Source organism: Ovis aries, chromosome 14 (genome assembly GCF_016772045.2).
Source record: "Ovis aries strain OAR_USU_Benz2616 breed Rambouillet chromosome 14, ARS-UI_Ramb_v3.0, whole genome shotgun sequence".
Lineage (NCBI taxonomy): Eukaryota > Metazoa > Chordata > Mammalia > Artiodactyla > Bovidae > Ovis > Ovis aries.
In genome coordinates, this window is record NC_056067.1 from 12822816 (window position 1) to 12877044 (window position 54229).

The 54229-nt window shown below is 56.7% G+C and overlaps 1 protein-coding gene across 1 annotated transcript; it reads right to left on the reverse strand.

Moving 5' to 3' along the window:
• Positions 1 to 21552: 21552 nt before the first annotated feature.
• SLC7A5 (solute carrier family 7 member 5) lies at positions 21553 to 50528 on the reverse strand. The gene is made up of 10 exons (XM_027977720.2): positions 49900 to 50528; positions 38014 to 38139; positions 29370 to 29475; positions 28945 to 28989; positions 28460 to 28583; positions 27944 to 28047; positions 27482 to 27578; positions 26817 to 26966; positions 25046 to 25223; positions 21553 to 24009 (listed from the first exon to the last, which is right to left on the reverse strand). Exons 1-10 carry the CDS (start codon positions 50429 to 50431, stop codon positions 23954 to 23956), a joined length of 1518 nt encoding a protein of 505 aa, XP_027833521.2. The 5' UTR covers positions 50432 to 50528; the 3' UTR covers positions 21553 to 23953.
• Positions 50529 to 54229: the final 3701 nt, after the last annotated feature.

Sequence of the window (54229 nt, forward strand, 5' to 3'; positions counted from 1 at the left end):
TCCTTCTGAGGGTCCTCCTCCCCCTCCCGCAGAATTCCAGCCCGCCTGCCGGCTCCCCACCGAGCGGAGCGCTGGGCGGCGCCACCTCTCGCCCGCTCTTTCCACAACCGCTGCAGCCGCCTGTTCCCTCGCACTTCCCACTTGAAAGGCTGTTCTGGGAGGCGGCGCAATCCGAGAGCATCTTGCATCAGCCACCAGCCTCTGCGTGAGGGGGCGGGGCGGGGAGTGTGCCCCCAGATTCACTGATGCCAGGAGACCAGCGTGTCCCTGGGGGCTTCTTTCTCAACAGAACATGCTCCGTCTTTTCTGCCCAGTCCAGCCCTCATGTAACCGGAGACCAGGCTGCGATGGGCCAGCGCTGCAGCTTGGAGCGGCTCCCAGGTGCCCACCTCCACCTGGCTCTGAGTCACCTCCCTGCACAGAAGGGCAGGGGAGGGCAGGGCAGGGTGGGGAGGACCCAGGAGCCAAGTCTGGTGTCTGCAACTTGGTCTGATGCAATGAGGTCTTGGAGAGGGCAACTATGTTAGAGGGCAACTGGGTTAGAGCACGGATGTGCAAAGCAGGACGCAGGCACCACAGGGATGAAGAAGAGGCTTCTCCTGGGGAGCAGTTTTGATCAACCCCTGAAAGGCATGGGGGAAGGGCGATGCTCGGCAGTGCCTGGAGATACTTTTGGTTGTCACAGCTTTGGAAGGGGGGGCGGGGAGTTGTTACTGGCCTCTAGTGGGAGCAGCTCAGAGATGCTGCTCAGAAGCCTATAATGCATATGGCACCCTCCCCCCAAACCCCACCAACCACAGAGTGATTTGGCCCCAGATGTCCATAGCCAAGACAGAAATGCTGGCTCAGAGAAAGACAGCTATATTACAGCCAGTATTTACGTCTGTCCCTGACACAGAAGAGGAAAGTGGTGGTGCCCACACAGCTTAGTCTCCATCTCAGGCCTACCTGGCTGACAGCGATCCATTCATTCCCCCTTGCCCCTGTCTCTCTCTGGGGCCTTTACACCTATAGGGCCCCTTTGTGATGCCAGCTGCAGGCAGACCCTAGGGAGCACAGGTGTTTGAACCAGGGCACATGTCACCCTATTCTACGGATTCTCTGATGTGGTGGCCTTATGTGGGTTACTTCGTTCTCAGGGATGGTCTGTATACCAGCTAGGAGTTGAAATCTTATGTCTCCAGGAGCTGGGGCCAGAAGAGAAAGGAGCTGACTGGGTGGGTGGAGGTGATGGTTACATGCCCAGGTAGCTGCTGGGCTCACCAGCCAATTCAGTTCCTGGGGACGGAGATACTGACATTGCTAGATCCTTGGGTGGGTTTGGTTTTTTTTTTATTTTTAATTTTAAGAAAAACAATTAGAAATTTTATTATTTTTTAATGTGAAGTTTACTTATTTTTTAAAATCACAAGTAAGGCTTTTAATTATTTAGCTTCTTACAGTACTCACATAAAAGAAACTGACAAATCCATGTTGCTGTTTAGTCGCTAAGTCATGTCTGATTCTTTGCGACCCCATAGACTATAGTCATCGGGCCCAGGAGAAAGGAGCAGTGACCCCACAACAGGCTGACCCAGACTTGCCTGTGAGTATCCAGGAGTCTCCAGCAGAGGCGTGGGTCAGTGGTGGGCTGCTGCAGGGTCAGGGTCACTGAGTGCGACAGTGTGTGCACTGGACCATTTGAGGGAGGTTGCCATTATCTTCATTGCCCCCACCATAGTTTGGTCTCAGGTCAAACAACAGGGAGGGAACACAGCCCCGCCCATCAACAGAAAATCGGATTAAAGATCTACTGAGAATGTCCCCGCCCATCAGAACAAGACCCAGTTTCTCCCACAGTCAGTCTCTCCCATCAGGAAGCTTCCATAAGCCTCTTATCCTTATCCATCAGAGGGCATACAGAATGAAAACCACAGTCACAGAAAACTAATCAAATTGATCACATGGACCACAGCCTTGTCTAGATCAATGAAACTATGAGCCATGCCTTGTGGGGCCACCCAAGACAGAGGGGTCATGGTGGAGAGGTCTGACAGAATGTCCACTGGAGAAGGGGATGGCAAACCACTTCAGTATTCTTGCCTTGAGAACCCCATGAACAGTATGAAAAGGCAAAAAGACAGGACACTGAAAGATGACCTCCCCAGGTCGGTAGGTGCCCAATATGCTACTGGAGAAGAGTAGAGAAATAGCTCCAGAAAGAATGAAGAGGTGGAGTCAAAGCAAAAACAACACCCAGTGTGGATGTGACTGGTGATGGAAGTCAAGTCCAATGCTGTAATATTGCATAGGAACCTGGAATGTTAGGGCCATGAATCAAGGTAAATTGGAAGTGGTCAAACAGGAGATGGGCAAGAGTGAACACTGACATTTTAGGAATCAGTGAACTGAAATGGACTGGAATGGGCGAATTTAACTCAGATGACCATTGCATCTATTACTGTGGACAAGAATTCCTTAGAAGAAATGAAGTAGCCTTCATAGACAACAAAAAGTCCAAAATGCAGTACTTGGGTGCAATCTCAAAAATGACGAAATGATCTCTGTTCATTTCCCAACCACTCAATATCACAGTAATCCAAGTCTATGCCCCAAGCAGTAATGCTGAAGAAGCTGAAGTTGAATGGTTCTATAAAGACCTCCAAGACCTTCTAAAACTAACACCCCAAAATGGTGCTTTTGGGTGTTGGATAGATGGATGTCCTTTTCATTATAGGGGACTGGAATGCTAAAGTAGGAAGTCAAAAAATACCTGGAGTAATGGCAAATTTGGCCTTGGAGTACAGAATGAAGCAGGGCAAAGGCTAACAGAGTTTTGCCAAGAGAATGCACTTGTCATAGCAAACACCCTCTTCCAACAACACAAGAGAAAACTCTACACATGAACATCACTAGATGGTAAATACAAAAATCAGATTGATTATATTTTTTGCAGCCAAAGATGGAAAAGTTCTATACAGTCAGCAAAAACAAGACCAGGAGCTAACTGGGGCTCAGATCATGAGTTCCTTGTTGTCAAATTCACACTAAGTTGAAGAAAGTAGGGAAAACCAGTAGATGATTCAGGTATGATGTAAATCAAATACCTTATGATTATACAGTGGAAGTGACAAATAGATTCAAGCGATTAGATCTGATAGACAGAGTGCCTGAAGAACTATGGACAGAGGTTTGTGACACTGTATAGGAGGCAGTGATTAAGACCATTGCCTCAAAAAAGAAATGCGAAAAGGCAACATGGTTGTCTGAGGAGGCCTAACAAATAGCTGAGAAAAGAAGAGAAGCTAAAGGCAAAGGAGAAAAGGAAAGATATACCCATTTGAATGCAGAGTTTGAAAGAATAGCAGAGTTGAGAGTTGGACTATAAAGAAAGCTGAGTGCCAAAGAATTGATGCTTTTGGACTGTGGTATTGGAGAAGACTCTTGAAAGCCCCTTGGATTGCAAGGAAATCAAACCAGTCAATTCTAAGGGAAATTAGTCCTGAATATTCATTGGAACGACTGATGCTGAAGCTGAAACTCCAACACTTTGTCCATCTGATGCGAAGAGCAGACTCATTGGAAAAGACCCCGATGCTGGGAAAGATCGAAGGCAGGAAGAGAAGGGGACGACAGAAGATGAGATGGTTGGATAGCATCACCAACTCAATGGACATGAATTTGAGCAAGCTGTGGGAGTTGGTGATGGACAGGGAAGCCTGGTGTGCTTGCAAAGAGTCAGACTTGACTGAGCAACTGAACAGAACTGAAAGAATAACAAGGAGAGATAAGAACGCCTTCCTCAGTGGTCAATGCAAAGAAATTGAGGAAAACAACGGAATGGGAAAGACTAGAGATCTCTTCAAGAAAATTAGAGATACCAAGGGAACATTTCATGCAAAGATGGGCTCAATAAAGGACAGAAATGGGATGGACCTAACAGAAGCAGAAGATATTAAGAAGAGATGACAAGAATACACAGAAGAACAGTACAAAAAAGATCTTCATGACCCAGATAACCACAATGGTGTGGTCACTCACCTAGAGCCAGACATCCTGGAGTCTGAAGTCAAGTGGATCTTAGGAAGCATCACTACAAACAAAGCTAGTGGAGGTGAGGGAATTCTAGAGGAGCTATTTCAAATCCTGAAAGATGATGCTGTGAATGTGCTGCACTCAATATGCCAGCAAATTCGGGAAACTCAGCAGTGGCCACAGGACTGGAAAAGGTCAGTTTTCATTCCAATCCCAAAGAAAGGCAATGCCAAAGAATGCTCAAACTACTGCACAATGGCACGCATCTCATATGCTAGTAAAGTAATGCTCAAAATTCTCCAAGCCAGGCTTCAATAGTACGTGAACCATGAACTTCCAGATGGTCAAGCTGGTTTTAGAAAAGGCAGAGGAACCAGAGATCAAGTTGCCAACATCTGCTGGATCATCAAAAAAGCAAGAGAGTTCCAGAAAAACATCTATTTCTGCTTTATTGACTATGCCAAAACCTTTAACTATGTGGATCACAAAAACTGTGGGAAATTCTGAAAGAGATGGGAATACCAGACCACCTTACCTGCCTCCTGAGAAATCTGTTTGCAGGTCAGGAAGCAACAGTTAGAACTTGAAATGGAACAACAGACTAGTTCCAAAGGAGTACATCAAGGCTATATATTGTTACCCTGCTTATTTAATTATATGCAGTTAAAATAACTTATTTAAAACCATGCAAAATGCCGGGCTGGATGAAACACAAGCGGGAATCAAGATTGCTGGGAGAAATATCAATAACCTCAGATATGCAGATGACACCACCCTTATGGCAGAAAGCGAAGAGGAACTGAAGGGTCTCTTGATGAAAGTGAAAGCGGAGAGTGACAAAGTTGGCTTAAAGCTCAACATTCAGAAAACGAAGATCATGGCATCTGGTCCCATCACTTCATGGCAAATAGATGGGAAAACAATGGAAACAGTAAGAGACTTTATTTTCTTGCAAAATCTCTTGAAGTTAAATCTTCGGAGATCACGAATCTGACAGTGTTCACCATGAGCTATCAGAACCATGCGACATGTGGGCTCCAAAATCACTGCAAACAGTGACTGCAGCCGTGAAATTAAAAGACGCTTGCTCCTTGGAAGAAAAGCGATGACCAACCTAGTTCAGTTCAGTTTAGTCACTCAGTCGTGTCCGACTCTTTGCGGCCCCATGAATTGCAGAAGAGTTTTATTAAAGTACAAACAGGGATCAGAAGGGGGGTGGAGAGTGCCCCCCTTGCTAGTGTTATCAAGGGAGTTATATTACTTTTTAAAATTAGTTATTCAGTTCAGTTCAGTCTCTCAGTCATGTCCGACTCTTTGCGACCCCATGAATCGCAGCACGCCAGGCCTCCCTGTCCATCACCAACTCCTGGAGTTCACTCAGACTCATGTCCATTGAGTCAGTGATGCCATCCAGCCATCTGATCTTTTTTAATGAGTCAACTCTTCGCATGAGGTTGCCAAAGTACTGGAGCTTCAGCTTTAGCATCATTCCTTCTAAAGAACACCCAGGACTGATCTCCTTTAGGATGGAGTGGTTGGATCTCCTTGCAGTCCAAGGGACTCTCAAGAGTCTTCTTCAACACCACAGTTCAAAAGCACCAATTCTTCGGCGCTCAGCTTTCTTCACAGTCCAACTCTCACATCCGTACATTACTACTAGAAAAACCATAGCCTTGACTAGACAGACCTTTGTTGGCATAGTAATGTCTCTGCTTTTCAATATACTATCTAGGTTGGTCATAACTTTCCTTCCAAGGAGTAAGTGTCTTTTAGGTTGCCTTAAACCTCAACATTCAGAAACGAAGATCATGGCATCCCGTCCCATCACTTCATGGGAAATAGATGGGGAAACAGTGTCAGACTTTATTTTGGGGGGTTCCAAAATTACTGCAGATGGTGGCTGCAGCCATGAAATTAAAAGACGCTTACTCCTTGGAAGAAAAGTTATGACCAACCTAGATAGTATATTCAAAAGCAGAGACATTACTTTGCCGACTAAGGTCCGTCTAGTCAAGGCTATGGTTTTCCAGTGGTCATGTATGGATGTGAGAGTTGGACTGTGAAGAAGGCTGAGTGCCGAAAAATTGATGCTTTTGAATTGTGGTGTTGGAGAAGACTCTTGAGAGTCCCTTGGACTATAAGGAGATCCAACCAGTCCATTCTGAAGGAAATCAACCCTGGGATTTCTTTGGAAGGAATGATGCTAAAGCTGAAGCTCCAGTACTTTGGCTACCTCATGCGAAGATTTGACTCATTGGAAAAGACTCTGATGCTGGGAGGGATTGGGGGCAGGAGGAGAAGGGGACGACTGAGGATGAGATGGCTGGATGGCATCACGGACTCGATGGACGTGAGTCTGAGTGAACTCCGGGAGTTGGTAGTGGGCAGGGAGGCCTGGCGTGCTGCGATTCATGGGGTGGCAGAGTTGGACACGACTGAGCGACTGAACTGAACTGAATTTCATGGCTGCAATCACCATCTGCAGTGATTTTGGAGCCCGCCAAAATAGTCTGACACTGTTTCCCCATCTATTTCCCATGAAGTGATGGCGCCAGATGCCATGATCTTAGTTTTCTGAATGTTGAGCTTTAAGCCAACCTTTTCACTATCCTCTTTCACTTTCATCAAGAGGCTCTTTAGTTCCTCTTCCCTTTCTGCAGTAAGGGTGGTGTCATCTGCATATCTGAGGTTAGTGATATTTCTCCAATCTTGATATTACAATAAGTCAAAAGAATGTCTCAAGGTTGTAAAGATTTTACCAGACCCACGCCCATAATTTACATTTTAAGATAACAGGATTAGCCAGAAGGTTTTCAGGAAGGAGAATCTGTCCTCAAGCAGGATACACTGTTGTTATAAAATCCTTAGTACAGAGTTTAAACTGAGCTGTTCGTTGTGTAGTCATCAGTTCCCAAATGTTTTATGTGACTAAGGAATGTAGAGGAAAAAAAAAGATGTTTGTCGTTTCCTCCTCCTTGAGGATTTCAGACTCCTTTCTCCTCCTCGGGGATCCCGGACTTATCAACCTGTGTAGGAACTGACTCTCTCAGTTCCGCGTGTGCAAAGCGTCCAGAAGCGGCGAGTCCAGGGCGACAGTGCAGGGGCTGGGACAGAGGATGGGGGTGACCAGCAGTGGCTGCTGGGGTGACGGAAACGTTCTGCGACTAGACAGAGGAGCTGGTTGTACAGCACTGCGAAGCTTCTGAATGCCACTGAATTGTACTTTTTAAATGACTGATTTTGCATTACATGAGTTATTCCTTTTTTATTTTTTTGCTCCACTGCACAGCTTGCAGGACATCCGTTTCTTAACCAGGGACGGAACCCAAGCCAGTGCAGTGAAAGCACTAAGTGCTGACCACTAGGCCACCAGGGAACTCCCTACACCTCGATTTAAAAGTTTTTAAAAAACACATTGTTGCAAAGAAAGAAACTCGGGAAGAGAAGAGACAGAGGTGGCTTATGGCCTGAGACTGACGAGAAGCTCGGTGCAGTGGGCTCCCCCAAGCTCCCCAGGGCAAGGGCCATTTTGCTCAGCCAATTGCTCTGGCCCCTGGAGGACATAAGGAATGGACACAATCGGGCGAGGAGGGGACCCTGAGGCCCAGGCCTGCGTCTGGAGGGGACCCCTCCTGCCTCTCCTGTGCAGCCCCTCCTTCCCAGGCCCCCCGGGACATTTTTGCTGCTTCTCCCCAGCCGCTGTCTGCCTCTGACTAGAGGCTCCTTGCCCGGCCACGTGGCCCACGGTGAGGAAACAAAGCGCGCCTGGTGTCCAGGCTGACAGAGATGTCCTGAGGTCACTGTCTCTCTGCAGGGACTCAGGGGCACCCACACACACGCCTGACGCTGGGAGGTAACAGTCGTCTGCCAGCTCATCTGAATGGTGGCGCCCACATAATCCTCCTGCCGGAGGGGAGATTCCTCCCCATTGGAAAAACCTACCCATGTGGAAATGATGAGGTTGGGGTGTGGGAGGCTGGAGTCCAGTCAGGACTGCAGGGCTACCCTGACCTGGGGCACCCCAGGGGAGCGGCCAGGACCACCTACACCAGACATGCCAGGAGCTGGTGACAAACACCTTGTTTGTCAGTGAGACAGTGACCCCCTAATTCACCTCCACCTGGAAACACAGGTGTGATCTGACTTGGAAACAGGGTCTCTGCAGATAGAGTCAGCTGAATTTAGATGAGGTCCAAACTGAGGTTAGGGTGGTCCGAGGAACAGTGTCCTTATATCTGAGGCGCATACACAAAGATGACATGTGATGATGGAGGCAGGACCTGGAGGGAGGAGGCCACCACTGGAGGGACGCCTGGAACCCCTAGGAGTTGGAAGAGGCAGGAGGGACCGTCTCCAAAAGGCCTGTGGAGGGAGCCCAGCCCTGCGACCCTTTGATTTCAGACTCCTGGTCTCCAGGCTGGAAGAAAGAGATTTCTGTTGTTCTAAAGCCCCCCAGCTCCGGGTCATCTAAGCCCAGGACACCCGGCTGGGGGGAATATGTGGTCTCAAGGCCCAGATCCTTCACAGGCCTCTAGGCTGATGCTAAGACCGGCTGCGGCCTCACCCACAGCTTCCCCCAGCCCGCCTCTCACATCCCCATGGGAGTGGCAGCTGCTGTACTGCGTGGCCACAGCCCGACATCCATGTGGCTCAGCTGCACGGTGACTCACGGGGCTGGTTCTGAGAAGCACAGCTAACCATTAGGGCACCGCGGAGGCAGACGGAGCTCACCCGTATCCACACAGCCATGACAACCGCCCAGAGCTCGGGACGCTGAGGGCAGGCCACCCCTGCCTCGCCCCGAAAGCAGTCCCACAGGACAGCTAGGGTGCCTGTCCCTGTGTGGACCAGGGTCCGGGGAGGCGCCCTCCAACCCAGGCGAAGCGCAGCCCAGGGTGGCCTGGACAGGCAAACAGAGCCACAGGCTGGAGCCCAGCGGCCATGGAGAGAGGGGTGGCCGCACCTGCTCGCACTCACCTCCTGCTGGAGCCAGAAGTGGTCAGTGCTGTCTTCTGATTCTGGGTCGTTAAAACAGCCAGGACACCTGCGACCCCACTGCGGCTTGGCTGCCTGGAAGCTCCCTGGAGGGTCTTCTCTGAGCTGGAGCCGGGAGTTCTGCCCAGCCTGGCTGCAGCAAAGGGCTCGCATTCCCTGATGGTCTTAGTCCTTTGAGACGAAGCTGCCTGAAGAGGAGATTCTCCTCAATGAGGGGCACCTGGGCCCGGGGCAGACCCAGACCGACCAGGACAGAGCGATCCGACGTGACCTGATGGGGTCCTCGTCCTCCAGGGACAATCCCCAGGCTCAGACCCAGGGCTTGGCTTCTGGTCACCGTAGAGCTCTGGTGCTGCTGGAGAAGGCTGGGCCCCTGGGTTCGGCATACCTGGCCGAACCCAGGTCCAGGGCTGGGTGTAAATTAGGAAACAGAGAAATTCTTCTTTAGTGGAAGTCTGCCGCATTCGAGTGCTTATTCCAGAAATAAAACTAGGAAAATGCCTGGAGAAGGGCGCTGGGCTCTGGGATGACAGGTGACCCAGTGGGGTTAGAAGTCAGTCTGAAGAGGCCTCACTGAGCACGTGACACGTGACCGACCCGGGAGGTGACAGGCAAGGGAGACTTGGGGCTGAATAAGGCTCCCAGCTGAGCCTGGTCTGCCTGCACTGGTTGGGGGCACCCAGTATACGGGGCGGGGCAACCTGGTGAGCGAGGGGCAGGCAGGGGGTGGGGCGGACCACCAGGGTCTTATGGATTTGGGGGTCTGTTAAGTGTGACAGGAAGTGGCATCTAGGATAGGTTGCTCTGGTCCTAAGAGCAGAGTGTGGAATGGTCATCCTAGCTGTGGGGTCCCATACCCTCTGGCCATTTCTGTCTGGGTCTGTGGTTCTGACTTAATGCTAATTAATTAACCTAATCAATGCTAATCCAGAAATGGAAGTGCAGGCTATCATAGTGTGCAGGGTCAGCCCTGGGAGGCGGCCCTCATGTTGGGGGGCACACAGAGGCTGAGAGGCTGGCATCTTAGCCAGAAGCCCATGGTAGCCCAGCTCTGCACCCCCTCCCTCCCACCCCTGGCCTCCTCCTTGCCCTCACTGTCCGGGGCAGTTACCCTGTAGGATGAGGGCAGGGAGCAGAGACAGGAGGTCTGTCTGCTTCACCCCTGGCTCTCCATTCGCCATTGTTTGCAGGGAGGGTTGTTTGCTCTGAAGACTCCGGTCTAGATGGGGGTGTTATCAAGTTTTCTGAGACCCCAGCTTCACCCCCACACCACCACCGCCTGCCCCCACAACCATCTGAGTCGAGTTTCCAGGTGGACTTCCATACAGACCAAGCTTGAAGATCTTCACATCAGGAAGCAGGGAGAGCCTGGAGAAGGGCGCTGGGCCCTGGGATGACAGGTGACCCAGAGGGGTTAGAAGTCAGTCTGAAAAGGCCTCACTGAGCACGTGACACGTGACCGACTCTGGGAGGTGACAGGTGAGGGAGATTTGGGGCTGAATAGGGCTCCCAACTGAGCCTGGTCTGCCTGCAATGGCTGGGGGCACCCAGTATATGGGGCGGGTTGTGCCAGGGCTGGCAGAGTCCCATGGAACCTCCCATGGGTTAAGATGATGCCCCACCCATCCATGTCCACCCAGAGCCTCAGGCTGGGACGCTGTTTGGAAATAGGGACATTGCAGATGGAATTATGGTAGGGATCTCAAGATGACCTATCCTGGACTAGGATGGGCCCTAAATCCCATGAAAGAGTCTTTGTAAGAGAAGGGGAAATGCACATAGCCTCAGAGACACAGGTAGAGGCCATGTGAGGATGGAGGCAGAGGTTGGATGGATGAAGAGGCAGGAAGGACCCTCCCTGGCATCTCAGGGGACCACTGCCCTGCCCACACCTTGACTGTGGACCTCAGATCCCTGGACTTCAACGGGATAGATTCCTGTTGTCAAAGCCTCTGGGTTGCACTAAGTGGAACACAGCCCCAGGACACTGGCTCAAAGGTGTGTCCCCGGCTCGGACTTTCTGGGACGCCGCCACACAGGGAGCGTGAGGTCCAGGCATCTCTCGTCCAACACGGGGTTTATGGAACTGCTGCACGTGGCTGTGGTTGGCCCCTCATCCTCATCACAGTTTACTACCCACACGTGACCTCACCACAGTCTCTCTCTTGACGGTTCACAGAACCCCGGGTAGTCCCCAGTATGAGCTGCAGTAACCGGAACCTTCTCAAACATGCCCTGCACACATCTTGAAATCCGTGCTGGGTACACACCCAGAAGCAGATCTGTGAGTCATGGGCTCCAGCAAGTGCTGCATCACCATTTTCAAACAATTGAACTCACTTATATCCCCTCGAGGGAGAGAGAAGAGGATTGAGTGATCTGGGGGAGAGTTGGCCAAATGGAATTTGTGCCGCCTGCAGGATTCTGAAAATCAGGTAAAGACCTTGACTAAACTGGTCCTGATCCCTGGGATCGAGGTGTTTAGTTCGTCTTGGCAGAATTAATGATTCCCCTCCTTTCCCTGGCCTGTGGTGCCCTGCACTCTAGGAGATGAGCATCAGAACATAGGCGGAAACACACTGCCACGGGCCAGAGCTCCAGAGTGGTCCCCAGTGCCTCGCGGTTGATGAGAGACAGAGATTTCCCTTTGGAAGGAGCCAAGAAAGACACAGGCATGGAGAAGAGGCCAGACCGGGAGGATGGACTTTCCAGCTCCAGAAATGGGTGGGAATGCTAGTGAAACTGTCCACCTCAGGTTGGGACTCGAACCTGGCCAACACCCTGCTTGGGGCTCTAACTCACGTGGCTAGGACTTGATCCAGCCAAAACCCACGGTCTTCCAACTGAGATCACAGACCTGGTTTCAGGACCTACTGAAACTCTGGTTCTTGGTGTCTCACTTCAGAAAGGATTCAGCGAGAGACAAACTGATAACTAAGAAGTGGATTTATTCAAAGAGAAACACTTCACAAACAGAATATGGGCTGTCACAGGGGCGAGTGTGGCCCGGAAATGTGGTGTGGTTAGCGTTTTTTTTTTCCCCCATCTTTCAGCTTTTCAGTTGAGTTCAGTAGCTCAGTCGTGTCCGACTCTTTGCGACCCCATGAATCGTAGCACGCCAGGCCTCCCTGTCTATCACCAACTCCCAGCGTTCACTCAGACTCACTTCCATCGAGTCGGTGATGCCATCCAGCCATCTCATCCTCTGTCGTCCCCTTCTCCTCCTGCCCCCAATCCCTCCCAGCATCAGAGTCTTTTCCAATGAGTCAAATCTTCGCATGAGGTGGCCAAAGTACTGGAGTTTCAGCTTTAGCATCATTTCTTCCAAAGAACACACAGGGCTGATCTCCTTTAGAATGGACTGGTTGGATCTCCTTGTAGTCCAAGGGACTCTCAAGAGTCTTCTCCAACATCACAGTTCAAAAGCATCAATTCGTTGGTGCTCAGCTTTCTTCACAGCCCAACTCTCACATCCATACATGACCGCAAGAAAAACCATAGCCTTGACTAGACGGATCTTTGTTGGCAATGTAATGTCTCTGCTTTTGAATATACTATCTAGGTCATAACTTTTCTTCCAAGGAGTAAGCGTCTTTTAATTTCATGGCTGCAATCACCATCTGCAGTGATTTTAGAGCCCAAAAAGATCAAGTCTGACACTGTTTCCACTGTTTCCCCATCTATTTCCCATGAAGTGATGGGACCAGATGCCATGATCTTCGTTTTCTGAATGTTGAGCTTTAAGCCAATCTTTTCACTCTCCTCTTTCACTTTCATCAAGAGGCTTTTGAGTTCCTCTTCACTTTCTGCCATAAGGGTGGTGTCATCTGCATATCTGAGGTTATTGATATTTCTCCCGGCAATCTTGATTCCAGCTTGTGCTTCTTCCAGCCCAGCGTTTCTCATGATGTACACTGCATAGAAGTAAAATATGCAGGGTGACAATATACAACCTTGACATACTCCTTTTCCTATTTGGAAGCAGTCTATTGGTCCATGTCCAGTTCTAACTGTTGCTTCCTGACCTGCATATAGGTTTCTCAAGAGGCAGGTCAGGTGGTCTGGTATTCCCATCTCTCTCAGAATTTTCCACAGTTGATTGTGATCCACACAGTCAAAGGCTTTGGCATAGTCAATAAAGCAGAAATAGATGTTTTTTTGGAACTCTCTTGCTTTTACCATGATCCAGCGGATGTTGGCAATTTGATCTCTGATTCCTCTGCCTTTTCTAAAACCAGCTTGACCTTCAGGAAGTTCACGGTACACGTATTGCTGAAGCCTGGCTTGGAGAATTTTGAGCATTACTTTACTAGTGTGTGAGATGAGTGCAATTGTGCGGTAGTCTGAGCATTCTTTGGCATTGCCTTTCTTTGAGATTGGAATGAAAACTGACCTTTTCCAGTCCTGTGGCCACTGCTGAGTTTTCCACATTTGCTGGCATATTGAGTGCAGCACATTCACAGCATCATCTTTCAGAATTTGAAATCACTTAACTGGAATGCCATCACCTCCACTAGCTTTGTTCGTAGTGATGCTTCCTAAGGCCCACTTGACTTCACATTCCAGGATGTCTGGCTCTAGGTGAGTGATCACACCATTGTGATTATCTGGGTCGTGAAGATCTTTTTTGTACAGTTCTTCCGTGTATTCTTGCCACCTCTTCTTAATATCTTCTGCTTCTGTTAGGTCCATACCATTTCTGTCCTTTATCGAGCCCATTTATAGACTAGTGAATGGGAGGATTATTTCCATTATTTCGGGGAAGGGGTCGAGATCTCCGGGTACGTTGCGAGTTGACCTTGACCTGTCCTGGCCCCTCACTGATGTGTCACAAGTGTGCACCGAGCATCCAGGTCCCTCAGTTTGACTTGTCTGCCATCTTGGACCCATTTGGTTCTACTCAGCTTACATTGAGGCCTCGGGTTCTGTCATTCTTTCAAAGGCTGTGCCCTGCCCCTTCTAGTAGGTGGGTGCCCAGGGTTTGGTCTGGGCTACCCCATAGCACCAACCCCCACAGCCCCTAGCCCCACATTCCACGTGGACCACTGCAAAAGGAGGAACATATAGGTGGAAGAGACCCTCCCCTCTTGGGTGGGCTCCCAGGAGCACCTCCGAGCCAGGGATGTGAGGCTTGTTGGGGTGGCCCTGTTGCAGGAAGGGGTACCCCTTCTAGGGCCAGAGAGCAGGCTCTTGCCTAACACTGGGAAATGAATTGTCCTAGGAGACCCATTCTATCAGACCTCTCCACCATGACCCGTCCTTCTTGGGTGGCCCCACATGGCATGGCTAGGTTTCATTGAGTTTAGACAAGGCTGTGGTCTATGTGATTAGATTGACTAGTTTTCTGTGATTATGGTTTCAGTGTGTCTGCCCTCTGATGCCCTCTTGCAACACCTACCGTCTTACTTGAGTTTCTCTTATCTTGGACATGGGGTATCTCTTCATGGCTGCTCCAGCAAAGCGCAGCCGCTTCTCCTTACCTTGGATGAGGGGTATCTCCTCATCGCTGCCCCTCCTGACCTTGAACATGGAGTAGCTCCTCTCAGCCCTCCTGCACCCGTGCAGCCACCGCTCCTTGAACATGGGGTTGCTCCTTTCGGCCACTGCCCCTGGCCTCAGGCCGGGGGTAGCTCCTCTTGGCTGCTCCTGCACCATCGAAGCCTGGCACTCTCGGCCGCAGCCCCTGACCTCGGACATGGGGTAGCTTATCCCAGTATTTTTTGGGGCTCTGAAATCACTGCAGATGGTGATTGCAGCCATGAAATTAAAAGACACTTACTCCTTGGAAGGAAAGTTATGACCAACCTAAATAGCATATTGAAAAGCAGAGACATTACTTCGCCGACTGAGGTCCGTCTTGTCAAGGCTATGGTTTCTCCAGTGTTCATGTATGGACGTGAGAGTTGGACTGTGAAGAAAGCTGAGCGCTGAAGAATTGGTGCTTTTGAACTGTGATATTGGAGAAGACTCTTGAGAGTCCCTTGGACTACAAGGTTATCCAACCAGTCCATTCTAAAGGAGATCAGTCCTGGGTGTTCTTTGGAAGGAATGATGCTAAAGCTGAAACTCCAGTACTTTGGCCACCTCATGTGAAGAGTTGACTCATTGGAAAAGACTGTGATGCTGGGAGGGATTGGGGGTAGGAGGAGAAGGGGACGACAGAGGATGAGATGGCTGGATGGCATCACGGACTCGATGGACGTGAGTTTGAGTGAATTCCGGGAGTTGGTGATGGACAGGGAGGCCTGGCGTGCTGCGATTCATGGGGTCGCAAGGAGTCAGACACGACTGAGCGACTGAACTGAATTGAACTGAACTGAGGAGACCCATGAGCTGACAAAGCAAGAGACCTTATTAGGAAGGGGCGCCTGGGCAGAGAGCAGTAGGGTAAGGAAACCCAGGAGAACTGCTCTGCCACGTGGCTCACAGTCTCAGGCTAAAGCTGAAACGTGATGGATTCGTTTCTGGGTTGTCTTTGGCCAATCATTCTGATTCAGGGTCCTTTCTGGTGGCGCAAGCATTGCTCAGCCAAGATGGATGCCAGCGAGGATTTTGGGAGGTGGTTAGACACGCGGTGTCACCTTTTGACCTTTTCTTAACTCTTCTGGTTGGTGGTGGCTTGTCAGTTCCTGTTCCTTCCTAAAATAACTGTCATAAATAACTCATGCAAATAGTTACTATGGTGCCTGGCTAGGGTGGGTGGTCTCAGTCAGTGTGTTTCCCCTATCAGCTCCACGTCCCACTGAGCTGCACTTGGCCACAGCTGAGGCCCCAGCTGACTCCACAGGAGCTCTGGGGCTGGGGAGGCTTTGGGCTTGTCCTGAAACTGAGCAGGGTCCCCTGGGGCTCCCAGGCGCAGAGGGCCTTTCGTCTCCTGTTTCTTGTAGGCAAGACTCCGGCCTCCATGACCTTTCCTGAGTTCCAAAGCGCAGGTTCCAACAGTTGCTAATCAAGGGAGAAGCAGCCAGGAAACTGTGGAGATGAGGAGACCACCACCTGAGATGAGATCGAGGGCGTGCAGGCCCTGCCGCACCCTAAGCTTGTCAGGGAGCCCATCTTTGTTATAAAACCCTCATCAAATCCTCTTGGGTCAGCACACATAGTGTTTTGGAGCAGGACCCCACTGTGGCCCCCTTTGTCTGACAAAGCAATAAAGCTATCATTTTCTACTTCTCCCCAAACTCGGTCTCTGAGGTCTGACTCGGCACTGTACAGAGGGGCCACAATTTCGGTAACAGCTGGGGACAACCGGGGCCGTGTGCAGTTGTCACTGGATGCCGGCGTTAGCTCTGGGTGAGTGGTCCCCTAGGCCAAGCGTGAGTGGGGAGGCCCAGCTGAGAGCGATCAGCAGCCACCGCGGGAGGTGGGACACCTATGGTCCGGAGCACCATCGGGGGAGGGATGCTTGTGCCAGCCTCTCCCCCGCTCCTCGGGCACCATGCCTGTGTGTGCGGGCCTCTTTCTCAGGCGGCCTCCAGAGCAGTAGTGGTTTCAGAACTCACACTGCGTCCCAGGGAAGAAAACAGCCTCTTCTTGGCACTGTGCCCAGAGGCCCCCCACATGTTTCCTGGGGTCTTCCCCAGCCACTGGCTGCTCCTGGAGCAGGTGCTGGATGGGCCCGTCTGTCTCTGGAGTGAGCAGTGGGCTCAGGGTCCTAGAGGGAAGGCGGATGCGACGCTGACTTGCCCGCTTCCCTTAACCCTCCCCACCTCCCACACCCACCTTCTATGTGGGAAAACCGAGGCTCAGGTGGAGGTAGGTGGCCTTGCCCAGGCTGTTGCAGCTGGAGAGTGGAGGGCCACAAGGCCTCATGGACACGGCCAGCGCTCATGTCCTGGGGAAGCTCACAGGGTAGCTCACCCCCTTTCTCTGGCTTCCACCCGTGCGTCTCCGGGAGCCCCCAGTTGCCCACGTTTTCTTAGCAACAAGTGAGGGAAAGAAATGCTAACAGGCAGCTCATGATATTCTGTGGACCTTGAGGTGCTGAGAGGCCCCAGGATCCCAGGGCCCAGAGAGGGTGGGCTCTGTGTGTTAGGGTAGGGGGGCAAGAGGAATTTGCAGGTGAGGAGGAGGAACAGGTGCAAGGCTGGGGTCTCCCAGCTGCTGTGAGACCATGTTGGTGGGTGAGGTACAGAGGGAGGGGCATTGGGTCAGTAAAGTCAGAAGGGCAGGTGCAGGGGTGGATGTGCAAGGCCCTGGGGGTGTTAATGGAGGCGGGTCTTTGTCTCAAATGCAATAGTCTCTGAGTCACATCCAACTGAGGGGTGTGATCCTGGGGTCTGCAGGGCCCATCAAAGACCCACCGTGAGATCCAGGTGACAGCCGGGCAGCCGAGCCTCCACTGCACATTTAAAAACACGTACAGGGAAGCGTGTGAATGTTCTGTGCCCAGCAGGATAAATTTCCACGCGACTAGATCTAAACACAGAACAGTGCCAGCATCCCAGGGAGCCTGCTGAGTTTTTAAAAGCTAATTTGAAAGTACTGCTTTTGTGAATGTGTAAATCACCCATGTGATTGAAAACTCCAGAGGTGCAAAGGGTGCAAGATTGGCGTCCTTCCCCAGGGACTCAAGGCCCTTCCTGCAGGCACCAGGGCAACTACTACTGCAGGATGGAGCACCGCCCCCCCAACAACAACTCCTTGCCACCGCCCACCCACAAAGACCCTCCATACTCAGGGAAATACACTTGATATTATTTTCTCCTTCTTTTTGGTAAAAATGGTAGGTGCTGGAGAAGACTCTTAAGAGTCCCTTGGACTGCAAGGACCAAACCAGCCAATTCTGAAGGAAATCAACCCTGAATATTCATTGGAAGGACTGATGCTGTAGCTGAAGCTCCAATACTTTGGCCACCTGATGCGAAGAGCTGACTCATTGGAAAAGGCCCTGATGCTGGGAAAGATTGAAGGCAGGAGGAGAAGTGGGTGACAGAGGATGAGATGGTTAGATAACAGTACTGAATCAATGGACATGAACTTGAGCAAACTCCAGGAGATAGTGAAGGACAGGAAGCCCAGCGTGCTGCAATCCATGGGGTTGTAAAGAGTCAGACACGACTGAGCAACTGAACAACAACCGCATCCACCATTCCACACATGGCTGAGTGGTTCACGCTGTTTATAAGGCAAGTCTTCCATCTCTTTCTTCCTTTTTTTTTTGGTGATGGGTTTATTGAGACATAGTTCACACACTGAACAAGGCCCCCGACGGTTTCCAGAGCATCTGCCAGGGTTGTGCAACCGCCACCACAGAACTGTCTCATCATTATGTTGGTCTCCATGGTCTCCATCCACCATGGGCTTGAGCCAGTTTCTTTTTTTAGAAAATTTTTATTTAAAACATTTATTTAATTACACGTTAATTACTTTACAAAACTGCAATTTTTTTTGCCATACATCAACAGGAATCGACCACGGGTATACATGTGTCCCCTCCATCCTGAACCCCCTTCCCTTGAGCCAGCTTCCTATTGCTCTGCCGGCGGTTTTAAGAGATCAGGAGGCCTCAGCACCCTTTTCCTGTTTCCCTGCGGTGGGTCAGACTTCAACCCTGCAGGCATACTCATCACCCTGGGAATCTATGCAGCACCTGTTACTGGCCGAGGGGCTGTCTACCGCTGGACAGGTGGCCCTGGTTAACCCAGGGGCTCGTGGGGGAACAGAGGTGGCAAGGCCAGGCGCACGTCCATGGCCCTCAGAAGGGTGTCGGGCAGCAGGAAGCAGTGGGAGCCGGCAGGGGTGGGGGCAGTGTGCCAGGTACCACAGGAGAAAACAGCCCGACTTCATTAAGATGGGGCTGAACGTCCGGGAGAAACCCCGCTGACAGCCCCTCCCCCGTGCTCTGGAACTGCCCCCAAGACCAGAGGACACTTCTTGTTCCCCTGTGACAAGGCCAAATGTGGCCGCCGGAGGGGCTGCTTGTCCTTCGCCCTCTGACCCAGGGGACGAACTGCTCATAACCAGACTCTGGTGACTCCCTTCCCTGCCCACACCCCCGAGCTGACAGAGGCTCCTGAAACAGGCTGCCTCGGGGGGAACCTCCCCACGGCCCTCCTGGCTGCCCTCACCCCACACCCACCCCAGCCCTCTCTGACCTCTTCCCCTCCCTGTGGAGACCCTTGGCCTCCTCCCCTCTCTCCCCACCCTGCCCCAAACACGGGCCCATCCTTCAGTCAGGGACTCTCTGCAGTGACTGTCCAACATACCTCCTTCCTCAGGCCAAATCTAGCTCCTGAGTGTCAGCTCCCTCCCTGTGGGGTCCACAGCCCAGAAATAGGACAGGAGCAGCTCTTCTGGAACAGGAGGGGCTCAGCCCACACCCCCAGGGCTCCTTGAGACTCAGGCATGCTGTCCCAGGACCACCGCCAGAGTCTGGAGCACATCATGGCAGCTAGAGGAACGGGCGGGGGTAGAGGTCAGGTCTAGGCGGCCTCCAGCTCCCCCAGCAACCGCGACAGAGCGGCCGTGGCAACGGAGGAGCCAGCCTCTGCGGCCGTATAGGCACGTGAGATGGAACCTTCCCGGAGGTGAGGGGCAGCCCAGCCTGCAGTCTCGGCCCGGAGGTCGTCAGCCCCGAGGACCTTGCCTTAAACACATCCCTTTCCCAAGTTCAGGGCCCTCGTTAGGGCCCAGAGTGCCTGGTGGCCAATACCTGCCCAGGCTTGGAAGGGCTGGGACCAGAGGTGGGCAGGGGCAGGCACACGCCACTCTGGGCCCCGAGCCCTCCTTCTTGGGGAGGAGGTGGGTAAGAGCCCTTCTGGGGCACATGTGCCACCCTCCACCCAGCCTGCAGAGGGCTACGAGGGAAACTTCCATGACCATCTTAGATCCAGAGAGGATAGGTTCTCCTCCGGGAAAACGGGCAGAGACGAGTTCTGTGAAGATCTGATCACCCGGGGCACTGGTGTGATTTAAACTTAAGTGTTTTAGTTAATTACAGTTGTGTTCCTACTTGCAGGATTAAGTCACCCTTTGGCTGGAGGACAGAGATCTGGGCCTTGCCAGAGCTGGACCCCTAGAAGGGCCTGCAGCTTGGACCTGTGTGACGTGGCCGTGCACAAGGAGGAATTAAGGAGCAGTTTCTGGCAGGAGGGCAGAGGTCCTGGGGCCACAAGGAGCTGCTCGCCTGGGGCAGACTCCTGAGTACAGAGAGCCCCTTTGTGGGTAGGGGTATTCTCTCCAGGTCTTTGCCTCCCCTTCACCATTTCTGAGGCCGGGGAAAAGTCATGTGCTTAAGATGCAAAGAACTGGTCTTGTCCCGAAGCAGGAGCACAAGGTGGGCACAAGGTGGAAGCTCCCCGGGAGCTCATGACGGCTTGGTTTCCCAGCTCTCCCCCTGGGCCCCTCCACTCTGCTTGGGATCCAGTTCTGTGTGCCTGGCCCCCATCCCCACAGCCAGGCGAGATCCCACACCCTCGTGGTGGTTTTGGCTAACCCCTGATGTTAGAGGCTCCTGCCTCGCTGCCCACACCCCCACCCTACCAGCCCCTTCCCAAGAATATGGGGACCCCGAAGAGAGAGGTCTCCTGCAAGAGCCAGCACTCCTCCACCTTCTTCCCCTTCTCCAAATAAACATCCTCTCTGTGCCTGGGTGCCCAGGGTTTGAGCGACACAGGCTGTTGGGTGAACATGCCTGGTTCTTCTCCCAGCCCCCAAGGGACATTTCTCTCCTCCCTGCCCACAGAGGACCCAGACCCGCCAGCTCTGCTCAGACAAGTGTGTTAGGCAATTCACTTGGGCTGGTTTGAGACCTATCCTTTTTGTGTCCAGACCCGTTTCCATCAGCGGCCGTGGCAGGCATACGTCCTCCCCTCACTGCTGCTGTTGGGACAGACAGGGGACATTAATGCACGTGTCCACGTCTCACAGAGCTGACCCGGGACTTTGTCCAGCTGGGCCCCTGGAGCAATTGAGGGGCTGCAGGATGGACAAAGGCATGCGCAGCGGACCTGCTGAGGGCAGCACCGGGACCCAAACCCAGGGGCTGCAAGGAGCACCACTGCAGAGGCCCCCCAAGGCCCCACATCCCAGCAGACGGAGCTGGCTCAGCAGCTGCCATGGACAGGCTGTGGCAGCCCAGGGGTGCCCTTCCCATTCTGGCACACCTATCCCTGGCTGTGCAAGGCCCTGCGAGGAATGGAGTTTGCCATCAACAAGTGAAGGCTGGCGTGGCTCTCGGCCCTGCTCCATCCTGAGGCTGTGTTGTGGAAGCTTGTCCTTCCCTCTGACCCCAAGCTGGCATGTGCCTCCCCCTGTTGCTGACCCCTGCCTGGTGACTCCAAAGGCCTGCAGGTGCCAGGAGGCCAAGCCCATCTGCTCTCCTCTTCTCGGCTTCAATGCCTCTCCCAAGAAGTGGCTCCAAGTTCCAGCTCAGTGCCCTTGCCTCCTCCCTGGCCTTGCTCACCTACCTGTTAATGAGTGAATTGAGTGAGTGCAGTGACTAAATAAGCCGGGCAAGGAGCTGTGTGATCACCACCCTCCTCCTGGAACTTCCCTCACCCAGAACTTGGCGCAGAAGAAAAGACAAAAGACCATCAGCAGTGCTTATAATTCCAATTCTTAAAAAACAGATTTCCCCAACAAAACACAAAACTCCCCATCCCAAAGCAGCTAAGCGTAACACGTTAGCGTTAACAGCATTAATAGCAGAGAAAGGCGCTAAGTCATACACGCAACATCGTGGCTGGCGGCTGACACAGCCGGAACCCAAGGGGCAGCACGGCTGCATGTCGCCCCACAATAAATAAACACGGCGCCCTCCTCAGGGAGACGTGAGGGTGAAGTGAAGCACAACGGCTGGACAAACACGCGCCTGTTATGCCAAAATCTGGCTTAAAAAAAGATTAACCCACAAGCAGGAACGCTCAGGACACCTGTCAGTAGTGTGATCAGGAGTGGAGTTGGCCCAGAAGGCCAACGTGGCAGAACCAGGGTGCCCGGGTCCCAGAGCCCCAAGAATGCAGCCCAGGCCCCCAACCTGCTTTCACAGATGCTGGGGAGCCACATCCCCAGTCTTTCCGTATAAAGGGAGCTCAGGGCCCCCTGCCCCTGCAGGGGTGACAGTACCCCATCCCCCAGGCACACATCCCAGGGAGGCCACCACCAGGTCACATCAAGAGCTGGTGGTGGACCACGAGGTAACCCTAGTGGCGCCCCCAGGGCCCCGCGGGAGGAGGCCGAAATCTGCCACAAGACTGCTGGAGCCCCGTGGAGAGGCAGAGGGCAGTGCCCCATGTATACCCAAGAAAACTGAGGCCCCAACAGTCTCACGTCAGGCCTCCAGCTTCCTCGGTGATGTTCTGCCTCCAGACGCTGAGCCGGGCCCCAGACCGTGGCCTGGGAGGATTCGCTTGGTGAGGAGACGTCAGTGGATGCTATGTTGGGAGCTACAGGCTGGCAGAGTCTCCTGACCAGCATGGGGAGGGAGGGCTGGACATCTGGCTGCCTCCACTTCAGCTTCAATGTCCATCATGGGCACCCCTAAGCTGTTCTTTCTGGGCCTATCGGACCACATGGGGCCCCAGAGCCCAGGTGGGTGATGGCTGGACTGGCCACGTGGAGCTCACGTGGCCCCTGGGAACCAGCAGCAGCTTCTTCGGCTGCAGCTGAGCAACGAGGCCCAAGGGCTCAGCTCAACCCCACCCTGGTGAGATCAGGGGTCATAGGCCAAGGCAGGGCCTAGAGGGAAACTGACCGCAGATGACACTGCTCCCCAAGCAGGCTCCGTGGAAGACAGAGAGCCTGCCCAGCAACACCAGATGAGCTTCTGGGCCTTGGCTGCCTCCAGGGGAGAACGCTATGGGAACTACAACAAAAGCCTCCTGTCGGGGCTGGGGGAGGCCGGGTGTGCGTGCTGGCCCCAGCAGGACTCAGGCAGCCTCCGGAGCAGGTGCAGCCGGGGTGCTGAGGCTGGGCGCCAGGGACAGGTGACGGGGGCGGGGCCTTGGCCAGGAGCTGGGAGCACCCCAGACAGCTGCCAGGGCTGCAACCCAGCCCTTGAGGCCCGGGGTGGAGGGGGGCACTCATGGGACACAGATGAGAAGCCCCTGAGGGGTCGAGGTGTCTGCTTACAGATTTCAAGTGTGAGGCTTTGAAAGAGCTAGAGCTTGATTGCAAAACTGATGCAGAACAGGCCTGAGGCCGCACTGCCCACCATCTGCCACAGGAGCCACTGGACTCCTCGGGCCTCTGCTCAGGCTGGCGTTCAGGGTTGGGTGTACAGACAGGACCCTGGAGATGTTCTGAGTGACAGGGTGTAGCCCCCCGCACCCCCCACAACTGCATGTACTGACGGGAGGCCCAGCTGCCCCTGATCTCTGCTTGGAGCCCCCTGTCCACAGCAGGTGCCAAGGCACCGCTGTCCACCAGCCCGAAGGCCCTGCTTCTACAAGCCTCTAGGCGTTCTTTCTCTTCTCCGGGGGAGGGTAGGGAGCTAGCGCAGGGCTTTAAGGCAATGAGACGTAAGCCCGGAGGTTAGTTTCACGAAAGTCACTGCATCTACAACAACGGAGAAACAGGGAAGCCGAGCACATGTGTCCAGGCCACCATCCGGAATCCGGTGACAGGACCTGGCCCCTCGGAAGAATGCTGTGCTGCAGACAGCGTCTGGGAAGAAAACCTTTCCATCCCATTTCTTAAAAAAATAATTGTCTTGGTAATGTTAACCCGACCCAAGACTAGTTAAAAAAATAATACAAATAAACGAAGGTGAGAAGGGAGGAGGCCCAGTTCGGGAGGAAGCCCGCGGCCTCCTTGGTCCGATGTTCCTGCCTCCACACTCGAGAGGTATCCGCGGACGTCCGCCTTCAAGGGACTAAAATCGTACCAGGGTTCACTGTGGCCTGGCTGCCCCCTGGGGCAGGGACAGCGGGGGCCCCCGGCAGAGCTGCCTGGATGGTGGGACCGAGTTGTTCTCTCAGGGCAGCCTCCTGGTTCTGGTCGCTTACGTCTCCTGGGGAACCACGTGCATGAGCTTCTGGCACAGGACCGTCGTGGAAACTGCCGGGAAGAGAGGGCATTACTCGGGTGCCCTGGCCTGGTGCCTGAGGGTCAAGGCTGCACGGGACGTGGGCTCACCCAGCCCTGCTGTCTGAGTGCCGAGGTTGTAAGAGAAGCCAGGAATTCACGTGTGGGCATCAGGCCCCAGGCCTCCTGCTGGTGGGGCATGGCCTGCGCCCCTGGCTATCTGCTGGGACTATTACTGGAGGGTGGCGGGGATGGTCAAGGATCCTAGCAAGGGAGGATCCTAGCAATGGAGGCAGCAAGTGAGCTGCCTCCACCCCTCACCCCAGTTCAGACCCCGGGACCCATAACAGGATGATGGGCCTGGCTGCCCGCACACCCACCACAGGCCTCAGAGGGGCTGAAGCAGGCGGGTGTGTGTGCTATGGCCCAGGTGATGCGAGCATCACTAGGGGGGCATTTCAGGACAGAGGGGCCCTGCGTGTGTGCGACCACTAACATCATTTCATTGACAGACAGTGCCCTGGGCCCCAGGCAGTTGGCCAGCAATTCTGGGACGGCTCCCTGGGGGCTGTTTAAGCCCACCCAGGAGCCTGTCGTTCTAACGGCGGTCTCGGCGCAGGTCCTGAACAGGCCTGTCAGCAAGTCCCGTGACCGCTCTGAGAGATCCCGTTTTCTCCTCCCTTGCTTTTCTAGGTCAGCCGGCTGGCTTTAAGCTGGCGGCAGACGGGGAGGGGCGGGGGGGGGGATGCTTTTGTTACTTGGCAAGAGCAGCCTGGTTTTCTGGAATCCTTTGTTTTGAGATTAGCTGGTGCCAGGCTCAGCGTCTTATCCTGAAATACGTGGGCCAGGTCACTGCCAGACAGGCCTGGCTTGGCCACTGCGGGCCCCTCAGCCAGGACCTCGCACATCCTGATGCGGACCGCCCCCACTCCTGCCAGTGACCCAGGGCGGGGGGCACTGCCCGCTGTGCTGCTCCTGGCCACTGGACTGAGGTCAGAGGAGCACAGCCAGGTGGGCGGGACAGACCCCCGGGGGACGGAGGAGGCCCGGCAGGCAGGGAGGCACTCACAGATGCTCTGGAGCAGCCACTTGGGCTTGTCTCTCCACCAGACCCCGAGGAAGTAGACGGGCAGGCCGCTGAGGATGATGGTGAAGCCGATGCCGCACTCCACGGGGGTCTTCCAGAAGGAGACGGCGATCAGGAAGAGGCAGGCCAGGATGAAGAACACTGGGAGGGCCAGATGAACCTGCCGGGGGGCTGCAGCTGACTCTGGGGAGCCTGGAGTCTCCTCCGTGTGTCTCCTCCCGTCCACACCTGCCACGACCCAGCCACCCCTGGAGCCCTCTTTCCACCCCTGCTGAAGCTGGCCTTCCCCGGGGCGCACCCGGCCTCTCCCACAGACCACCAGAGAGCCCTGTGCCTGGCTGAGCCTTCTTGATCCAAAAGGGCCACCATGCTGCCTGAGCAGCCTCTCTGCTGTCTGCCAGGGCCTGAGGTTCCCTCGGGCTGGCCTCCCTGAGCTGCACTGGCCTCTTGAGAACCGGACCCTGCCGCGTTCTCCGTTTACCCAGCTCAGCACCGGGCAGCAGGCAGTAATTACCCAAAGACCAGCAGGAGCCGGCGGGTGAGCAGGAACAAGCAGGCTTCTCAAGGTCAGAGGAGGGTGGACTCCCAGGTTCCCACATCACAAGGAGGGAATCCTGCCCCCCACCACGGTCGCCTGATGGGGGGGTGACACCTCTGGGAAGACTGCGGCCACCACTAACAAGCAAGGTGTGCCTGCCTTCTCTGAGGGCCCTTGTCGACAGGCTGGACCACAGGTACACAGCCGCTGGGCAGAGAGCCCCACCCACACGCAGCCAGGGCAGAGAGCCCCACCCACACACAGCCAGGGGCCCAGGGACACTCGTCCCCCTCTGCAAACACTGTGCCTTCTGCCAGGAGGCCTGTCTACACACGGACTCCACCCTCTGTCTACACACTGGCAAGAGACCTGGGGAGAGCAAGGGTCCCATAAGGTCAGCCCAGACTGCCTGTACCACAGCTGGCCTCACGGGGACAGCACCCCCCACAAGCAGGGAGCCAGGTGGACCAGGGCACTGAGGTCGCCCTGGCACCCGGGGAACCTGTCCAAGGCAGGAAGGCCAGGCCTGGCCTCTGCAGGACTGCTAGGTGGGGAAGCAGGCAAGAGGCCTGTGTCAGCTGCAGAGGGGCTCCGCCCTCGATCCGACACCACCGTTGGGGGACAGAGCTAATGTGTTCGCCAGGGCCTTGGCAGGTGTGTGGCCCTCTCTGTGCAAAAAAACAGTTGCCCTTGGGGAGCTGCCCCCATTACCAAGTGAAGGAAAGGGAGAAGGCCCTCTCAGGCTAGGCGGACAGGGGGCAGACAGTCTGAATGGACCAACTGAGGACAAAGCTGGGGGACATGTCCCACGCTGCAGCCTGTCGCAGCACCCCCATCCTTGGTTACGCCAGCGCCTGGCCCTCCCCAGACAGCGTGGCAATCCTCACTCTCCCCACCCCCTCGGCCAGGCAGTTCAGTGCTGTCCCAGGCTATTCGGTCCCCTTCCCCCCCACACCCGCCTGGCGTGGCAGCCGTCTTCTGCCCCTCTTCTTTTGGCAGAAGACAAGCTCTAGGAGAGCAGAGCTTTAGGGGGTCATTTGTGATCTTGAATGAACCCCAACACCTGGAATCACACACTTGGCCATCAACAGTCGTCTACCAAACTCAGTCCCTCGTCCAGATCAGAAGGTGTTCACGCACTGATCAAGGTGCCCTTGGGGAAGATGCCCTGAGCCCTTGTCTGCGGAGGGGACAGCGTGGACGCCCAGCCCTCACCTTGATGGGTCGCTCTAGCTCCGGTTTCTGGTAGCGAAGCCAGAGCATGCCAGCAATGGCCAGGGCCACGCAGAGCCAGTTGAAGAAGCTGAAGAAGTTGATGACGGAGAAGATGTCTTTGGAGAAGGCGTAAAGCAGGGTCATGACGCACTGCAAGCAGAGGGCAGGCTGTGAGCCTCAGGACGTGCTGTGGGGAGGGATGACCGCACGCACCCCTTCCTGTCTTAGCGGAATAAGTGGTCTGCACCACGCGAAGGTCCTCAGAGCAAAGGGACGTGCTGATGGCAGGGTGGCTGAAGCCCTGGGCTTCACGGAGGTGGCAGAGGCCACGCCTACCCTGGTCGGGACGTTTGGCATCAAGTGGCTCTATGCTGATTTCAGATTTTTTTTTTTAAACAATTACCGTGTATTAATTCTGGAGAAACAAAACACTATCTTGTGCTCTCTGGCATCCAGGGGCACGTGTGATGAAGGGTACTCACTTGCGCTCACCTGTCTACATCTCGTCTCAGCCTGATCCTCAGGCTGGCTGGCACCGGGTGGAACCAGCACCAGGGGTCCCCAGACAGGGCGTGGCCCCCTATCTCAAAGCCCCCAGTGATCTCCAAGGAACACGCCTGTCCTCCACCTGCCAGTGACCCCCTACGTGGAGGGCGGGGACTCACTGTGAACACCAGTGAGGGTACAGGCGTCAGCAGCCGCGGGTGGATCATGGAGAGGATGGAGGGAAGGTGGCCCTCCCGGGCCCCCACGAAGAACAGCCTGTGGACAGAGGGGTGGCGGTCAGCCTCAGCCGAGGGACCCGGGCATGTGGGGGTGGAGGGGCCTGTGCCGTGGGCCTCGGTGTCCCTCGAGGACGGCTGCTGAGGGGTCCCATCAGCCCTGGCCCAGCAAGGTCCAGATGAACCCACGACGGTCTGGATGGACAGGGTAGCTCTGTCACCTCTAGGCAGGGATGGGGGTTATTTCCGAGTCACGTGAACATCCTGACAGCTATGTTATTACAAGTAACAAGAAAGAGAACCCTGAGAACTCATGTGAGGAAGCTGTGTGCAGTGGCGACCCACACCCTGTCCTGCTCTGGCCCCGCGGGGCCTGCATGACAGAGCCGCCCTGGCCAGGCTCACCTGGAGGACGTGAAGAGGGACCCATTGACGGAGCCGAAGCAGGACAGGCCCACGAAGACAGGGATGATCCAGGACATGACGCCCAAGTGGTAGTTCCCGAAGTCCTGGATGGACACGGACCGTGAGCCCTGCCCCCAGGACAGCCCCCGCCCTGCAGTCCCTTCCTGAGACACCCCCGGCCCTCATCCACACGACCCTCCCCAAGGAGCTCAGTATTTATTCAGATGGTGGACCAGCCTCTGAGGTGGGGCTAGAGGTGTGTAATGGACTCAGCCCCTCATCTCTAAAAATAGCTGGTGCCAGGACCAGCACTGCTGAGCCAATCTAAAACCGTCCGGGCAGCCTGAGCACCAGCGCCGTTAAAGCCTCCTGGGACCCCCACGCGCAGCCAGCACCCTGCACGCCCGGCAGGCCTGGCAAAGCACCAGCTCAACCCCTCCTGGTAGGAGGGTGGTTTGCAAAGGAGAGGCCCACTCTGCTCCAGTCTGAGCTCAGAGGGCAGGACTGGCATCTTACCACGGCCACGGCCTCCGACGTGAGCATCTGCTCGGGGGTCAGCGTGGTGAAGTAGGCCAGGTTCGTCAGCACGTACACCAGGGTGACGATCGGGAGTGAGATGATAATGGCCAGGGGCAGGTTTCTGAGAGGACCGGGTGGGCAAGTCAACAAAACAAGGCCCAGCACGGGGCCAGCCGACCCCTCAGTGGCTGAGCCCACACCTCACTGCCGGGGGAGCGGCACGTGGCTGGAAGGCGGTGCACGGGGCAGGGCAGCTGTTCAAATGTGGGCCAGCAACCCAGCCCGTATCTGTGAAGTGGGCTTCCTACCCTTTCTGTGGGAGTATGCTATTCAAGGCCTCCTGCCCTCCATGAGCCCAACCCCAGGGACCCTCCCTGCATTGCACTGGGCTGGGCCCAAGAATGGGCTCTTGGATACAGCGAGGCTTCTTCCTCCTCTCAGGTGAAAATGATGAAAACACACACCTCTGTTCACACACGTACCTGTAGGGATTAATCATCTCCTCTGTGACAAAATTCAAGTAATTCCTAGAATTCAGAGAGCAGACTTTTACCATACATTTCTTTTGTCATCGGAACAAAAGAACGTAGGTTCCATGGGACCCTTCCCGGCTGCCCTGGGTGGGGAGAGGGGACCCCCACAACCCCCAGGCCCCTACTGAGATGGCGATGGTCCTGCCCCTCCCCACGCGCCCGGGCAGCCGCACAGTCTCCAAAGGGTCAGCAGTGTCCCTAGAGGTTTATCTGGGGAGCCCCTTCTTGGGGGCCGAGAAGAGCACCAGGGCTGCTATGGGGGCCCCTCTGTGCTTCCTTGGGATGTGAGGGGTCTCCTGTTTCCAGAATCACCACGGCCGACCAAGATATGTGGGTTTCTGGGCGCGCTGGGGCCCAGGCGTTCTAGAACCTACCATCCCCCGTAGGCAAAGAGGCCGCTGTACAGCGCCAGCACAATGTTCCCCACGTCCACTTTGGTGCCTTCAAAGGAGTACTTGGGATCCAGATTGGCTACGCCACCTGGCAGAGGCCAAACAGACAGAAAGGAGCTCTGGGTTAGACAGCGTGGCACCGAGGGCAAGCCACAAGTTCCGGAATGTTCCTGGAGCAAAACATGGTCACAGACAAAAATGCAACAGATGAGATGCACCTGTGAGCCACCCGGGGCCAAGGGCCTGGGGGCCAAGGGAGCTCGGCTCTGCCCTGAGCGTGAGGAACGCAGCCCCCAGGGCCTTCCTCTGGACCCCCAGATGGGACTGGTGGCTCTGCAGACCCCTAGCTGTGCTGAGCACCCCTGCCTGTCTGTGCCTGGGGGACAGGACACCCCGTGACGTGGCTCTGGGGCAGAGACCTGCTCTCCCCCTCAGCACCAGGAGCCCAGAGCTGTAAACCCAGGCTTCTCACCCTTGTCCCTGGCTGGACGCAGCAGACCCAAGGGGCTGTAGCTGGGGAAGGACGGTGGGCTGCTCTCTAACCCAGATGGATATACGGGCTCTTGGACACAAGGGGGCTGGCTTCTCAGCTGACCATTTCTACCCTAAAGGGCCCCAGGTGTCCTGGGCTTGTGGCCGCACGGGTCGACCTTTGCCCCACCATCAGCTGGCACCTCTGGCTATGACTCCTGCGTCCCAAAAGGACACGTGTCACCGGATTTAGGGCCCCAGGAAACCAGGCTGGCCTCAGCTCCATCCCTCCCTTTTCCTAAATGAGGCCAAATCCAGATTCCTTTAGACGTCTCACAGGGGCCCCCCTCAACCTGGCACAATAGACATGAAACATGGGGGTCTCAGAAGGGTTCTTGGCTACCAGCACGGTGTCTGGCCTGCCTGTTCTGGACTGTTACACAATCGGTGAAACGGCCCCTTCATACCCAGGGCCGGAAAGACTTGCTTCATAATGAGGCACCAGCCTGACAGTAGGTGCGGACACAGTAGGGGTCAGCCAGTCCCCACGGGGGGTCAGTTCCTGGCTCCCCAGCTCTGGGGGTGGTGGTGGCACTGATATACACCTCAGCGACTATCACCTTCATGGGAGAGGCTTGCAACAGAAGCAGAGGTGCTAAGGGGAGCAGAGTCAATGTGCTGGGCACACGGAGCTGGAGGAGCTGAGCGTCAAACTGAGACAGGGACAATCTCTCACCTGCAGGTGAGGGTCTGAGCAGGGGATGGGGAGACAGAGGCTGCCTTGCCACCCCTGGGGCACAACTGGGAGGCTCCCGTGAACCCCTCCTTCTACTCAGCTAAAGCCTGCACTTCCTTCCAGGCAGCACCCATTTCCTCCAGTAAGCTCCTCAGGGGAGAGGTGGACTCTTAGTGCCTGTTTCTGGGTCCGCATGCCTGCACTGTCTGCCCTTCACCTCCAGCCTAAGCTGGGAGATGGATGGGGGATGGCCGCTTCTGCCCACCAGATGAGGCCACGGTCTCGTGATGAGCACGGGCTCTGAGGCGGCTGGCACCTCACCCAGCCCACCACCCACATGTGATCCGAGTAGGATGCCTGGGTCCCGAGACTGCCCGGTCACAGGGTGATCAGCAGGGCCGGGGGCGGCGCAGAGAGCTGGACAGTGCACCTCAGCACAGCACTCAGAGCCTGGCCAGTCCCCACGCAATGTTCTGGAATGTACATCCCTTTATATCTGTCCCACCATCAGGGACATGGAGGCTTGGGCCACCTGCCAGGGGCCTGGCTCTGGGACCATGAGGCGCCCGCTGCTCTCAGAATTCTGCAGCTGCTCCCAAGAGCCCAGGGGAGCCCCTAGTGGCTCCACCATCCCCGGTCTGCACAGATCCCGTACCCCCACATGCCTTGCTGCTGCCGCCACTGGCTTCTAGGGCATCAAAGGTCTCTGCCAACAAGGGCTCCTTCCAAGGAGCGAACCTGCCTTTCTCCTCAACCTGCGCCACTTCCCCACCAGGACACGCCTCCTTGTCTCCTGCGGATTCATGGGCAGCTTCCTTGCACACAGGCTGTGAGATAGAGCTTGGTGCATCTGCTAGAACTGGCTCCCACCTCAAGCACAACCCTGAAGCAGTGACACTGTCTGCATGTGTGTGCACGTGGGTGCACACCCAGGAACACACACACGTGCACTTATGGGCTAGAGACACCGCTACGCAGAGCAGCTGCTATTTTTGCTGAGGATGAAATTCGAGGCTTGAAATACAGGCTGGGTTTTCAAGTAAGAACCACGGTTTTTATCCCTGATGTCTGGAAGCTTGTTTTCATCAAGGGTTTACTCAGCTCTGTGGACAACCAGCCTGGTGTCCTGACGTGAAAGCATCATCGCCCCGAGACGGTGGATGGAATTTCTGTCCCCAGAATTTCCTGGATGTACAGGGTGACTTGTAGCCTTGAAACCCCAAGAAAACACAGTGGCTATGCCCGAACTCAGACTGAACAATCTCACTGGGCTGCCCAGAGGCCTCTGAAGGACAGGTGTAGCTGGGCCATCCTTCGGGGAGCTCCTGGGTTGTCTGGGGCCTCATTCCCTGTCTACAAAGTGTCCAACTCCCCTGGAGGAAAGTGGACATCCCTGCATCCCAGACCCCACATCCCCACCCCCACCCCGTCATTCCTGGCACAGCATGGGGGTTGGGGGGAGCTCCGCTGGGAATCTGGCAGCTTTGGGCTCCGACCCACTACTGCAAGCCCCTCTGGACTGCCCCTACCCCGTCACCTGAACTGCCCTCCCACTGAACTGCCCCAAGTGAACGCACACAGGCCCCCTCAGCGGAGCCCCTGGGTCTGTCCAGCTTCTGTCTGCCGGAGGGCCTCCCAGACCAGGGCCGCAGCTGCACCAGGCACCCAACCAAATGCTGTCCGATCGCTGCTCTCCTCCCCACGGGCGCCTTGGAGCAGGCGCCGGCTCTGCTGGCTCCACACGGCACTTGGCCGGGGACCCCCAAGACGGGCACAGCTTTGGGGTGGCTGCGAGGGGACAGTGGCCCCACTTGCCCACGCCTTCCACACATCCCGTCACGAATGGGGCTCTCAACGCAGCTCTGGAGAGCTGAGGGGGGCCACCCGCCTGTCTCCAGAACAGCAAAAAGCCGAGTGAGGTGGCCAGAGCCCCACGGGGTGATGTGTGCAGGCAGCTGTCCAGTGCCAGCGGCCAGCGCAGGGGACACACATGGGGTAGCCCTTCTGGGAGGGCAGAACCCAGACTCCACACAGTGGTCTCAGCCACCCACCAGCCCCGGCAAGCAGGGGACATGGTGCTGACCGGAGATACACCTGGGGCTGTCATGGGGGTAAGGGCGGGGTGGGGGCCACCTGGTGGGCGAAGGCGTGTGCCGCTGGACAGGGCACGAGGAGGCTCCCCCAGCAGACGCTGCTGGGCAGGATCCTGCCCTACAGCGATGGCAGGTGTCTGGGCCACGTGCAAGGGCTCCCACGGACCCCAAGCTGGAGTGCGAGTCTTGTGTAAACATAGAGCTCCAGGCACCAGACAGACGCGAGAGAAATGACTGTGCCGATCCCCCACCCCTGCCCATGACCACGGAGCTCCCCACTCCAGCTCTGTCCTCACAGGGCCCGCAGGCCCACGAGAGGCAGACAGGAAAGTCACCAGGGCGGACAAGCGGGGAGGCCCTCTTGTGGGGCCTGGGGTGTGGGAACTCCAGCAGTTCAGTGGGGTCCCCTGGGCCCCTCCTTCTCTGGGGCTTCTCTGCAGACCTCACAGGGCCACAGGAAGGTGAATGCTAGCAGACAGCCACACACTGGCCCTTGGGCAGCTCTGGGCACCAGGCAGGCCTGCCTGCCCGCCAGGATCCCTCTGAGAACAAGGGGGACTGGGAGGGGAGTGTTCACAAGGCCCCAGGGAGCCCATTTCAGGAAAAGCAGCCCAAACCCCTGCGTCATGCAGACAGGGCCGTGGGAACCAGCCAAGAGAGCCCGGGGGTGCAGGCACCCCACCCTCAGAGGGGCCATGTGCACACTGGGACGCGCCAGCCCCTCTGGATCAGAGGACAAAGGCTCACCAAGGTCTCTGTGTCCCCCTGGGACCGGCCTGGCCTGTCACCCTCACCACGGCTGGGCCTGGGCCCGGGCATGGGAACCCGCAGCCAGTCTGGAGATGGCGGCTGGCAGAAAGCCAGAAAAATCCCAGGGCCTCAGCGTGACCAGGACTCGCCCCTCCTGCCACGGCCCCTAGAACCCCTCCCCGGATGGGAGGCCGACTGTGAGAAAGTCACCCCCTCAACCAGGGCGGGGGACGTCCACTGTGCTGGAATCTTTCGCTTGGTCCTTCCATAACTCTTGGGGTTCCACACAGTTATCGTGTACGTGGTGCCAGGTGCTAAACAGGGTACCCCCAACAGTTCATGTCCCCTCTGGAACCTCAGAACATGACATGCTCTGATAAAGGGTCTCTGCAGATGTAATCAAGGCAAGGATCGCGAGGTGAGACACCATGGACTAAGGTGGGCCCTATTCCCCAAGCGTCCTTGTAAGAAAGAGACATGGGGGCCACGTGAGGATGGAGGCCGTGTGATGTGGCCACGAACCTGGGAAGCACTAGGCAGGAAGGCCCCTCCTGTGAGCTGCGGAGGGAGCTCGGCCTGGACTGGGGACTGCTGGCCCAAGACTCTGAGACCGAAACTGCAGTGTCTGAAGCCCTGTCTGTGTCCTGTGCTGCGGCCACCCCAGGACACTCTGCAGAGTGAGGGCTCAGACGCCCCCGTCTCCACCCTGCAACACATGGGCACGGTTGGGACGTGAAACAGCCTGGCCATGGACCCCGCCTCTCCATCACTGGCCGAGCAAGCAGGTGCTTGGCTGCAGGGCTGAGCTCTGCCGAGAGTCAGCTATGCCCTCTGCTCCATCCACAGACCAGGCATCCCTGGCGGGGGTGGAGTGGGGTGGGGAGGTGTTACATCTACAGTGGGCTTGTCAGGGGTCCTCTCTCCCGTTTCCCCACCCTGGGCTGGGCACCTGGGGTCCGGTGCCTGTTTTCTGGCTCTGCCTAAGGGGGTGGGGGGCGAGGATGGGACGGTTCCCACAGCCAGCCCGTCTACTGTGTCATCCATCTTTTAAACTCCTGGAGGAGCTGCCCTGGTATGAAGATTCAAAGGACCCTCTCCCCACTGCACGGGCAGGCAAATCCGCGAGCACCAACCGTGCCCACTGCACAGGCTGGGAGACCCCCGAGCACCAATAGCACCCAGCACAGGGCTTTGCCCTGCTGCCGCCGGCCTGCTGCTGACCACCCAGGGCAGGGCTGAGTGGGGGCGGCAGGGAGACAGAGCCAGCTGCCAGGCCTTTGATTTCTTCTGGGCGGGCCACACAAGCAAAGCATGTGGGCTGCACAGGCCGACAGAAAGGTCTCAATTAAAAACCATCAAAGAGCACCCGAGGGGGTGAGCTGCCTGCATCAGTCCTGCCACCGCGGCTGAGGCGGCCCATCTGCACGTGACCTGCTACTCTGGGCATCTGGCCCGCCAAGCGCCGGCCCTGTCTCCCGGGGCATGGGTGGCTGGGGGAGGACGGAAGCCCAGCCTTGGGGCCCCAGTCAGCGTCCTGCAGTTCTAGTGTGGTCCCGACCCCTCTAAGACGGCCTCTGTCACGGGCACCCTGAGTCCTGCACTGGGGTGGTCAGGCCCAGGAGCATCCGAAACGTCTCCCCCCGACTTTGAAGAGAGCAGCTCTGCTCACAGGCTACTCGAGGCACCTGCCCACGACCCAAAGACAGGCCTGGGGCTGCTGTGGCCACTTATCATATGAGGATGTGAGGCTCCAGGAGGCACAGTCTCCTGGAGAGACTGGTCCGAGCCCCAGATCCTCCCGGGATGAGGGTCTCCTCCAGGCCCCACAGCTCCCCGCCCACCGACCTCAACCACCAGCAGAGCTGCTCAGGGCCTTCCCCACCACCTGCCGACACCACCCTGGGGCAGGATACAGGGTGGGCAGACCCGAGGGAGCTTATGTCCCTGCACACGGTGACCGTCCACAGTGGCCTCCACACCCAGGACTCCTGCTGAGCCCAGTGCCAGGTGAGGTCGCGGGGCTCCTGGGGGGGCTGTGGGGCGGGGCTGCCTGGTCCCCTCCCATGACCTCCAGCAGGGTCACCCTTTATCTGCAGGGTGACCACAGCCACAGCATCCACGCACCCACGAGGTCCCACCGTGTGTCCTCTGGGCAGGGCTGGGCTCCAGAGACTCGCCTTCTCTGTACCTTTCCCACCCTCCAATCCAGGAACATTCGGCTGAGGGCCTTGCAGGTGCTATAGGTAATCGGCCAACAGACAAAAGCAAAAACACAAAGAGCTGCCCACGCTTCTCTTCTCGCTCAGCCCTGGTCCTCAGGGCTCCACTCCCAACCCTGCCGTTGGGCCTGCTGCTCTGTGGCCTCCCCCAGCTGAGCCGTGCCCGCTGGGATCTGAGATAATCTGTCTCCCCCTTCCTGAAAAGGCTAGGAGTGGTCTCGAGGGCCCATACGCCCAACTCCCCCACCCCCAGCGAGCCCCTCCCACACCTGCAATCTCAGTCCAGGACTGCAGAGTGGTCCCTGGTCACACCAACCCCCGCTCCGGGCCTCAGAAAAGCCATCCTCATCAGGGCTGACCCTCCCCAATCCGAGTTTTCTATTCATGGGTCTGGTCCTGGGGAAGGAGGATGAGAAGGAGGGCAACAACTGCCTGTGAGTCTCACGGCATCAAGGATGAGGCCACAGAGGCCTGCAACCGGACCTGCTGGCCCCACACCCCAGCCCCTTCTGCAGCCCCGGGACCCCTGGGCTCCAGGCAGGCCGGAGGGGCCAGGCACTGGGTGAAGGACAGCAGAGACAATGCATGGGCCAGTCTGTGAGACACAGGTCATGCCCTCCAAGTGCAGTGCGGCCTGCGGCCTTCCAGGCACCATGGTGCTGAGCCCCGCCTGAAGGGTCCTGGCCCTCCTGCCGAGGTTCAGCATGGGACCCTGCGGCAGCCACTGGAGCGGAGATCAGGCGGCGGTCATGGGGAAAGGGCGGTTTCCACAAAGTCCTCTAGAAGGGAGGGGACCATCTGGAGGAAAACCCGTAGACAGGAATTCTGCAGACGCTGCACTGCCTCCCAGGTTCAGAAAGGAATGGCTTCAGGGGGAGGATGTTTTCCACGACAACAGAATTATAAACACGTTATGTGTGCAAGCTGAACAAAAGCGCTTTGCTATCCCTGCTGAAATCTGTGTTCACAGAAGTCCAGTCTCCTGCATTCCTCGTCAGTCTGCATCTTATCACACCAGCCAAGCGAGTCTCCCTCAGCAAGTCCTCCTTGGGAGACGTGACACAGTTCCCAGCGGGCCAGGCTGGTGGCACAGGAGGGGTTTCTGCTCCCACCTGTCGGTTCCCACTGTAAGCTCTAGACGGCAGGGAGTCCCCTCCGCCTTGACCACACCCCCTTGACACCTGGAGCCTGGCCTGGCCAGCGTGCTATAGACACAGTCTTGTCTTCAGGAAAATGCTGGGGCGTGAGATCCCAGGAAGACAGGAGACACAGGCTGGTCTCCCACCTCCTGCCCCCGACGCTACTGGCACCTAGATGCAGAATGAGGCTCCAGGGTCTCTCCTTACACACGGGGCTGGGGTGGGGACCTCAGCCCCGCAGGACCACTGACCTGCGGCAGCTGAGCAGATGGCCAGCCTGGCCTACCATCCAGCTGTGCCTCTGTTCACCGAGACACCCCCTTCAGAAACGGGGTTGACTCCACCTGCCCCCGCCCGCCCTGGATAAGCTCTGTGGGCCACCCATCATGCCACGTGGGTGGCCACCGTGGGAGGGGTGGGGATGGCGGGCGGGCATCCACATGGCACCGGGGGCCCTGGGTAGGGCACGGGGGCTGGGGGCACGGTCCCAAGTGGAAGATCCACCAGCACTGGCAACAACACCTCCTGGCCACGCTCCTGACACAGCAGGCGCATCACCGAGCTCTCCCCTCAACCCCCGTCACCACCAGGCCTGCCCTGTGTGGACAGGGGACCACGGTCTGCATGGTGGACCCATTTCTCCCACTGCTCCAGGGAGCAGAAACCCCTCCTGTGCCACCAGCCTGGCCCGCTGGGAACTGTGTCACGTCTCCCAAGGAGGACTTGCTGAGGGAGACTCGCTTGGCTGGTGTGATAAGATGCAGACTGACGAGGAATGCAGGAGACTGGACTTCTGTGAACACAGATTTCAGCAGGGATAGCAAAGCGCTTTTGTTCAGCTTGCACACATAAAACGTGTTTATAATTCTGTTGCCGTGGAAAACATCCTCCCCCTGAAGCCATTCCTTTCTGAACCTGGGAGGCAGTGCAGCGTCTGCAGAATTCCTGTCTACGGGTTTTCCTCCAGATGGTCCCCTCCCTTCTAGAGGACTTTGTGGAAACCGCCCTTTCCCCATGACCGCCGCCTGATCTCCGCTCCAGTGGCTGCCGCAGGGTCCCGTGACAACTTGCTGGTGACCACATTCACTTGGCCTACCTCAGCATCAGCGCTTCTCCTGGGACCACCCGACCCACTGACTCCAGTGAATCCCCTTAGCCAAGGTGGTGGATCTGGGGCCAGGTGTCCAGAGACAGCCCCCCGACCCTAGGCGCACTCACCCTTTCCGATCTGGATGAAGCCGAGCAGGATGATCAAGGCCAGCGCCAGCAGCTTGGCAGCGGCGAAGGCGTCCTGGACGCGGGTGGCGGCCTTCACGCTGTAACAGTTCACGGCAGTGAGTAGCACTGTGGAGGCAGGGCAGCGAGTGAGTGCTGTGGAAACGCGGGCAGAGGGGCAGGCACTCCCCAGCCCCTTCCCTGGGTCTGACCATCTGGACTTTAGAAGGGAGGGGACCCAAGGCCACAGGCTGAGCACAGGTGCCCCCAGGCTGCCATAAGGTAGTGTTTCCTGATGGACAGATTTCAACCTCCCACGGGGAATCAAAACACCTCCACCTGCACCTGAGTCCCTCCAGGGGGCACCCTTGAGAAGCACAAGCTTCCATGGTTGGGGGGGGGCGGGGTGTGCACGCAGTCACCTTTCTGCTCCCACCTGACACCAGCACAATTTATCCGACACCCTAATCTCTCAAGGGGGGAACCCTCTCTTCAGAGGGTCCTCGGAGGATCCCCCGGGGACACAGCGCATGAGGCCTAAGCCTGACAAGCCGGGGAGGGAGGGTGCAGGGGGTGCTGAAGGAGACGTACAGCCGGGGGCCCCATTGGTTAGACCAGAGAACCAGCGCCAACTCTGCTGTTGGTGTCAAGGCAGGTACTGAAGACCCCACCCCAAGGCAGTCCCCGCGGCGGGGTGGGGACGTGGGGCGGGGGCACAGGGCAGGCAAGCCGGACTCCACAAACTCAACAACACAGGCAGGCCCCACCTGGGACCTGGGGAGACCCCAGACCTGAGTGGGGGCAGGGGCTGAGTGCTCAGGGGCCTGGCGTGAAGGCAGCCAACTCTGTAACTCAAAAGCAAACAGAAGGAGATGACAAGAAAGAAAGGAACCAGCCCCACCCATGCCCTCCTCCACCGCATCCCTTGTGGATGAGATGAAAACAAAGGAACGAACCAGCCCCCAACACCCATGCCTTCCTCCACCACGTCCCCCGTGGAAACACGCCCGGCGTGACGGCTCTCAGAGTGGCTCTGCCTCATGCCACTGCTGACACCAGCTGCCCAGGGGGCTGGCCAGGGCGCAGGTGGGGCCTTTTATGCTGGGTGGGCTGGCAGTCAAACATTAACCGGACGGCCTGGAGCCATGGGAAGGACATCTGTCCACCATGCCCCACACACAGCGCTTCTCCAGACAGAACCAACCTGGGCTGGCAGGTGCCACATGGCTCCCTCCCGAGCTAAATTAATTACATGTACTTTTACAAAGTGAGAGAAAGGCCCCCAAAGAAATAAATCCACGCTAATTAACCAAATGAGACACGACAGTCCAGGTGGGCGAAAAACAGGACATGGCCCCATGAGCTCTGGTTAGGACCAGCCCCTACCCACAGCTTCTCTCTCGGAAATTAACTGATATCGAAACGCCACCCTCCCTGTCCTTTTCTCTTTGCTGTGCTAAGCCTGGCTGACACAATGGCTGATCAGGACTGTCTGTCCCGCCCCAGAAAGTAGGGGTTAAAATCTGCCTTAAAACCAGTTGCCTTTGGCCCCTGCTCCTAAACTGAAACCTTCAGATGTTCCCCACACCAGGTACGACAGTGGAGGGCTGTGACAAATGGACCCAGAGTGGCCCTCACTCATGGGGACGCTGGCCAGGCCCCTAGGGCTCCCAGTTGGTGGTCCTGCACTTGTCAGAGGCAAGCTGGTGGACAGCCGACTCAGGGTGGTGGGGCCCATGTGAGGCCTTGAGAATGTGGGGGCAGAGTCCCTGCCAGGGCACCAAAGCTCTCTTCAGTGGCAGGAGCGGAGCCTTGGCTGGGAGAGGCTCAGATGAAGGGGCCGACGTGTGCAAGGGGCAAACAGCACCAGTGAGCCTCAGCGTGTGGCTCGGGGGTGGACACACACTCAGTCCAGGCCCTCCAGGTCAGCCCCAAGACAGCTGTCCTGTATTACGCACATCAGCACTGCCACTCCCAGCACAGAAGAGGAGCCAGAGGCTTAGAAAGGACCCCTATCCTCTGTGACAGGGGCAGACCTGGGACTCTGGGGCCCCTCGGATACACACCCCGCCCCCTCTGTGGGTGGGGAGAGGTGGAGCGGCAGGGAATTCCTTCTCCTGAGCATCCAGGATGATGCAACTCACCACGTGGCTGGGACCCAGGGTGAGGGGGCCCTGGGAGGCCAAGCCAAAGTGCCCGCCCACCAGTGGCCCGAGGAGCCTGGGCACAGCAGACGGCGAGGAAGCGTGGGGGGAGGAGGGACCTTTCCGGGCAGTCCTACATTTCCTCAGATGGAAAGTGACAACCCTGAGGCCTTGGTTTCCGTATGCAGCAAGAGGCTGGCAGATTGCATCACTCCTCCATTCATGCTCCAGGCCAGGGCGGAAGCCGGAAGCCGGGGCGGGGCGAGGGGGGCGGGCAAGGCGGGGGGCGGGGCGGGGAAGAGGCGTGGCCAGAGCCACGGGGAGGGGGAGACGGCGCTCCTGCCCAGCAGCCCTCGCTGCTGTCATCTCCGCACACCTCAGCGGGTTTGGGGTCTCCGCCCCAAGGTGAGCGGGAGCTCCCCTCCCCACCCCACAGATGAGGTCTCTGAGGATCCAGGAAGGGGGTGTGGCTGGCCAAGCCCAGCCCCAGGGCCCCCCTTCAGGGAACCAGAGCCCTACCCTGCAGGCGTCCCAGCCCCTGTGGACCCAGGAAAGGGGTGTGGCTAGCCAAGCCCAGCCCCAGGACCCCAGGGCCCCGTGGACCCTGAGCTTAGCTCTGTCTCAGACAGTGGAGGCTCTGCGGTTGGGAGGAAAATGGGCTGGATCCCAGGACAAAGGGGACTCTGTAATATTCCTTTCTTTTACAAAAAGAATAAAAACATAGGAGACGTTAATGTTCATTGACTTTGGCCGATAAGTAAATGCTTTACTACTCCTCATAATGTCTTCTATACCGGGCTCCATCCTAGCCTTAGACAGCAGGGCTGGGAGGACGTCTGGGAAGCTGGGTCGGCCTCTGGCTGCCCTGGCTTTAAGTCCATCACCTCAGCAAGGCGCCTCAGCTTCCACACCACAGGATGGAGGGGGCATCCGGGTGGAACCAGGGTCTCTGCTGTCACCACCATGGTTAGGGGCAGCCCCCACCTGTGCTTCAGGGCAGGGGGCACAGTCACCCCAGGGCACCAGCAGGCAGGCACTGGCTGGAAGCCGGCCCCCTTGGGGTTCCCAGTGCTGACAACCCCCAGATAAACACCAGGCAACAGCTGGGGCCGGAAGATAGAGACTGGTGGGCTCGGGAGAGGAGCGGCTGTGGGCTGTGGGCAGATGGCAGGGCAGGCGGGGCCTGGTGGCTGGTCCCACAGGCTTTCAGGGCCGGGTCTGTCCTGGCCTTGTCTGGCTGTGACATGCCACCTTGCTGCCCTGCAGGGGTGCCCCAGTTCTACCTTGCAAGGGGGTTGGGGCCTCAGGTTTCCGCTAGTGGGCCAGCCACCTCCTGCAAAGTCACCATCCCCCCATAACGAACTCACAGACTTGCACTTGCACCCATCCTCATGTCTGGGAGGGCAGGACATGCTGCCCAGTGAGGGAGGGACACCCCCGGCCGGCCTGGGGGCTGCTCGCAACCCATGGCCGCCTGGACCACTGGTCACGCTTACAGCCTGACCAGGAGCGTCAACTCCAGCTGCAACCTGGCCGACCAGGTGGCTTGAGTTCAGAGTCCTGTCCGCAGACTGCCAGCCACCCCCACCCGCGATGCCGACTTGCAGGTAGAAGGCACTCTGAGCAGGGTGAGCATACAAACGGGAGGCGTGCACCAGGGAACTTATCTATCTGAGCAGCACCTAAAGGCTCTGCCCAGCCTTGCTCAGCCTGACCTCTCACCCCGGCCTGACCGGTTATCTCACTTTCCAGGCCTAGGGTCCACCTCCGATAACTCTTCACACACAGGCTGTCTGCTGTCAGCCACTGGGGGCAAGCCTCCCAGTATATGCTGGACTTGAAACACAGTGTTTCACTTAAAAACACCAAAACAAAACACACCAAAACCCATTTCCCTCTCTGACTGAGGGTAAAACTCTCATGAGCCTTATCAGGGCTGCCCTTGGATTCTGTGCATGCCAATAACAAAATAACAACCTTATCAGCTGGGGCGAAGTATGAGCATCCACTGTCTACACCGCACTCAGTGCCCTCAGGGTCCCTCACCCTAACCGCCTCTGCCAGAGTTCAAACACACCAGAGCAAGGTCGTGGGCAGGCAACAGAACCATCCAGAACCATAGCATCTGGGGACTGGCTGCCCCCACTCATCAGAAAATTCAGCCACCGTCCCCATGTCTGTAAGGGGGCTGCAGCCATGGACCCTCCCTTGTCCCCAGGTCTGCAGGGACCATCCACCCCCAACCCCCAGAATGAAAGGATGAAGGGCCCATGGACCAGAGCCTGGAACCTCACTAGCAAGAAGCTGCCAGTGAGTCTCTTTGAAAGAGGTGCCTTTTTTTGGATCCTTGATAAAAAAGGACCAACACTTGAGGAAAAGACAGTCTGAGGCCCCACACAGGTGGGAGGGGCTGAGATGCCAGGGAGATGAGCACCGTATTATCAGAGCTTTGCTGGCAGGCCCCCAGCAGCGCCCCAAGACAGCCCTCGGTGGGCCCTGAGATGGGAGAGGAAGTGGCTGGCAAGCCACACGGGTTGCAGGAAGCCAGGCCAGCTGGTCTCCTGGGGCAGCAACTGGTACCGGGCCAGAGAGCAGCAGGTGCTGACCACTATGACCGCGGCCGGACGAGCCCCAGGCCCAGGCAGCCAGCCTGCCCATCGTCGGAGCCTCTACCCGTCAAACAGGCTCACTCACTGGGCATCTGGACCCAGAGCCCTGGCTGCAGGTGGGCCAAGGCGGCTGGGAGAGTGGCTGGCAGTGGGGCTGACTGCTGGAAAAGCAGCAAGTCGCTCTGGGGTGTGTGTCCTGCCTTGACCCTATTGTCCAAATCCACTCGGCATGCAGGGACCCAGGGCTCAGAGGGTACTCGGTGAACCAGCCCCTCCGCTCTGGTCCTGGACTCCCTAACGTCCTCTGGGCTTGGGGCAAGCCCCCTCACCCCCAGGCCCAGCCTCCATGGTGGCCTGCGCCCTGCACCCCGCATTTCTTCCCTTCCTGCCCTAACTCCCCCCCACCCAATAACAGACTGGTCTCCCATTGAGTGTACCACCTCCCAGAGCATCTGACTGGGCAGGCCCAAGAACCCACCATTTCTGGTGCTGTCCAGAGGACCCACATGGAGAACCAGCAGCTGACTTCACGACGTGTAATTCCCCTTTACTGGCTCCAAGAGAGTGAATGCCCAGGACCCACCCATACCCCAAACATCTGAGGAGGCCAGCCTCACCTCCAGAGGCACTGAGTGCAGACTCTGCGCAGGGCGACAGCTCGGCTCCAGGACCACCAATGACCCCGGCACTGGCCACTCAAATCGGAGCTTCCAGAGTCTGGAGCACTGAATGAAAATGAGGGAATTCCAGGGGCAGGGGCTGCTCGGATGGGACCCAGGATTCCATCTAGTTCCCATGTCCAATCTCTGCAGAGACAGGCCGTGGACGCAGGAGCAGGCAAACACAAAACCGCAGTCCAGTTGGGACACAGCCCTTGTCGATCACTGATTTCTTATGAAAACAGTTACTAATAGGCCGAGTCACATTTTCAAATGCGACCAGCCCTGGAACATGTGTTTCGTGTTTTCCATTTTTAACTTGGGCTGGGTGACACCTGGCCAGAGCTCCCCCACCCTTGCTCAGAGGCAGAAGTCTCAGCCAGCCTCTGAAACCGGGACTGACGCTTCATTTCAAACACACCAGAAAGAGGCAGGTTCAGTCCAGTCTGAGATCTGCTGACACGCAAGCTCTGAAGTTAGCAGGAAACTCCACATATAGCCACATCTCATTTTATTGGGTTCTTCCAAAGCAGAGCCCTGCAGAGTAAACAGAGGTTCCCAAAGCCTCTCCCACAACCCCAAGAACACCCAGGAGCCACAGGAAGGAGCCCTTCTAAGTTGGTCCTGATTTCTCACATGCTGTGTGATCTTGGGCTGGTGACTTAGTGGGTCTGAGCCTCTGTATTTCCTCATCAGCTAACTGGGAATACTGCTGCAGGCCCTGACTATCGAGCCTGCAAGTTACTAAACTGAGCGGTCACGGCCAAGTGAAGATGTGCTAAGGAGCCGAGGCTGTGTGTGCGGGTGTCTCCAGTTAGTATCCATCCCCGGCTCGCACCTCTATGGTCTGGAAAGCCCCACCTCACTGCAAACCCGCTGCACCTGAGGGGGATGGGACCCCACGGCCCCCACTCCGAAACCTAGTTTGCTAGTTAGGGGAGGGGGGTGAGGACATCCAGGCCTCCCGAGCCCCACTCCTGTGCGGCGGCCCCTTGCCTAGGGTCTTCAGCACCGGTGCCTGTGACAGGCTCCCACACTGTGCTACTGCAGACCTGGTCAGCCTGGGCGGCCTGGGCATCACACCTCCCAACCAGGTGGTCCCACGTGCAGTCCGGGTGGGGACCCATCAGCTGGGCCAAGTCCTTAGGGCCCCACCACACACACACTGCCGACATCCCTGGAGGGGAGGGGACCAGCCCAAGCTGGTTCTGACCTGACTCTGAAGCAGGCTGTCACATTGGTGGGGGCCCTGGGGCAGGGATCCTGAGCAGGATGTGGGGAAGCACGATGAAGTAGCCTGCCCTCCACTGTGAACACCCCCGTTCATGCGCGTCTGCCACCCAGCAAGGCCGCCCCCGTCCCCAACCTGTTCCCCTGCCTCAGCCTCGACACCCAGCACGAGTCCTCACATGGACCAAACAGGGCTGACTTCAGGGCCCGAGGACCCTGCACCAAAGTGCAGGCAGACGGCCCCTTGCCCACACGACCCGAGGACACTCCCCTGGTCCCCCATGATGGGCCAGCCACCAACCCTCAAGGGACCCCCCGACTCATGCCCACAACCCAGGGAATGAATGCATGATTGTCAAGACTCTGGTGAGCTTCTCTCCCTGACCAGACCCCCTGAGCAGACAGCCCCTCCCTGTGCCCAGTGGGGCCGGAGCTCCTGGTCCCCTTGCCAGGCACACCGGCTCTGTCATTTCCTGCCTGGCCAGTCCTTCCAAAACTGGACCCCTGCTGTGATGGGTCAGAACTCACACATCCTCCACATGTACAACCTACCTGCACTGCTCTGCTCCAGGTTCTGAAACCCAGGACCAGAGAGGCCCAGCACCCAGCCCTGGGTCACACAGCCAGGGCCCTCAGGAGCCTTTCGGCTGACAGGATGTCCTTGACGAGGACCAGCTGAAGAAGACCCAGCCCTGTAGCCTGTGTCCCTGCTGAGGGCTGAATCCCGTACCGGCCTTGGGCAGAGGCCTCGGTCTGTACTGGCTACACTTGGGGTGACTCTCCTCTGGGTTGTCAGCCAGCAGCCAAGGTCAGGGTGACTCAGAGGGCAGATTGGGTTGCCTACAGCATGCTGGAGGCTTCTGAACAGGCAAATCCCCCAGGGGTGGGGTGGATGGGGCCCAGCAAACTGCCCCTGCCTGGAGGCTGGTCTGGATGGACCGGGGTGGGGGTAGGACACCCCTCCCTCTGGCATAGGAGGGTGTCAAGGCCACCCACCAGCCCACCCTCCCAAGCAAGAATTCAGGACTCCTCCAGGACTAAGGAAAGAGTTGGGTGGGGGCTTGCCACCAGGATGCAGACAGGACCCCAACCACAAGCCAAGAACCACTGCTGGATGGAGCAGTGGTCCCACTGTGGGGAAGGGAAGGGGCAAAACTGGAGGGTGGGGGGTCAGATGTGCTCTGGGAGCTCCCCTGGTCAATGATCCAGACCCAGCAAGGTCACACCAACTGGGGGTGGAATCATGCATGCCTGGTCCCTGGCACCTCTCACGGAAGGAGAGGACAGGTACTGGAGGCCAGCGTGGGCACAGGACAGGGACCGTGGCACGGGGCAGCTGGAGCCCATGGGGCAGCTGTTGGCCACCTGCTCTGGAAGGTCATTTGCAAAGGGAAGGTCATGAGAGGAATACGGTGTTTTCCTAGACAGCTCCCTGTAAGGGGTCTGACTCCCCACAGTGGGGGAAGGTACGGCGTGAGGGGTGGATATGGGGGGAGTGCTTCCCAGGGAGTCCAGGACACAAACCTCAGATCCACTAGTGTTTGCCCCCGATGACCAGGCATGGTGACGGCCACTGTCCCAGACCCCGGCACCCTCCACCCTCACCACAGACACGGCTGCGTCCCCACGCCGGGTGACAGAGGCAGCTCGGGACGAGGACACCCTGTCTCCCTGGCTGTAAAGTGGGGGGATGGCAGATCTCAATGCTGGGCGTTTCTGTCAAGATAGGGGTAGCGGTTCCGGGGGTCTGGGAACCTGAGATTGAAGGTTTAGGGTGGACATCTCTGGGCAGGGTCTGCATACTGAGGGATCATCAAGGGGCCCGTGGCCCAGGGGAAAGGGGTCAGAAATGCCGTCTCCTGCCTCCCTCGGGTCACGCGCTCTGTTGAGTACCCGCTGTGCCCCGTGACTGGGCCGGAGCGCTTTCATGTCTGTCTGGCAAAGTCGGATTTCAGGGCTAATTACCCGGCTGTCGTCTGCACTCAGCTCACAGCCTGCAATCCCAGGGTTGCCAGCTCCTTGGAAACACCCAGAAGCCTCTGCTTTGCGAGGCGAGGGGCTTAGGCTGGGCAGCTGGCAGACATCCAGACAGCTTGCAGTGGCCGCGGATGGTGTGCTGGCCTTGCTGGGACAGGCCTGGTTTGAGGCCCAGGGACACAGTCGTGGACACACCAGGAGGGGTCTCTCACTGCCAGGAAGAGGGGACCTCAACTGACCATCCTGCCCTGGAGCCAGCTAGCAACGGCTGCCCCAGTGCTGGGAGGGGCCGCCGGTGGGGTGGGCTGAAACGCTGCCACCCCCCACGCTAAAAGGGGGTGCAGGGAATGGCTTCTAGCTCGACATGGAGGGCGAGAACAATCACGGCCATGGTGTGACCCTTTGTGTGGGGTGCCACGTGCATTAGACCCGTCATGGCAGAGTTCCCACAAACACCAGGAACCAGAGTCACAGATGCAGAAACAGGCTGGGAGGTTTCGTGAGTTTCTCTCAAACAGAACCCAAGTCTGTCCATATGTAGAATGCAGGCTCTTCACCTGATACGAGTATAAAATACCCCAGGTCATGGGTCCCAGAGGCCAACAGCTGAGGACCCCACTCCCACTCCACGCGGGCTGCCCAGGGAGGGTGATGTGGAGGGGCCACCTCACCCTAGGGGAGCCTTGGCACCCCACCCGACCCCTGGGAGAAGGAGGGAAGCTGTGCTCTCCAGGCCCACTAAGGGCCACCAAGCTGGAAGCGGACGTAGAGTCCCGCTCTCGGCCACCAGCAGACCTGCCAGGTTCCACCAGATGGGTGATAACTAGGGGGTTGTGGGAGAGGGCGAGGGGGAGGTTGGGCGACTTGAGGTCACCTTCTGTGTCCACAACTCAGACAGCTTCTGAGTCTGGCCCGGAGAGATCCTGTCACTCACCTGAGTGACCTCTGCCGCCCTGATAAAACCCAGGGTCACCTGAATCTCAGGTGCCATCAGTAAGCGCTGGACGACCCCTGCAAACACAGCGGACTCCCAGGCTATTCACCTTCACGACTCATTAGAAAGACGGAAAACCCAAGGTCGCACCATGAAAGGGCTGTCATTTCCACGTGAGACCTACAAGAAAAGGGACCTTCCCCCATTTATCTTGTCCGCAGGATCATTCTAAGGACCAGAGCCAGTGCAAGCCACCATGCATAGAGGCCAGCTGTCCTGGGGCATGCCTGGGGCAGCAAAGACAACCGGCAAAACTGCGGGTCCACAACATGCTGTTCAAAGGGTGGGCCCCTGGGCCGTTCACCAGGTATCGGCTCAGGCCTTGGGCTGCTGGGCTGGGGCGCATGGGCTTGCTGCCACAAGGGGAGCGCTCAGGGAGTGCGTGGTGGAGGGCCCTTTCTCCTCTCGAGGAGAAGTTCTAGAACCTGGCCTGTGTGCAATAATCAAACAACAATTAGAAACTGTGGCTTTTCACTGCCATCTCAGATGTGCCCAAGAGCAGACCCTTTCTTGGGTGGTTGTAACCTTCCTGCCAGCCTCGGACAAGCCCTCATCCCCCTCTAGATGTGGCAGGCTCTAGACTAGCACTCCCTCTTTCAGACAGCATATCCCTGTGTTACTGAAAATCTCCTTTTCACCAGAAAATACAACACACACACAACACACTAGCAAGGGTGGTTCAGAGGAAAAGAGCAGAGATGGACACGCTTGCAGAAGGAGTGGAACTTATGTGACCCTCCTTGGCGCCCACGGGAGTCCTGGTGAGGGCGTACCCGCCACAGCTGCTCCAGAATCCATCCCGCAGCTTCATCTGCTTAAACCCAAAAGGTTGAGAAAGTGAGGGATCCACTTTCCAAGATCACAGAGAGGCCCTTGAAGGCAGTGTTATATCATCACATCCTGGGCCCAAACATCAAACAAGACCTAGCAACGATGAAAATCGCACAATGAAAATTCTACTGACAGAAAGTCAACAAAGAGTGGATTTTCCTCACTCGGCGCAAAATATCGTCTGAGAAGCCCACTGGAAGCCACAGGTTCCCCCGCCCTCAGGCAGATCAACTATCTCTGTGACTGTTCCGAGATTTGGGCCAAAGGTTTTTATAAGCTGAGATGTTCATTGCTGAAATTCCCCTCAAAGGCAAGACGTCCTCCTCCCCCGGCACGGCCGCTCTGCGGTCTCAGGTCTCCCAGGGACACCACTTCCCAGAGTATGCCTCTGAAAGCCCCCCACCCAACACACACAGTGAGCTGGTGCCCAGGCTCCAGAATTCCAACAGCGCCAGCGTGTACTGCTGGTCAAAAGCCGCTCCAAGCGATGGCACGGCTCCCTGAGTCTCGGGGCTTGGATAGAAACCAGCCCTGCTGGCCCCACACCTCTGTGCACCTCAAGGTTTAGGCAGTGCCTCAAATCAGGCGGCCGGACACTTCCACCCTGCATGTCTCCCGAGATGTTTGCAGCCACAGACAAAGATACGATAATCGTGTGGCTTTCAGTACAAAATTTTTTTTCCTGAAATACCACCAGAAAACAGCCCACCAACATACCAGGACCTGCTCCACCAACATCCTGGGACCTCCTCCACCAACATCTGGGCTGTGCCCAGTGGCTGTATTTCAGCACAGCTTGGGATCCCAAAGCCAGCACCCACCCTGCACACACTTAAGATGCAGTTAAGCACCCCTCTTTTAAGACTGGCTAGAGGATGCAACCTTCCATTGTCTAAAAGAGCAACTCACTCACTGCCCATGCACAATTTTACTATTAATGGGTTTGTATGAGTCAGCCCTTCCTGACTGAGCATGTTTGAATGACGTTTGTTGATTTTTTTTTTTTTTAACTACGATCTCTCTCCACAAACAGTAAGGCTTGGGGAAGTCAAAGGACACAAGAAACAGACAAGCTTCTCAGGTACTCCACGTGGGTGCCTCTCAGGAGGTAAGTAAGGGTCAGCTTAAGCAAGGCTCCGGATGGACCGAGTGGGAAGGCGCTACTGGCCAGAGGCTCAGGGCGGGGACCCTGCTGTGTGACTCACTGCGGAGTTCTCAAGGGGATGTGGAAAAGAATGAATGAAACGCACGTGGGTATTGGGGCCGTTGCCCTCAGTCTAGAACTGCGGGGTCGGATCGGGGCGGGGGTCGGGGGGCGCGGGGTGTAGGGATGGTCCAGGAATGCGGGGAGGGCCAAGGATGCGGCGACCACGGCTCGGCACACCCACCCCCACTCCAACCCTCCCCCGCGCCCGCCGATGTCCTGGGGCCCGGTCAGTACTCACGCACGCAGAGGCAGGCCACGAGCTTGGCAGCCTCCTCGGGGACAGGGCAGGTGGGGAAGACCGGCTTGAGCAGGTAGGTGGCGAAGACGAGCGCCACGATGTACTGCGAGGAGGGCCGGATGATGAGCAGCTCGATCCACAGCTTGAGGAAGGCGGGCAGCGAGCCGTACACCTCCAGCATGTAGGCGTAGTCGCCGCCCGACTTGGTGATGGTGGTCCCCAGCTCGGCGTAGCAGAGCGCGCCCACGATGGAGAACACGCCACACACGGCCCAAACCACCAGCGCCAGCCCGGGCGAGCCCGCCTCTTTGAGCACTCCGGTGGGCGTCACGAAGATGCCGGAGCCGATGATGGTGCCCACGATGATGGCCACGCCGTTCAGCAGCGTGATGTTGCGCTGCAGGGTCACCTCGCCCCCCGCGCCGTCCGCGCCCCGCGCCGCCAGCATCCGCTCCCGTGCCTGCTGTTCTTCCTCCTCGTTCGCCGGGAGGGTGGCCGCCGCCGCGCGCCGCTTGGGGCCTGAGCCCGCCATGCTGCCGCGCAGGGTCGGGCCGGGCAGGGCCGGGAAAGTCCGGACACCGGGCGCGCGCCGCCCACCGGAGAGGACCGGCTCTCCCAGCGCGGTCGCTGCAGCAGCCAGGAAACCTCCGCCATTTATAACCGCGGTGGCCCCGCCCCATCGGGCCGTCGTTGACGCGCCTCGCCCCGGGGGTGTGGTCCCCGCAGCCGTTGAGAAAAACCGGACGCCCCAACTTGGCGCACGCGAAGTACGCGGTGACCTGCATGGCTGGTGGTCCTGGCCCCACGTGGTCCCGGGAAACCGGGCTCCGCCGCACGCGCGAGCGGAGCACTGGGCTCCTCGCCCCCCACAGTAGCCCCGTGGTCATCGCCGCCCCCCTCCCGCGTGCACTGGGGACCCCCGCTGCTCGAGCGGAAGCGGGTGGGTTACAGCAGGGCCGACAACCTGGAGCCACCGCAGAGGATGAGTGGGATTTGGGGCGCCTTGGGGGCTCGGTCAGAGGAGGCAATGCCTGCCGCCCTGGAGGGTGCCCAAGGCCCGAAGTGGTAGGATCCCGCTTGGTCCGCTCATCCTGGGGACTTGGGGAATATATTAAGATGATCAGAACTGCCTCTGGGGAGTGAGGGGGTGGTGAGCTCTCGAGATCCAGGCTGGGCCTGAGACCCTAAATCCCAGGGCTGAGGGAGCACAATCTCAGAGAAGAGGGTCACGCTGAGGCCGCATCTGAGCTCATTTATTCCTGGGCTCGGAAATTCTCATTCTATCGCAGGGGGAACCGCTTTGCCAGTGAGCAGCGTTCAAGGGCTCATGGGTTGGAGGAGCAGCGACAAAGAATCTGGGAAAACCGGACTCTGCAGAAAGCTCGGTTACACTGACAAAATGAGGGTTTCCTGAAGGAGCCCGGTCTGTAGGGTGAAAGGGCCTTAGCCTTGAAGGACTCCAGAGGCACCTGGGTTGGAGGGGCAACAGGTAACCAGTGCTCAGAGTCAGAAGGGGAAATGCAAGATAACCAGTCACCACAGGCCTGCAAGCAGGAAAGAGTCAGACATGCTTGCTGATGAAATTGATGTGTGCACAGAGAAAGAATTTAGAATCCCATCTCAGGGGGATTTAGCCAAGGCATATCATTTGGACCTTCCACATCCCACCCCCCTACCGCTGCCCCCTTCCCCAGTAGGCCAGCCCTTCCTGTGCAGTGTTACAGCCAAACACTTCCACAAGCCTTGGCAGCTGGGAGATCACACAGCACAAATATTAGCTTGCAAGATGTCTAAGTCAGTGACTTGGAATCAGGAATAACCTCTCAGCTCTTGTTCTTCCCACTGTCCTTTTAGAGGGTGCTGCTTGGCAAAGACCAGACAACCAAAGCTAAGGAAACTTTCCGAGCCTTTATCAGGCATGAGCCCTTGGTGTACAAAGTGTCATTTAATAGAGGAGCTGCTGATGTTACTGTAGATGAGCAAACAGTCTCAGCGGAAAACGGGACTTGTCTGACTAGTGCCCTGAACCTACGTGGTGCTCATTCTGTCACCTCTCTTGTGGTTTATTTGTCACTAAATTTGTTTCACGAGGATGGCAGTTATTTGCAATGCTCTAAGGAGAGGTCCCGAGCTCCTCCACCTTGTACTCCCATAGCAGGCACCTCCTGGCGCACCTCCTGGAGCACCTCCTCCAGACATAGACAGGCAATCAATAATTGCACATCAGAGTGTAAAATTAACAACCATGATAAGCCCAGGGCTCTAAGGGGCCAGAGAACCAGGTGGAAGGAACCAGGCCACTCCACGACAGCTTTCCTAGAGTAGGAATGAACAAGGGAGATGGGAGGGATGGGATAAGCATGTGGACTTGTCGGTGTCTCCCGTGGGGGCTCCTGGGAACCTGCAGAAGGCTTAACAGCTGGATGGTGACAACCTCCAGTGGTGTTTCCACCATCTCCTGGCAGCTGTGCCACCACTGTCAGTTTCTACCTGGTTTTCGTATGAGACTGTACTAGATTTCCAAGGGTAAACTTGATTTGTCTATGTGTGTGTGAATGTTCCTCAGACTTCCCTTACCAGAAATCTAGAACCTTCAGGTTAGTTCAGTTCAGTCGCTCAGTCATGTCCAACTCTTTGCGACCCCATGAATTGCAGCACGCCAGGCCTCCCTGTCCATCACCAACTCCCAGAGTTCATTCAGACTCACATCCATCGAGTCAGTGATGCCATCCAGCCATCTCATCCTCTGTCGTCCCCTTCTCCTCCTGCCCCTAATCGCGTTTCAGCTTTAGCATCATTCCTTCCAAAGAAATCCCAGGGCTGATCTCCTTCAGAATGGACTGGTTGGATCTCCTTGCAGTCCAAGGGACTCTCAAGAGTCTTCTCCAACACCACAGTTCAAACGCATCAATTCTTCGGTGCTCAGCTTTCTTCACAGTCCAACTCTCACATCCATACATGACCACTGGAAAAACCATACCCTTGACTAGACGGACCTTAGTCAGCAAAGTAATATCTCTGCTTTTGAATATGCTATCTAGGTTGGTCATAACTTTTCTTCCAAGGAGTAAGCATCTTTTAATTTCATGGTTGCAGTCACCATCTGCAGTGATTTTGGAGCCCCCCAAAATAAAGTCTGAGACTGTTTCCACTGTTTCCCAACCTATTTCCCATGAAGTGATGGGACCGGATGCCATGATCTTCGTTTTCTGAATGTTGAGCTTTAAGCCAACTTTTTCACTCTCCTCTTTCACTTTTATCAAGAGGCTTTTGAGTTCCTCTTCACTTTCTGCCATAAGGGTGGTGTCATCTGCATATCTGAGGTTATTGATATTTCTCCCGGCAATCTTGATTCCAGCTTGTGCTTCTTCCAGCCCAGCGTTTCTCATGATGTGCTCTGCATAGAAGTTAAATAAACAGGGTGACATATATACAGCCTTGACACACTCCTTTTCCTATTTGGAACCAGTTTATTGTTCCATGTCCTGTTCTAACTGTTGCTTCCTGACCTGCATACAGATTTCTCAAGAGGCAGGTCAAGTGGTCTGGTATTCCCATCTCTCTCAGAATTTTCCACAGTTGATTGTGATCCACACAGTCAAAGACTTTGGCATAGTCAATAAAGCAGAAATAGATGTTTTTCTGGAACTCTTAGCTGGTGGTAAAGAACTCATCTGCCAATGCAGGAGACGCAGCAGATAGGAGACTTGGCGTGCAGGATGCAAAAACCTTAGCTAACAGCACCATCTGGTGGACAGCAAAGGAACTTCTTGTCGCAGGCAGGTTCTGCTCACTCTGTGGTGCTCTTCAGTTGTTTTAGTCCCTCAGTGTCCAACTCTTTGCAATCCCATGGACTGAAGCTGTTCAGGCTCCTCTGTCCATGGGATTTCCCAGGCAAGAATACTACAGTGGGTTGCCATTTCCTTCTCCAAGGGATCTCCCAGACCCAAGGATCAAACCCGGGTCTCCTGTATTAGCAAGCGAGTTCTTTTCCACGGAGTCAACCAGGGAAGCCCACTCTTTTCAGTGCTAGCTGGCGGTTTCTTAAAAGTTATGTCATTTATTCTCACAAGGATGGGTGGAGAATAACTTGGGCATTTCTACAGGGAGAGCTTGGGAGTTTCAGTCAAAAACTTTAAAACCATGTGTCTCACCTGACCTGTAATTCCACTTGCAGAAATAGATCTAAGGCGGTAACGATTGTGCTGAGTTTTGGCTACATGATTGTTTATTGTAGTTTTAAGAACAGAGTCACCAACCGTGGAAATAATCCAAACTTCCTGGGGCCTGGCTTTGGTAAATGTTGCTACATCCGTGTGGTGGGATCCAG

Bases quoted from the DNA above. Each gene is read 5' to 3' on its own strand.
- SLC7A5 (XM_027977720.2), bottom strand. From the start codon at position 50,431: ATGGCGGGCTCAGGCCCCAAGCGGCGCGCGGCGGCGGCCACCCTCCCG. The intron at 28,990-29,369 runs GTAGGTTCTAGA...TCTGAATTCTAG, and splicing joins CTCTTTGCCTACGGGGGATG to GAATTACTTGAATTTTGTCA. The intron at 28,584-28,944 runs GTACGTGTGTGA...CGGTCCTCTCAG, and splicing joins GAGATGATTAATCCCTACAG to AAACCTGCCCCTGGCCATTA.